We start from the raw sequence: 72,089 nt of genomic DNA, 5'->3' as shown, positions 1-72,089 counted from the left end.
AGTTCACTAAGTTAGATTTTTCTATAAGTGTTATATCAAAGAAATAAAGAAAATATCTCCACTTTTATTGAATAAGATTAAACAAAGTCCATGTTATTCACTAGGTAAACCTGAGCAAAGTTGGCCTTACCTTTAATAACAACCTTGCTTATTTTCCTAAGTACTGATTTTGTTGCTTTAGTTATTATTCAGTTTGCCTGTGGCTGAAGAACCTGGATATTTTGAAGAACTTGGATATTTTAATGTGCTTGGTAAACAAAGCACAACTCACTCACCTGACCAGTTTTCCAGAATTTTCTGGCATTGGTGGAATCCCAACCCTTTCAAAGAAGGAAGATGATGGGTGGCATTTACACCAAGGGTGGAGAACCTGTGAACTAGGCTCAGCTTCAGGGTAATATTGTAACCCAAGTAATAATCGTTGCTGGGTCAGGGTTCCTCTGACTTAGTACAGGAAAGCCTCTATACAAAACTGGAATAGTTGGAGAGCTGTGAATAACGTTTAGTCAGAGAGTCAGCCTTAGCTAATAATGGCCATAGGCAACTGGAGTACAGCAACAATAGTTACCAAGGAAAGGTCTATAAGCTTTTCCCCTAACTTTATAAGGATTAACTTAAGTTCTCATATATCCCAACAGAAAAACAATACACCAAAATTTATTTCCTTTTTGTGATTTTCAATTCATTTTTTAATTCTATTATTGAATTTGGTCTTAAGAGAAAAATATTTTTATTACTATGCCTTAACTATCCACGGTAATTGAAATATTGTCAGCTATGCCGACATATGCTGTAAAATGTGCTTAAGATAGTATTTGTAAACATCTTCAAGTTTGTTGCTATCTAGAGAAACTATCAAGATGATGAATACTTGGCTAAAGGGATTTCTTTTTTTCCATCTGAATATTCCATCATCCCGAAGATCCAATTATAGAGTGTCAAATTCAGAGACCAATGACAAAGAGAACAGCCTCAGGAGGGTCCTTTGTATGATGACTCAGAGGGACAAACCCCTTTTCTTTCAGTAAACCAGGAATCCTCTGTGGGATTCTCTTATTCAACTAACACTTACTGAACAACTGGAGCTGATCTTCTTTGGCTTATTTTGTAGGTGATTAATACAGGCCGATTGTCACAGCTCCAAATTGCAAAGGCAAAATATTGTCTTTATTCTTCTGGCGTGAATTTTAACTGACCATTTCAATTTTTAGCACATTTCCATCCTTTGTTCTGGTATTAAAGAGACCTCTTATAACTATATAGTGAAGACTTGATTCTTGGTGTAAAAGATTTTAAAATAGACAGAATGATCGTATTTTCATTCAAGGTAGGGATTTTCAGAGGATATCTTTCAGGGATTTTCTGGATTTCCAACATATTTAGAAATGTGAGTTTTGACAGGTTTAGAAATTATATATAAAATCTAAGAATGAAATTGTAAAAATATAATTTCAAAACTAAACCAAAGTCATCTTTGGAGCTTTATGTTTACATGATGGTGAATATTGAAAGTTTTATTTATTTTATATCACGTGGTCATGCTGTATATAAGTAAATAACTTCTAAAGTATAATAGAGCAGAATATATCATGAAATGTTGAAGGAAAAAATTAGTACCTGGCTACTCTTCCTTTTGGAGAAGAATGCAAAATTATGACATTAACTATATTGCAGTAAAAAGATTAGATTGCTGTTAAATGCTGATAGACTGCAATATAGGCAAATATTAAACTACAGCAACAATACTCACTGCTGGGTTTTCAGAGTGTTCAATATTCACCACATATTTTCCATGCTTTCTGTCCATTCTTGAGCTTTCAGTGCTACAAGCTGAACTCCAAAAATATGTTTCAATTCGTGCATTGCCCTTTATATCTGCAGCCCTGAGAAATAATTAAAATGGTGGAAAATCAACTCTGATACATCAGTGCCGGTGTGAATAATAAATAATTATCCACTAAAACAGGATCCACCTTAGAGAAGGAAATGAGGTATTAATGAGAGAAAGACACAAGAAATACTGCTTCTGAGAGCTACTATGACTACCCCCTCAACAATCTCCCTGACACAAAGGGATTCTGAAAATCTTACACAGTTCTTCCTCTTCTTCCTTTTGGCACCATCTTTCAGACACCTGCCTTCTATTCTAGGACCAACCTAAGAAAAAATGAGGTACAAGTTTGTCATTGTTTTCTCTCTACCCATTGAATGCCTTCTCAGCCCTGCGAACATCCATGGCCTTAGAGCGGCTTCATCTTTTCAGTCTCAAGGTTGGTGCCTGGAAGTCTACTTAGTTCATCAGTAATTCACATGCATATAAAAACCATTAGAATCAATTTTCTAGGCAATAATGCCAAAGGAGTGATGAAATATTGAAAATCTTGAGGAAAACATTTTTTGGTCAAGAAATCTAGTTTGTCTCAGATTGAAAAAGGATTAACTCTTTTATAGATCTATTAACTCAACAAGTGAGAACATTGTGTTTCTAAAAAGTGCCAGGAATTTTCTAGTGCAAAAAGTTCAGTAGCAAATAAAACAGACCTCTTTGTATCTGACACTTTTAGATACTGAATTTTTTTTCCAAAAGTTTGATCCTCTGAAATTTCTCTTCTAAGTGTATTTAACACCATCAGTTTAATGAGTCTTACTGGATCAACTGAAATGGCATAGTCTCAAGCCTTAGAACATAAATAACATAGAAAAACTGCCAAATAATTGAAAAGCTGGGAAGGGATTTGTCCTCAAAAGGAGTAAAAACATGATGACTTACTTTTACTCCTGTTGAAACAAAACCAGTGATGTCATTGTTATGGCCATGGGCTTCAAGGGACAGGCATAGGTTGAAGGTATCAATAATATTAAGCATGCCCTTCTAATAAAGTGATTTATTTGAAGATCAGAATGATATAATTATCAAACATGTGGTATAAATTTTACTTAATTTGCTTTAAAATATTACTATATTTTTATTTTGCAGAGACATTTATTTCAATTTGGTACTGGAGCAACATAGTCATGGTATAAGTAAAACTTCATCATTTTTGACAGCACCCACCCATTTTATCAATAGTATAAAGAGGGAAACTTTATTCCAGCACTGAGTCTCCTGCTCACAATCTCTAATTGACCTAGCAATCAAAAGACTCAGCCACAGGGCTTCCCGGGCTTCCCTGGTGGCGCAGTGGTTGAGAGTCCGCCTGCCGATGCAGGGGACACGGGTTCGTGCCCCGGTCCGGGAACATCCCACATGCCGCGGAGCGGCTGGGCCCGTGAGCCATGGCCGCTGAGCCTGCGCGTCCGGAGCCTGTGCTCCGCAACGGAAGACTCAGTCACAAGTCTTCTTCTATATTTTGGAAGAAAATATTAAATTTTTAAAAATAGCAACAAAATTAAACAACACATTGCTCTGTGGCTAAATTTACCATGTGAAAATCAGAATTTTCTTTATTTGGCAAAGAACAATACTTCAGCATGTATTATTGACAATTCTTGTGAGTACTTCAACCTGAAGGTCAACAGAAAAAATAAAAAACTGAACATACCTGGATTGTTCTAATGAACAGAGGGCATGGGTATCTTTCATTGTCTTGTCACAATCTCTTATGAAAGATCTTTTTCTTAACGATTAATCTCCAAAATATACAAGCTGCTCATGAAGCTTAATATCAAAAAAACAAACAACCCAATCCAACAATGGGCACAAGACCTAAATAGACATTTCTCCAAAGAAGATATACAGATTGCCAACAAACACATGAAAAGATGCTCAACATCACTAATCACTAGAGAAATGCAAATCAAAACTACAGTGAGGTATCACCAGTCAGAATGGCCACCAGTCTCACACCAGTCAGAATGGCCAACATCAAAAAATCTACAAACAACAAATGCTGGAGAGGGTGTGGAGAAAAGGGAACCCTCTTGCACTGTTGGTGGGAATATACAGTCATTATGGAGAACAGTATGGAGGTTCCTTAAAAAACTAAAAATAGAATTACCATACGACCCAGCAATTCCACTACTGGGCATATACCCAGAGAAAACCATATTTCAAAAAGAGTCATGTACCACAATGTTCACTGAAGCTCTATTTACAATAGCTGAGACATGGAAGCAACCTAAGTGTCCATCAACAGATGAATGGATAAAGAAGATGTGGCACATGTATACGATGGAATATTACTCAGCCATAAAAAGAAATGAAATTGAACTATTTGTAGTGAGGTGGATGGACCTAGAGTCTGTCATACGAGTGAAGTAAGTCAGAAAGAGAAAAACAAATACCATATGCTAACATATGTATATGGAATCTGAAAAAAAAAAAAAGGTTCTGAAGAACCTAGAGGCAGGACAGGAATAAAGACGTAGACGTAGAGAATGGACTTGAGGACACAGATAAGGGGAAGGGTAAGCTGGGACGAAGTGAGAGAATGGTAGTGACATGTATACACTACCAAATGTAAAATAGATAGCTAGTGGGAAGCAGCCGCATAGCACAGGGAGATCATATCAGTGCTTTGTGACCACCTAGAGGGGTGGGATAGGGAGGGTGGAGGGAGACACAAGAGGGAGGGGATATGGGGATATATGTATACACATAGCTGATTCACTTTGCTGTACAGGAGAAACTTAACACAACATTGTAAAGCAATTATACTCCAATAAAGATGTTAAAAATAATAATAAATAAATAAATAAGATCTTTGTCTTGAGCAGGATTTACAGTCAAAAAGAAATCTGAAGATTTTGTTGGCTAACAGGTAGTTGAGAGAATTCTTTGGTAGCTGGCCAGTCTTGGGGGAAAAAAGTTATTTTTCATTCATCTAATAAAGAGATTCGATGAATTATTAAAAGTAATTATTAAAAGTAAAATTTAAAAAAATAAAAATAAAAAATAAATACTGCAGCATTCTGTAATTGTATTTTATATATGGTTATCATAACACTATCAGAGTGTTCTTTATTATATTTTTTACAAAGCTGAACCAATTCCAACAGCAGATGTTCCTTCACTAAATAAAAAGTAATTAAAAAGTATTTCAGTAACACAATGGGATTACAATAAATAGCCATACTTAAAATAGAAACTTCAGGAGGAAAAACATGTTTTGATGCATATTATTGAATTTCCTAATTACAAATTTAAAGTGTACTTACAAATTTTAAATATGTTTATACTGACAGAACATGGTCTTTCATTAATTTATTCCCCACTGTTTATTGAGCACCTAACATTCCCGTGGCATGTATCAAGCCATGATAGCCGCACAGCATTGGCTGAGTCAGACAAGAACCCTGCTTACACTCTATTCTTTGTTTATTGAATGTTTGGCTTTGATTTTAACTTTCAAATGTGTTTAAAATGTAATATTTTATTTAAGCAAAGGGAAGGGTCTTTTTTTATTTATTTAAAGATATGTGTTTTTTGTATGTCTGGAAATTGGTTCCGTAATGGTAAGTCTATCAGGTTCTACAGAATAAAGGGCAATTACATAATTCATCTCTGTTTGATCACAGTGACTGGGAATTCATGACTTTTCTAGGGACTAGTAGTTCATTTTAGGGGGACCTTAACTGTTTGAAAATTCTTTTTTCTATTAACCCCAACATTTTCTCGTTCCTTCAGCTGATTTACATTCTGGACCTGCTGTATCTGGAGACACCCAAAATGAAACCATTTTTTTCTTCAGAATATGGGTCTGTGATCCCTGATGTATAATTCCAAAATCCAAAAGGCTTCGAAGACCAAAAATTATTTGTACTTTTAGCACAAATTTACTTGGCAGCAAAAATTAATTCGAACTAATAAAGCTACTTTTAGCCTTTAATAAATTTAACATGATTATTTATATGTTTAATTATAAAAATATGAAAGTCTATTGCAGATTACCACCACAATCCTGCTGCATGTCTTGTGTAATACACAGCATATGTATTGTATTACTTTTATAGAATTAAAAGAAAATCTCATTTATAAAGCACACCTCACCCAAGCACTTCATATGAGGGACTAAAGGCTTGTAGAAATTTTCAATTTTTTAAAGACAACTAATGTGTCTTTCCTTATTCTTAACTGATCTGAGAAACTACTTCATAATGACTTCAGTTAGTAGGCTGACTCATAACTGGCATTTTAATTTTACTTTATACTGAAGTATAGTTGATTAACAACATTGTGTTAGTTTCAGGTATACAGCAAAGTGATTCAGTTATACATATACAGGTACCTAATCTTTTTCAAATTCTTTTCCCATTTAGGTTATTATAGAATATTGAGTGGAGTTCCTTGTGCTATACAGTAGGTCCTTGTTGGTTATCTATTTTAAATATAGCAATGTATATATAACTGGCTTTTTTTTTTTTTGCGGTACGCGGGCCTCTCACTGTTGTGGCCTCTCCCGTTGCGGAGCACAGGCTCCGGACGCGCAGGCTCAGCGGCCATGGCTCACGGGCCCAGCCACTCCGCGGCATGTGGGATCTTCCCGGACCGGGGCACGAACCCGTGACCCCTGCATCGGCAGGTGGACTCTCAACCACTGCACCGCCAGGGAAGCCCTGCATGCTTTAAATTTTATATGAAACCTATTATACTTTATGTTTTCACAATATGGGGTACTTTTTTTGGCCAGATTACATTTGTAAGCTTCATCTACACTGACAATTGTAACTCCATTTTATTTGTTTTTAATATATTATAGCATTTCATTGATTGAATACATCACAATTTTTAATCTATTAATAATTTATAGAAATTGAGTTTGGTTCCATTTTTTTTTACTATCATAAACAATGATGCTATGAATATTCTAGTATATGCCTTTTTGGGAACATTCATTAAAATGTCTCTAGATGTATAATTAAGAGTGAAATTCCTGGATCATCAAGTGTATGTTTTTTTCATTATACCATATATTCCCAAAATTGTATCCAAGGTCATATGAATGCTCACTCCCATAGTTGTATTCCCACTTTTTCATAAGTACTAACACTTAGTGTGGTCAAATTTTAAATTTTTCTAGCATATATGGTATTAAAAATACTGATTTCACCTTGTTTCTTCATCCTTGTTTACATGTAAGTTGGAGTTTATATGCATCTTCATTTCTGCATTACACAACAGATGTTTGCTGTGGGAATTTTTGTTTAGTTTACTCTTTGTTTTGTTCTGTATGAATTTGAGAAATAAATGTGTGAAAGTTCAGAATTAAGTATGTTTTCATGCTACAGGAATTAGAAAGCTTCTGTCTTTTTGTCATACATCTGTTGAATTACAACCACATTATACACACATACACATATAGTATCTTCTTTTTCACTGATCATTTTAGCATATGGATTTGTCCCAATAATTTAAAATCTTTTCAAAAACAGCAACACATTTAGTGTCAGGGTCAGGTGTGACATTATGTCAGGTGTGAATTAGTTGAGCTGACCTGTTAAGTTTTTGTGTGTCTTCAATTATGAGTAATACCAGAAGGTGTTATTATCGATATTTCAAGCTATTTTCCAATGACTGATTCTCAAAAAGTAAGATTAAACAGCCAGATAATATTGAAAGAAGGATAAGAAATACATGTGAGAATATAATCTGAGGGTGCTGGTCTAGAGAGAAGGATTATAACATTGGATTGGACCAAATTTAATGGTATGGGGACACCTGCTCAAAGTTCTGGATTCAACATGCTAGCTTGCAGGACTTGGAGTAGCTCTCAAAATTTACTCCTTTGATTGCATAAAACCTGGACGGTGGTGGATTATGTTTAGTGGAGCTATAATGACACAACTTCTTTGATATAATATTTTAAAAAATAAAATTCCAAGGTTAGGAATAAATATGTTGCACTGGGGCTTCCCTGGTGGTGCAGTGATTAAGAATCCGCCTGCCAATGAAGGGGAGGCAGGTCCGAGCTCTGGTCCGGGAAGATCCCACATGTCGCAGAGCAACTAAGCCTGTGAGGCACAACTATTGGGCCTGCGCTCTAGAGCCCACGAGCCACAACTACTGAAGCCCACGCGCCTAGAGCCAGTGCCCTGAAACAAGAGAAGCCACTGCAGTGAAAAGCCAGCGCACCGCAACGATGAGCAGCCCCCGCTCGCTGCAACTAGAGAACGCCTGCACGCAGTAACGAAGGTCCAACACAGCCATAAATAAATAAATAAATTTATATATTAAAAAAAATGTTGCACTGGATTTGTCATATGTGAATTTCTCACGCATCCCATGACTGCTTCCCTTGGGAGGACCAGAGGAAAAGCCCTACATCACACAGTGCATGAGGGAAAGAGCACCACCCATGGAAAGCTCTTTGGACACTGTCCTCTGGAGGTTGGGGAAATGAACGTAGGTTAACACTTTAAAGTGAAAAGCGAGTTGCTTCATCGTTTACCCCTTGCCCCCATGCTCACCAAATCAGTAGCATATTGCTTGGTAGGACTTTTCTGAATTTTGGTGGCAACGTACTATTTTTACATGTTTTTACATAACGACGTGGCCGACAAGAGCCTAATTTCCAAAATATACAAATAGCTCGTACAGCTCAATATCAAAAACAAACAAACAAATGAACCAATCAGAAATGGTCACAAGACCTAAACAGACATTTCTCCAAAGAAGACATAGAAATGGCAAATAGGCACATGAAAAGATGCTTCACTTCGCTAATTATTAGAGAAATGCATATCGAAACTACCATGAGGTATCACCTCACACCAGTCAGAATGGCCATCATCAAAAAGTCTACAAATAATAAATGCTGGGAATGGTGTAGAGACAAGGGAACCCTCCTACGATGTTGGTGGGAATGTAAATTGGTACAGCCACTATGGAAAACTGTATGGAGATTCCTTAAAAAAAACAAAAATAGAGTTACCATATGATCCAGCAATCCCACTCCTGGGCTTATATCTGGAAAAGACAAAAACTCTAATTCGAAAAGAGACATGCACACCAATGTTCATAGCAGCACTGTTCACAATAGCCAAGACATGGAAGCAACCTAAATGCCCATCAATAGATGAACGGATAAAGAAGATGTGGCATACACACACACACACACACACACACACACACACACACAGGAATACTACTCAGCCATAAAAAAGAATGAAATAATGCCATTTGCAGCAACATGGATGGACCTAGAGATTATCATATTAAGTGAAATAAGTCAGACAAATATCATAGGATATCACTTATATGTGGAATCTTACAAAACAGAAATAGACATGGAAAATAAATTTATGGTTACCAAAAGGGAAAGGGGGAGGTAAGGGATAAATTAGGAGTTTGGGATTAACATATACACACTACCATACATAAAATAGATAAACAACAAAGACCTACTGTATCCCACAGGGAACTATATTCAATATCTTGCAATAATTTATAATGGAAAAGAATCTGAAGAAGAATATATATATATATATATAAAAATATATATATACATATATATGTATCTATAATGGAATCATTTTTCTGTACACCTGAAACTAACACAACACTGTAAATCAACTATGCTTCAATTAAAAAAAACAAACAAACTGTGTTTCATCTGTCAGGAATATAAATGAAAATACCAAGATAAAACCAAACATTTCAAAGAAAACAAAGATCATTAATCCTTTGTTTTATTTTACTGGAAGTATAATTTATCAGAAAAATATATAATCATCAATATCATATCAATTATAGAAGAGAGTCTTTTTTTTTTTTTTTTTTTTTTTTTTTTGTGGTACGTTGGGCCTCTCACTGTTGTGGCCTCTCCCGTTGCGGAGCACAGGCTCCGGACGCGCAGGCTCAGCAGCCATGGCTCACGGGCCCAGCCGCTCCATGGCATGTGGGATGTTCCCGGACCGGGGCACGAACCCGCATCCCCTGCATCGGCATGCAGACTCTCAACCACTACGCCACCAGGGAAGCCTGAGAGTCTTTTTTTATAAATTTATTTATTTTATTTATTTATTCTTTTGGCTGCTTTTGGTCTTCATTGCTACATGCAGGCTTTTCTCTAGTTGAGTTGAGCAGGGGCTATGCTTCGTTGCAGTGCACGTGCTTCTCATTGCGGTGGCTTCTCTTGTTGCAGAGCACGGGTTCTAGGTGCATGGACTTCAGTAGTTGTGGTGTGCAGGCTTCAGTAGTTGTGGCTCGCGGGCTCTAGAGTGCAGGCTCAGTAGTTGTAGTGCACGGGGTTAGTTGCTCCATGGCATGTGGGATCTTCCTGGACCAGGGATCGAACCCATGTCCCGTGCATTGACAGGAGGATTCTTAACCACTGTGCCACCAGGAAAGCCCTAGAAGAGAGTCTTTTAATAATAAATTTGGGTTTAATTTCTAAGTCTCCATTCCAGGAAAGGATTGCTCTTAAACTTCGCCTAACAGTAGAAGAAAAAATGTCCACCAACTTCTCAGATACTCTTACATCTGGACTTCTCAAGTTAAAAAAAAATAATAATTTTTTTTTAGGGAGTCAATGGAAATTTGTTAAACATTTACCTCTACCCACGTGAAATCAAGACACATGCAAGGGGCTGTTTATATCTGATAAACACTAAAAGACTGATTTAAACCTGGATTCTGACTATACCTGAAAGTCCCATTAATATGTTCCTTCAGAGCCTTCCAGCAGTGTGTGTTGTAATGGGGCTAAGTATTGATCCGCACACGTTCTCTGGCTAATGATTCAATTTAGATTACTATTTGTCAGCATGAAATTCTGGCTGAGACTGCCCTTGTTGGAGTTCAGTTCCTGTTGGCTATTTTCACTTGGAGAATTGCTTATCCTTTCTGAGTATCTATTTTCTTATCTGTAAGATGCTGGAGATAAAGACACTTGACTTATAGGACTAATATAAGGATTAGTACAAAAAAATAGCTTTGCAACTTATGAAGCACTGTGCAAATGCAGGACTGAAGTGAGATGCCAGATGCCGGAGCTACACTGCTGTGTGAGCTTGGGCAACTTAATTAAAGTCCCTGACCCTGTGAGTCCTCAGCTGTATAATCAGGATGATGGGAAAACAGGATTTTTATGAAGCAAACATAATAGGTACAAAGTAGTTAGAGCACAGCTTGTCATATAGTAAATGTTATGTAAGAGTCCGGGAGATAATCAATAATGATGATGATAATAATGATGATGATGGTGGCATTGATGCAGCAAATGTTGTAGATTGGTATTATTGAATAGGCAACAGGACAGATAAAGAATGCAATCTCTGGAGTCAAATTTGAGTTTAAATCCAAAATGCCTGAGATCTAAAGCAAGTTTCTTAACTCCTCTCAGTCTTTAGAGTTTTTTAATCCCTAAAGTGGTGAATAATATAATAACACTAAAGTAGTCTTTAGGGAAAGAATTAAAAAGAGGATGTAATTTTATTTTTCATATTAGTCTTTATCAGAAGCAGTGTAGCGTAGTGATTAAGAGCTTTGGAGTCTAAAGATTCAGGGTTAAATTTTATCTCTGACTTATAAACAGGCTAATATCTGGCAATTTTTGTCCTAGCCTCTATGTCTTCATAAGAGTATACCTATATCAAAGGATAATTGTAAGGATTAAATAAGATAATAAAGTATTTAAGGTACTTGGTGCAATTCCTGACACTTGCTCAGTTTTAAAATCTGTGATTACTGATAAGCTCATTGTCACTCAGGCTTTCATGGCTGAGGTCAGTGGAAAAGTAGGGGTGAGCACACATCTTATATCTTTGAAAGGAATGGAGTGTGTCTCACTGTAGAAAATATGATCCCCAGTCTTGGGAGGGACACCTCAGTTTGGGAGTCTCAGATGGCAGTTCCCAGAAAACCAAGAAGAACAAGACGTTGAGCAACAAAACCAGGGAAACAAGGGGCACCAATGGTCACCCAATGTCACCTTGTACCACACTGTAGTCTAGGCTTTGGCTAAAGGAAGCTTGAAGAAGGAGCAAAATAAATGGCTGCCCTCACAATTCAGAATAGACATATTTTCACTTGAGTTTGAATCAAAACCAGAAGGATGAAGTGCAGGCAGATTGGAATGTTACAACAGAACTGAGCACACAGGCTGAGTCTACCACTAACTTAGCCATGTGAATTCGTGCAAAAATGTGGCCCTCCCAGAACAATATTTTCCCCATCTGTTAAATAATGTGTTAAGACCAGATGGTACCTACAATCTCCTTCTGTTCAATGGTAAATAAATTTGCAAGCAAGAAAAGTTACTTTAAGTAACTCCACCAGATCCAGGTCTTTGCTCTCAGACCTAACAGTAAGACTCTCTTTTTTTGCTTCAAGAGTTAAGTTCAGACCCTCCTTAATGAGCCTCTAAGCAGGGGTGGAGTACAGTGTGGGATGAATGCTGGAACCCAGAACACCCAACTAAACAGCCAAATAATCAATAATTAGTCAAAATCAGAGTTCTCCCTGGAGGTGAGGACTCAGAGATAAGGCGTCAAGTGAGGTGAATATGCCATCAGGAACACAGATCTGAATCAAGTCACTAGGCAAAGAGGAAAAACCAGGGGGTAAGGGGAGTCCAGACAAAGGGCTTAAAAGAAGGGCCTCAGTCAGTCTCAGAGGCAGGAGGGGAGGACAGCGATTTTGTAAAAACAAAAAGTCAATGATTTTTTCATTTCAAATTAATAAAATATAGACAGAAGTATTATATATATGCAGATGTATTATATATGTGCAAAAGTATATATATGCAATATATATTATGTATATGTATATATGCAGTAGTACCAAGATATTTAGTGGAAAGGAGGAATTAAGGACTAGAAAAGGTTTGGTGTCAACCAGATTGATAACAGCAATTGCAATTGAGAGAACTATACTGTACAATATATGATTGATTAGAGGACACCTACTATCTGAGCCTCAGCAAACCAGTTTACATGCCATGCAAAGTTACTATAGACCCAAGTCAAAAAATCTTCCAACTCATCAAGTGAAGTCCCACCCATCATCAGAGTCTGTCAGGTCATTGTTCCCACCTGTTTTTTTTTGTTTGTTTGTTTCTGGCTGCGTCGGGTCTTTGTTGCTGCGTGCAGGCTTTCACTAGTTGCAGTGAGCGGGGGCTACTCTTCGCTGCGGTGCACGGGCTTCTCATTGCAGTAGCTTCTCTTGTTGCGGAGCACAGGTTCTAGGCATGAGGGCTTCAGTAGTTGCAGCATGCAGGCTCAGTAGTTGCAGCACGTGGGCTCAGTAGTTGCAGCACGCATGCAGGCCCTACAGCACACGGGCTTCAGTAGTTGTGGCGCATGGACTCAGTAGCTGCAGCGCGCAGGCTCTAGGGCGCACAGGCTTCAGTAGTTGTGGCTCGTGGGCTCTAGAGTGCAGGCTCAGTAGTGGTGGTGCACGGGCTTAGTTGCTCCGTGGCATGTGGGATCTTCCAGGACCAGGGATCGAACCCGTGTCCCCTGCATTGGCAGGCGGATTCTTAACCACTGCGCCACCAGGGAAGTCCCTTCACCTGGTTTTTAATTCTTTTTTTTTTTCTGGCCCCTTCACCAAACCCCTCCAACAGGAAATGTTCTCTTTGAACATCATGGGGAAGCCAGTGGGTCTGGTTCGGAGCCTGGTCAGGGGCCTGCTGCAGGTGGGTGGAGTATAGGGATTCTCAGGAAGGCAAAAAGGAGGCAGGTGGAGCTCTCCAGGTGCCCTCTATGGCACTGGGGTGTTGGGGGCAGTGGGTGCAGGTCCTGATGGAGGGTGCATCCGTCAGGGGAGCGTCAGAGACAGGCAGAATCAGGCCCCACACACTGCTGCCCCCATGTCTCTTCCCAGAGGAAGGCTGACCTTGCTGGATCCTGGCAAACTCTTTGGTACCTCCTTTGAAATTCTTTCCTAAGAAATCTGGTTCAAGACACCTATCAAGCACACCCCAATCGTCATCAACTTTAAGAGTTCTGTAATGTTTTTTTTCCTTAAGCTGAGTGGTGGATGCAGGATGTTATATTCCTCTTTATAGCTTTTTTTAATATCTGAAACATTTTATACTTAATTTTTAAAGAAAAAAATTAGAAAGTTCTTTAGAAAAAAGCGATTTTTTTGAAATAGGCTTAGAAGAAGAGACAAATTCAATATATTGTTTTAAAGAGGAGTAGAATCATTTATATCAGAATCTGGGGGGACATTTTGTTACCTCTAAAACACAGTAGAATAATCTAGGACTTTCCTCATAAGGGGATAGTAAATGTGCTATTTATATGCTCTCTCTCTAGATCTTGAAATTCCTACATGGTTATTAAATTTGCTGATCAACAATGTTAAATAGCTAAATTGTTTGTGTGGGTAGGAGACTGGTCCATTGAGACACCATCACTAAAAATAAAGATATTATTGTAATTAAATGTAGACAAGTATACTTCTTAGGTAAAATATTGCAAGTGCACTTTGAAAGATAACAATTGCAATAGAATATGTAAACTTTCAGCAAAATTCTGCTAATAACTGAGAAGCACTGAGGAAATCTCTGTTCATTTCTATAAACAGCTGTGCTTTTTTAAAATGTGCTGATACCATCATTTAGTCTTCAGTCACTGTTCGGTTAGCCTGAGGCTGATAAACCTGAACCATTAACGCACTCTGTAATCAAACCGAATCAAAACTCACTCATCAGGTCAGCTTCCTGAAACTCCTTCTCCCGTTAGACACCCAGCTCTTTCTAGGAAGGAAGATGACAGGTGATGTCTTTATCAGTGATGAGAAACCAGTAATCCTGGAGCCAGACTGCACTAGAGGCGAATGTTGGATTTTGTCACCAACACTGAAATTCAAATCGTAATTTTCATTGTTGTTTTGCTCTGGCTCTACATTGACTCTCAATTTTCAATTTTGAATAGATGGAGAGCTGAGGATAATTTTAATCAGCTAATCAGAATTTCTCAACAATGCTAGTCATTGCAACTGAAATGTATTTGGCACATTTATTGAAAATGTATGGTATTATAATTTAAGACGTAATATTTTGCCAAGAGAAGAAAAAGTATAACCTTCAAGTAACATTTTCTCCATTGTTCTAAATTGTCCTTACAAAATATTAAAAAATAAAATAAATTGTCCTTACATGGAAAAGGTTTCCCGATTACTATGACAGAATATCCACATGAAAGTAAATTTCCAGTCAGATCTATATCTATATCTATCTATATCTATCTATATCTATATCTATATATCTATCTATATCTATCTATATCTATATATATATCCTACACCTTGTTTTTTATAGGATTTGAAACATTTCTAATTTTGTTATTTTCTAGAAAAACCATCACCTTGATTAACTAATGCCTTAGTAAAGGTAACTACTTTTTGTTTTAACCTTAGTATTTTAACATAATGAAGATCCAGTTCAGAGGATTCAGATACATCTGGAGACCGTTTTTCACAGTCATATGAACTACAATCAATAGGTTTTTGTTTTGTTATTTTTTTATTGGAGTATAATTGCTTTACAATGTTGTGTTAATTTCTGCTGTACAATGAAGTGAATCAGCTACATGTACACATATATCCCCTCCCTCTTGGACCTCCCTCCCGCCCCCATCCCACCCCTCCAAGTCATCACAGAGCACCAAGGTCCCTGTGCTACACAGCAGGTTCCCACTAGCTATCTACTTTACACATGGTAGTGTATTTATGTCAAACCTAATCTCCCAGTTCATCCCACCCTCCCCTTGTCCCCCGTGTCCACACATCTGTTCTATACATCTGCATTTCTATTCCTGCCCTGAAAATAGGTTCATCTGTACCATTTTTCTAGATTCCACATATATGTATTAATATACGATATCTGTTTTTCTCTTTCTGACTTATACACTGTATGACAGACTCTAGGTCCATCCATATCTCTACAAATGACCCAATTTCACTTCTTTTATGTAATATTTCATAATATATATATACCATATCTTCTTTATCCATTCATCTGTCGATGGACATTTAGGTTATTTCCATGTCCTAGCTCTTATAAATAGTGCTTCAATGAATATTGGGGTACATGTCTCTTTTTGAATTATAGTTTTCTCAGGGGTATATGCCCAGTAGTGGTATTGCTGGGTCGTATGGTAGTTCTATTTTTAGTTTTTCAAGGAACCTCCATACTGTTCTCCATAGTGGCTGTATCAATTTACATTCCCACCAGCAGTGCAACAGTGCAACAGTTCCCTTTTCTCCACACCCTCTCCAGCACTTGTTTGTAGACTTTCTGATGATGGCCATTCTGCCCGGTGTGAGGTGATACCTCATTGTAGTTTTGATTTGCATTTCTCTAATAATTAGTTGATGCTGAGCATCTTTTCATGTGCCTCTTGGCCATCTGTATGTCTTCTTTTGTGAAATGTCTATTTAGGTCTTCTGCCCATTCTTGGATTGGGTTGTTTGTTTTTTTGATATTGAGCTGCATGAGCTGTCTGTATATTTTGGAGATTAATCCTTTGTCCCTTGCTTCATTTGCAAATATTTTCTCCCATTCTGTGGGTTGTCTTTTTGTCTTGTTTATGGTTTCCTTTGCTGTGCACAAGCTTTTAAGTTTAATTAGGTCCCATTTACTGTATGCATGATTATAACTGCATATTATAATATTATAATTATAGTTATATATTCCTAGGAAAATACTAATATTTTAGATTAATAATACATAGAATAAAAATTTTAACTATACTTACAGATAGCACAAAAAATATCAGATTTCTGATTTACAGGTAATCGTTGAAAATTTAATAAATTGCCTTTCCCTTCTCAAGTATATTCATTCTACTGTAACAAATGGAAGCAAAATAACACAGCTTAAAGCCTCTAAAGAGAGAATTCTTCTCAAAAAGAAGGTTCCCCAGGGGTCATCTGGCAATGTTGAGGGACACTTTTAATTGTTACAACTATAAGGAGGGGTTGCTAGTGGCATCTACTGCGTAGAGGCCAGGAATGCTGCTAAACATCCCCTGATAACAAAGAGTCGTTGTACCCAAAATATTAATAGAGCCAAGGCTGAGAAACTAGAACACAATGAGCATGAAAACTCCATGGAAGGAAGGAGAAGGTAAGGAAAGGATTTGTTCCACAGAGCAATGAAAACATGATGTCTGCTCAGCAGTAAAACTAACCCATGATGCCACTGTGTGGCCTCTGGGCAAGGGAATTGTAAGGGGCCCAAGTGATGTGAAAGTTTCCATAACAATAAACATTGAATTTAATTCAACTGAAAATCCGTAGGTTATCATTAGCAAACCAAATTTATGGACTTTAAGTAGAATAGAAATTAAGCTGGATTGTCTTTAAAATATGGGTACACATTTCAGAAGTACAAATTATTCTAAATAATCATTCTTGCCTTCATTTTCATTGTAAGAGAACCTCCATATTTTGAGTTGGCTCATGGACACCCAGAATAAAGCCTGCCTTTGCCGGTCCCCTTTGATGCCAGATGCAGCCATATGACTAAGTTCTGTATAATGAGATATCAGCTAAGTTAAGTCAGCAGCAACGAAGTTAATCATTTAAAAGGGAGGGGCATATATGCCCCCTTTCTTTTTTTCACTTCTGGACAGCTGGAATGTGGACATGCAGGTATATCATTTCAGATGCTGTGTTTAAGGATAACACACTAAGGATGGTGGAGCAACAGGAGACAAGGTGAGAAGACCCTGGACCAATTCCATATAGCAAAACTCAAGAGCAACCTAAAATACTGCCTTACTATGATACTGAGATACACATCTTAATTTGGCACCGGGGTACCATAACCATAGAGCAAATGAGATTCCATAAGCACTTGATTGTACCTCTGTGCTATCCAGTAGCCTGGAAAGTGTTACATCATTCTATCGCTTCTGCAGAAACTTTTAATTCCCACCCTCAAATCCTACACGACCCAATTACTAAGTTCCAAAGAAAATATAAAACTAAACATTTTTAAAAATCATGTAAAATCATGTATTGTGATGTGCAGATATTTGGGGTTTTTTAAACCCACGTATCTTGTGCATTTCTTATTCCATAGATCAAACTAATTGAATGAGAAGATGTATAAAAAGGATATGGATATATCTCATTATTTATCATACTCTCCCATGAAAGCTCTTTAACTTAAGCAGACCATTTAGCCAAAAATATTAGTTGTATACTTTCTTGTGTAACAGAGTAACTAAGAGCATTGATATTTGAGTTTTTATTAGCCAAGTTTGTCAGCAGTGGACTATTTTGATGTCATCTATTAACAGGAAGTGAACACCACTATTATCTTAAATTCTAGGTCAACATTGACTTTTTAAAAATTTTATCCATATCATATACTTTTGTGGATGAAATTTGACCATTAGCATCATGATGATAATTAAAATATCTGTGCATTCTTCCTTTTCTCTATTGCTGACGGCTGAGAACTAGCAGACGGCTCAAGCTCTCTGATCATTGGCAATCAGTTAAGCAAAGAGATTATTATATTCATCGTGTTTTCTTATGTAGTTGATATAGTAATTAACCAGCCAGATATCAGATTTCAAAGTTTACTACGATTGCTATTTGAAGTTCCCAAATCATCTGAATAGTTCTAATGTGTAAGAATATTATTGTGAAAAACTCACAGAAGATACAAAAGAAACTTTCATGAACAATATTAGAATTATTATTAGTGCATTTATTTCATTACATAAAATATATTTCTTTTAAATCATATAAGTCTGTTATGTTAATATATATGATTATCTTTTAAAAATTTTGTTTTTAATTTTATTTTTCCTAGTTCTGGTCCTAGTATCTGGAGGAGAGTGTTCTTTCACTGAAGTAAAAGCAGCTAAAAATTATTTAAGGAACACTGTGGTACTATAATTAGTGGCACTAAATCAAAATAGAAGCTTAATCAACTTTTTAGTATTAGTTTAGTTGCAATTCAGTGATTTTTCTAATTCCAAATTATTCAAGAGCCCTAATCCATGTTGGCTTAAAACGTGTATAGATGTTTTTTATTGAGGGAATAGTGTCTTTCCATTTACACAACAGACACTCATTTTACTCAACAAAGGTTTATTGAGCAGCTAACTTGTGCCAGTCACTCTTTTGGGCACAGTGAATAACACAGATAAGATCCCTGCTATCACAGAGTTTACAGTCTAGTCTTTGTTTATAAATTGGGTGACCATATATTTTACCATCTTACCCAAGACACTTTTCAGAGTGAAAGAACTATTAGTATTATTCTGGCACAATCAATGTAATCTGAGACTGTATGCTCATCTCATTAATAAATGACATATTGGAATTTAGATGATAACTTTCAAAGATTTTTTAAATTGTAGTATTTTGATATATCAAGGATAACATTGTTTTGTTATCTGTAAGTTTATATGTGTAAATTTTTTAAGACCCTCGATTTCTAAGTCAGTCCTCCATTGAATGAAGGCCAACTGCATCATTCAACCTCCTGAGATGAGTGCCAGTGACTAGAGTTCATGAATTTTCTAGAATTTTGGCATTTTATTTTCTAATGATACTTATTGTCAGAAAAATGTTCTCATGCTATGTTGAAATATTCTTCTTTGTAACTTTAACTTATATTCCCTATTTCTTTTTTCTAGAAATAAGTTTTCCTCTAAATAACTTTAAGCATTTAAGGACAAATATTATAGTTTTACTATAAAAATACTATTTCTTAAAGGCTAAAATTGGTCATTTGACTTTTACTTAAGTCTGATATGCAAACTCCTTTTAAAATATGAAAGTGGTGGAGAAAAGAATCACTCTCTTTATTATCAAATGTCACTGAATCACACTTAGTGGATAGTACCCCTGGTTAAGTGCTTGACTCAGATGCAGTTTGCCATTAATATTAGTGACATTTAGTATGGAAAGGTGTGTATGCCTTTATCAATGAGTATACTATGTGATCATAATCTTATTCTAATTACAATCCTCCATGCATGAAGTATTATTGCTTCTACTTATGGGATATCAATGTTTCAAGAAATACTTTTTGCATTCCAAGGTATATTTAGAATGCCACCTCCATTAACTAGACATCGCTAAGTGCTAAGATGGAAAATTATGGTGGGAATGGGGAGAAGGACATTTAATAGATTAAATCTATTGTAAAGGCCAAACAACAATAATGGATATAAACAAGACTCTGGTGATATGTTTTCAGATTTATCACAGTGGCATGATAAATATAACTCCTTTCTCAATTGTAGTTAGGTCTGGAACTGAGGCAGGAACTAAGGCTACACATTGTGTTGGGGGAGGTTGATGGGATTGAGTGGGGAAGACCTGAGGTTGGCTCAGTCAGGGATAGTGAGATGGGGCTGACAATAAGCGGGATTGAACTGATGTCATTAAAAATATAAAGAAAGCGAAGAAATAGTTTGAATCTGGCCATTGCACGTAGGAGTCAAGTTCTGGCCCAGCTCTTAAAGATCATGATAAGCAAGGCTAGTAGAGGAGAAAAAGGAGGGCTTTGTAGGAAAGTAGAAAGGGAAGGCATCAAAGGGAAGGACAGAGATTGATAGAGAGAGGTCTGAGTGAACAGCAGAGAGAAATGATACCAAATAATTACAGGAAAATAGAATTAAATGACAGTATGAGACTTTTGATATTTTATGTAGAAATGGCAAGCCAAACAGCAACATTTTAAACAGGAAAATAATGTGAAAATTATATTTGGATAACTAAAGCTAAACATATGCTTACCCGCCAATACATGACATAGACATTTTGTTGATTGAAAGAAGCCATGTTCAAAAGCATATATACTATGCAATTATATTTATGTGAATAAAGGACAGTCAAAATTAATCTATGGTGACAGAATTCAGAATGATGGTTACCTCTGGGGAAATGGGGCACTGGTATTAGGAATAAGGAATTTCTAGGGTGATGGACATGTTTTATATCTTAATCTAGATATATACATATATGTATAAAAATTTATTGAAAAATTAATAAAAAGGAGAGAAACATAAAAATAAAATATTACACTTGGACTTTATTCTGTTTTTCTTTATAATTTTAAGATAATGCTTAACTCATTAACTTTTAGCATTACATTTTTCAATATAAACTTAGCAAAAATATAAATTTTCTTCCAAATTCATCTAGAAGGAATATAATATTTTCATTATGAAGTTCTTAGAATTTTCTAATTTCCATTTTTTATTTGACTCATAATTTATTTTTAAGTTTCTAAAATATTCTCCAGTGTTAGGGCTCTTCTAATCATCTTTTAAATTTTGCTTCTAATTTCAATTGTTTATGATAAGAGAAAATGATTGGAATAATACCAATTCTGAAATTTATTGAGAATTATTTTATATATATGGTCAATTTTTTGCATATGTTCTGTGTGAGCTTGAGAAAAATACGTATTCACTTATTGTAGAGTGAGAAAACTATAAATTGATTCACCCACTCAGGAATTCTAACTTCTAAAACTGTAATTCAATAAATTTGTGCTGCTTTAAGCCACAAAGTTTGTGGTGCAGCAATAGGAAACTAATACAGATATTGGGTCCTGGAAGGTTCTGTGATAACAAATATCTAAATAAGTGGAAGTGGCTTTAGAATTGGGCAATGAAAAGAGGTTGGAAAATTTCTGAGGTGCGTGATACAAAAAGCCGAGATTGCCTTCAACAGATCTCAGATGATATATGGTTAATAGCCATCTATATGGATGTTAATAACTCTGCTATTGCAGTTTCAGAAGAAAGTGAGAAGCATGGTAGAGGAGGCCTATATTGTCTTAGAGAATAACTAAATCGTCATAAACAGACTGTTGGTAGAAACATGGATGTTAAAGGTGCTGCTGGTGAGGGCTCAGGTGAAAATGAGAAACATGTTATTGGAAAGTAGTGGAAATTGGATCCTTGTTATATAAAGGCATAAACTTAGCTGAATGGTGTCCTTCATCATTTAGTTATGTGGAAAGTGGACTTGTAAGCGATGAACTTGGACATTTAGCTGAAGAGATTTCCAAGCAAAGTGTTGAAGGTGTGAACCGGTTTGTTCTTGTTATTTATAGTAAAATGCAAGAGGAAACAGATAAATTTAGGGAAGAACTGTTATGCATAAAAAAATGAGGACTTGATGATTTGGGAAATTCTCAGCCTATCCAGATTGCAGAAGATGCTAAAAATAGGAGATTCACTGTTAGGAAAGCATGCTAGGGAGAGAGCCAGGAGTGTGGTTGGACAACCTTTTACTAGTGCCTTGGAAGGATAAAAAGTCAGAGTATTCAATAATAGAGACAGCTCTTTGAAGAGCTTGTGATTCATGGATTCCCTCAGTCATCTCAGCAGAAGCCAGGAATAGAGATGGAATTTTTCCAGGAAAGATCTGTGGAGGAATATCTTGTTCAATGAAGTGACATACACAGGGGACCACAAGGTCCTTGAGAATTTTATACCAGCAGAAACACTGCCAGCTTGGAATGCAAGGGAGAGAGACAGGATGAAATAAAAGAAGTTACTTGGACTCTCAAAACTCTTCAGGCGGGAAACAGGCTGACAACACTACTCAGCTGCAAACATACGCTACTTTTCAAGAAAAGGAAGAATGACTGCTTTTCAAGTAAAAGGATGAAACAGAAGACCCAAAAAGTTGGAGCCTCAAGCCGGAGGGCTATTTCCAGGCCTTGAAACCTAATGTTGTTTTTCTGTCTGGATCTCTAAATTGCTTGGGACCAGTGGCTAATTCTCTCTTTCATTTTCTCCTTTTTGGAATGGGACTATCTATAAATGTTATGTTACGCCTGTCTCACCATTATACTTCTGAAGCAGATAACTTGTTTTCTAGTTCCGCAGGTCCACAGATGAAAAGCTATTTTGTCCCAGAATGCATTATATCCAGAACTTCATTCCTGCCTAATTTTAAGATGATTTAGATGATGAAATTGGGGACTTTTAGGTTCATGGAGCTTAGATATTTTGGACTGGAGTTGATGCTGTAATGGGCTGAGACTGGGAGTTTGAGATAGAGTGAATGTATTTTATATTTGGATGGATAAGAATCTTTGGGGGGCCAGAAAATGAACAATGTTAGCCTGAATAATGCCCCCCAAAATGTACACATCTTAATCCCCATCTTATCTTACATGGCAAAAGAGACTTTGCAGATGTCATTAAATTAAAAACCTTGAGATGGGAAATCATCTTGAATTATCAAGATGAACCAAATGTAACCACAAGGTTAGTTATACAAGAAAAGCAAGAGGATCAGTGAAAGAGAGAGAGAGGTGTGATGACAAAAGCAGAGGTTGAAGTGATGTAGAGAAGGGGCCATAGGCCAAGGAATGCAGGCATCCTCTAGAAGCTAATTAAGACAAAAAAAACAACTCTCCCCCAGAGATAATTATTGTTATTATCTCTATTTTATTTAAAAAATAGTAAAATTGCTTTTTTTTTTTTTTTTTTGCAGTACGCAGGCCTCTCACTGTCATGGCCTCTCCCATTGCGAAGCACAGGCTCCGCAGGCTCAGCGGCCATGGCTCACGGGCCCAGTCGCTCCGTGGCATGTGGGATCTTCCCAGACCGGGGCACGAACCCGTGTCCCCTGCATCACCAGGCGGACTCTCAACCACTGCGCCACCAGGGAAGCCCCAAAATAGTAAAATTGCATTTTTAAGTCCTTAAATTTTTGGTAATTTGGCAGCATTAGGAAACTAACACGCAAGTCAATTAACATTTATCTATTTATATATTTATGCAACAGATATTTATTGAGCACCTACTATACCTTGAGCTGGAAAAAAATCTTACTATCATTTTAAAAAGTAAGTTTGTGTGTGTGTGTGTGTGTGTGTGTGTTTAACTGAAATGACTTGAAGAGAAAGGAATTTCAACTTGTGTAACTGTAGTCCAAATTAAAGTATTCAAATACAATTATTTCATTTTTAAGTATGTAGAATTTATGGTAAATAGGTTAACATACTAAAAATATTACTGTTGCAGTAATTTTTAAATTATTTCTAATTAGCATGGTCCGTACTGAAATGTTTATTTAAAATTTTTTGCTTAAACATACATCCTTTTTTTCCCATTTGGTAAGCAAGATATTCCCTCCTCACCCTTGCCAGAATGTCATCATATAATAAATAGCAGCCCATTCTTTATAGGTTTGAATGAAGCTAACATTTTTTATAGTGTGTGAAATAGACTGATATTTGTGTCCCCCAAATTTATATGTTAAATCCTACCCCCAATATGATGGAATTTGGAGGCAGGGTCTTTGGAAGGTAATTAGGTTATAAAGGTGAAGCCCTCATGCATAGGGTTAGTGCCCTTATAAAAAAGACCCCAGAGAGCTGCCTTCCCCTTTCACCATGTGAAGCCACAGAGAAAAGGCAGCTGTTGATGAACCAGGAAACTCTCACTAGATACTAAATCTGCTCGCATCTTATTCTTGAACTTCCCAGCCTTCCCACTACGAGAAATTAATTTCTGTTGTTTATAAGCCACTCAGTCTGTGGTATTATGTTATTGCAGCCTGACTGGACTAAGACAGTCTCAAGAACTAAATTTTTAAAATAATTTTTCAATGTATACTGATTTGTAAAATATATATTCTTGGCTCCCTCACTGATTCTGCTCCAGTAATTTCCAGTGCAGCCTGGTCATTGTAAGTCTCAATTTAAACTTCATCAATTAGCAGAAATTATAAACAAAGTCCAAATTAAAAATTTTATTAATAATCTTGCACAGTTATTTTCTTCCTTGGAATCTTCTTCAGTATTTAGTTAGTGCTTCCATTTGAAATAGCAAAAACAAATTTATAGTAATGTTAATAGCAGCCAGTATGCTAAAGACAAAACAATTTGAGGAGAAAAATAACCACATTTTTGTATGGCATACATAGGAAACAAAATATAATAATTAAAATTGTTCTATGTAAGTTTATTTAACGTACTTCTATATTTAATGTTCAGCCTTTAAACACACTGGTAGTTAACAACAGATATTAATAGTAATTTTACTATGAGATTTTATCATACATTTCTTAGATGAGGCTTTTTCAGTAACAAATTAGGTTCACTTTTATGCAAATTATATGATCTATAACTTTTAGGAAAACTGATAAACTTTTTAAGTTAAAATTTCAGTTCTTGTAAAATGGTGATCTAATAAGTGTGGAAGACAGTGTGGGTTTTATGTAATACAGTGATGGATTAGTGATGGGCTAAATGGTTGTCTTTTGTCCTTGAGAGGGTGATAAACTTCCAATGAAGTATTGCTGTTGGTTAGAGAATCACCTACAATAGTTATAGATATAAATTTAACATGAGAGATGGTAGGGGGAAATAGATGATGGGATAATTAGAGATAATAACTAAGAATTCTTTTGCTATGAGGAAATCATTGTGTTGTTGCAATGTTTTTCTGTTTTGTTTTATTTTTTAAGTAGTGCTGGGAACAGTTATGGTAGTCAATTAACGTAACATAGTGGTTGTAGCTGTGGTGGTTTCAGGCTCAACTGAAACATATCACATCATTTGATCCCACAACAATCAAAACTAGTCCCACCATTTCAGACAAATCTATGGCATCATTTCTTGTGGTAGCTGTTACTTCCATTGTTGTATTGGTTTCTTGATGGTTATGAATTTAGTGAAAGTAATGGTGGTCATAGCTTCAACTGAAATTATTATAGTGTCTTTATGGTAGTAAAATTATATAGAACATATGGTGCTTTTTGATTCCGCTAAAATAGTGAAGATGGCCTACTGTGCTTGTTGGTTCATTAGAAGCAATGGCAGCTTTGGTAGTTGTGGCCTTTGTTACCTGGATGTTACTTGTTGTCATCTCAATTAACTAGCATTGGTGGTAAACGTGGGGCAGAGTGAATGCATGATATTGAGGTGGCTGTATTGTGAGAGAGATGAGTTTCATTGAATAAGTAGCAATGGTTGATATGGTTGCAAATTCAAAGTTGGACACATGATAGGTTCACTTCAAGTACTGGCTATAGAGAGTTGAGATAAAGTGGGAGTGGTGGCGGCTGTCCTGGTAGTAGGATAGTGGTGGTTATAAATTCCGCTGAAGTATTGGTTCCCATGTGGTTAAAGTGGTTAAAGCTGAGGGGTTGTAGACTCATTTGAAGTGTTATAAATTCTATTGAAGTGTTTTGTTATTTTAATAGTAGCTTCTGAAAAAAATGATGAGTGTTTATGAATGAAGTTTTGATTCTTGCTTTTGTACCTGTACATTTTGTACATTTAGTGGTATTTGGAAATTAAATTTAAATGGGAGTGACTTTTTTGGCTGGAGGTTCAATAGAATTGGTAGGAGCTTTAGGGTTACTTCAAGGATAGTTGGTGCTGTGGTAGAGGGTTTAGTAGAAGTGGAAGTTTGAGTTATTATATTTGTAGTTTCAGCTGAAGTGGTTATTATATCTCTAAATGTAGTAGGTTCAGTAGAAATTGTAGGGCTTTCAGGTTCAATGAATGAGGTGGTATCGACTGCATTTGTTGTAATTTCAAATGAAGAGGTTGTTATATTTGTAAAAGTAGTAGGTTCAGTAGCAATTGTATTTTCAGATTCAGTGGAAGTGATCATTTCTGTTGTGGTCATAAGTTCAGTTGAAGTACCTGTAGTCGAATGGGTTTGGGGATCGATTGAGGAGGTGATACTTATAGATTTACTAGAAGTCAGGATGGCTGTTGAGGCACGTTCAGAAGAGGTTGTGATGGTCGCAGGTACAGGAGTTACATGTTCTGTTGGAGTGGTTATGGTTGTCAGGTCTGTGGGGGTAACGCTGAGTATGACTTCTGTTGACGTGGTTATAGCTCTTGTGGTGGTATTATGCTCAATCAAAGTGGCAGGTTCAGTCAGAGGGGTGGTAGTGTCCCTCATGGTAGGTGGTTCAGTTGAAATGCTGCTGGTTGTTTCCATTATGGTAGCAGCTTCAGCTGAAGTGGAGGTTGTGGCCGTTGGTGTCTGTAGGTTCAGCTGAAACTGTGTTGGTTGCAGGTTCAGGGGACATGGTGGTAGTGGGCTTTATGGCAACAGGTTCAGTTGCCATAAGTGGTGGAGTTGTCTGCTGTGGTGGTTGTAGGTTCCTTTGCTGTGATCATAGTAGTTGTACTGGTGACTGTAGGTTGAAAAATAGGCAATGAGGTTGTTCTAGGGATGATTATTATAGGTTCCCCATCATTCAGAGGTATATGGATAGTAATTGGAGGAAAGAAATATGTACACAATTATCACTCTTTTTCATTCTTATGTCTGAATCTTTTAAAGGTGAAAAAAAAATGCTAAAAACTCAACACCTACCCCAAATACCCAGATAAAGATGAGTATACAGGTAGGTTGCTGACTGTATAGTACAAGTAAGGACCCCTCAAATTCTCCTGGTTAGGATTTCCTCCTTTCTGAACCTAATACCCAATTCCCCTGCAATGTGCATTTTAATTATTTCACACCCTTCTGCTAATCTTCAGCTCAGTTAGTATTTATCAGCATGAAATTTTTCAGACAGACCAGCTTCTGCAAGCTACCAGCTATTTTCACTTGGAAAATTGCTTATCCTCTCTGAGCTCAAGTCCTCATCTGTAAAATGCTACTAATAGGAGCACATGACTTAGAGTACTGGCATAAAGATTAATGGAGGTTAAACTGCTTCGTAAATTATAAAGTGCTATGCAAGTGAGAGGCTGAATACATGGTGGTTGGATGACAACATGACAGTGGGAAAAGAATAGGCTTTTGTATCAAGGATTCTTGGGTGTAAGTCTCAAAATTATGAGATCTAGTAGAAGTTTCTTCATTTGCCTGATCTCGTCCCATCTCAGCCAATTAATAGCTGTATAAATTCTGGCAAAAGTTTCAACTTTCCTGAATAATTTTTTTCAGTCAATAAGTGAAGAGATTGGATGGGATTAAATGGTATCTAAAACCACTCTCATCTCTGAAATTTAACTGCTTTATTTTACCTTTGCAAGCAAGGAGAAAATCCTCTTGCTTCTTCTAAGATCACCCCTCCTAATGCGTTGCCTCAGCTCTGCCAGAGTTGACACTTGACAGTTTTGTTTCAAGGACCAGGGCTCAGATCCTCCACAAGATGCTCCACAGTGGCAAGAAACAGAGCAGAGGCAGATTCAGAGCCAGAATAACAACCAGCCCCAATATTAAGTATGTCACCGTCAAAAAATGTCAACTTTCTGCCAGGGTTGAGGGCTTAGAAATCATTCTAAGAGAGGAAGTGAATATAGTAAGCATGACAAGAGCTCAGAAATAGGGAAGATCGGAGCCTGGGCAACAAATTAAGGGGCAAAACACTGGGACATCAAGAGAGGTTTCTAAGTAAAGGTTAAAAACACTAAGATCAGAAGCAGGAGAGCTAAAAACAGATTGTGGTCTCTAATACCTTTGACTGAAAGAAACCAGGGATCCTTGGAGGAATAGGGATCCTTGGAGGAATAGTTAATTCTAAGTCTGGGTCAGGGAAAGCAAAATGATATTCCTAGGACATCTTATTATGCCAAAATACAATGAATCTGCCAAAGACTAATCAGGCTTTCTCAAGAAGACACAAGAGCCAACTTGAAAGCATTCCCAATTGGCCTAAAAGAAAAATCCAAGCATCAAAAATTGATTCAGGAAAAATATTCATTGGTCACCAACCAATTCATTTTTTAAAAAATTAATAAATAAGTGAAAAATACAATATTTATGCTCTCATTTCTCTGAGAATTGTATTTCATTCAATTCAATTCAATCTGTATTCAATTCAATTCAATTGGTTCATCTTTGCCAAAGAGCTTCAGCTATAATGTAGAGGGAAATAAAAAAATAAAAAATCACCATTTACCAACCCATAATGAAGAAAAGTGGATTTAGGCAAAGATTATCAATAGATATTAAAGCCATTAGGTGAAGAGTTGAGGAGAAATATGATAGAGATATCAGCTTGATACCATCTGAATCTGTAAGCAATCTCAGCATCACAAAAAGTAGGAAAACCAGACTTTATATGATACATGATTTTATGCAGTAAAATGCACACAGCATCAGGAAATACAGAGGAATACAGCAGGAGCACAGCAGGATAAAGGAACAAATCAAAAACTATCATGAAGAAGCAACCAATCCAGTCCTGAATGTGGGGCATTCTATACGGCAAATGACCTAGTTTCTTCAACAAATCAGTGACATCTAAAAAAAGGAGCGGGGGTGTGGGGAACTGTTTTGGGCTAAAAGAGATGTAGACACATAACAATCCAAGCAACATGTACACTTTACGTGGATCCTAATTAAAACCAATTATAATTTTTGAGATAGAAGGGCAATCTGAACATGGCCTTGATATTAAATGATACTAAGGAATTACTTTTAATTTTGTTTTGATAACAGGAAGGTAGCTATGTTACTAAAAAGGTCCTTATTTGATAGAGAAGCATGATGAGCTATTTGCAGGTAAAATGACAATGCATGTTGACAAAATGTGTTTGGGAAAATGTTGATACGTGTTGAAGCTGGGTGATTCAAATATTGGTTATTTTTATACTCTTCTCTCTACTTTTGTTTTGGCTTAAATTTTCCCTAAGAAGGTCAGAGTTCAGAGGGCTAAAGAAATGGCATCCAGGCAGACTCAGCCTCAGGATGGATCAGGGTCAGACGTGTGGCACGTCCCCACAGAACAGAGCCCTTGAGACCTGGAGCGCTGAACACACACCTCCACTGTACCACTTGAGCTGTTTACTGGCCCATTCCCTATCTATCTATGAGAGATATATAGATATAGATATAGATATACCTCACTATATGTAACTGTGTATTATATATGAACCATATATCCCATTCCACGCCCATCTCTCTCTCCCTCTCTCTTTCTCTCTCTCTCTCTCTCTCTCTCTCTCTCTATATATATATATACACACACACACACACACATATATATCAGTACATACTGAGCCAAGAGCACTGCCGTGGGGGTAACACTGGAGAACCAAGCAGTGTTGTCACAAACATTACCTCTCTATATTGGAATTGTCTCTCTGGACTGATGCAGGCAGCAGTGACATTGGTACAAACCTCACCATTGACATCCACTGATGGTGGAAATTGACATGCTGAACTCTGAACTTCATGGTCATCTGGACTCTGGAATGTCTACAGGAACAAAACAACAGGACTAATTTAAAAAAAAGGAAGCCACCATGTTGAATTTTGAAGTGAAATTATTCTGAAAATTCTAAACCAGCTGGTAACATGTCATGAGATTGTTAGTAGGAGATGAGTATTTAAAATAAGACTTCACTACTGAATGAATCAAATGTTTTATTTTATTTAATGAATAAATTTTTCAAATAATATTTTCTCTCAAAATAATTAACTGTGGTTGAATCATTATCTTTTATTATTGTAAATACTTTATTAATGTTTGGGGGTCAAGATTATACACCATCAATTATCATCATAATATGCTATTCCTTTATTAAATATCCCCACGTTTCAAGCATATATATAGGTGCATCCTATGAAGATACACCACCACAGAGCTTTTATGAGACATAAAAATAAATGTTTATACATTATCAGAACTAAAAGGGAACTGACTGCTTACCAAAATCACCCTCTACCAGTTACTTTAGAAATAAGAATACTGAGAATAATAGTGGTGCATAGACTTGCCCTTATTAACACAATTTAGGAAGTACTAACAATCCAATTTTCTCCTTCTGAGCCTGGGGATCCCTGCAATTAAAACCACCACTTTAAAAACCCCTTAGACAAAGATATACCCTGTGTTAACAGTAACTCAGTGCTCTGTCTAACAGAATACGAGTCTGAGTCCAAGGCAGAGCTAAGAAAGACCAAGCATTTTGTAGTCCATCAACATGCATTTCTCAGTCTCTATCTCACCTCAAGGAGCTCTGCATACAATAAATAAGATTATGTAAATACAGAAATAATAAAGCATTGTTATGAGTGAAGTGACAGTAAGGGAGGTAAAGAAATCTGAGTTTAGACAAATTGAGGATAGTGGCTAAAATGTGAACAGGAAAGTGCTGAAGAGGATGGAAATGACATGTTTCATGATGTTTTATTTCTTAAGTTGGGTATTTAATGCATGGTATGATAATGTTCTTACTCTTTATACTTGAATGTCTGAACTATTTCATAAATACTTGTTAAAATAATAAAAGGGAGGGATCAATGAAGAAAGTCTTGAGGGGACAGGCTTCTTCAAAACAGGTTAAAGATCCTGTTTGCATGTTTGCAGGACATATATTAAGTGAAACTTAAAAATGCATTCCAATATACACTAGATGCAGACAAATACTGTTTGATTCCACTTATACGAGGTACCTAGAATAGCCAAATTCATAGAGTCAGAAAGTACATTGGTAGATGCCAGGGGTCAGGGGGGTCTGGGGGTGGGGAGGGGGAATGGGGAGTTAGTGTTTAATGGGGACAGAGCTTCAATTTAGGAAGGTGAAAAATTCAGAAGATGGATGATGGTGAGAATTGCACAACAATGGGAACGTACTTAGTGCCACTGAACTGTACAGCTAAATACGGTTAAAATAGTTTGTTTTATATTATGTGACTTTTACCACAATTTAAAAAACATTAAAGAAATAAAATAAACACCTTAAAAACAAAAAACAAACAAAAACAAACAAACAAAAAACCCAAAAAACAAACAAACAAAAAGAAAGGAGAAACCTGAGATACAGTGTTAAAGTCAGGAAGTTTATTAGAAATTCAAGGAAAAACTTTCCTTACATCTACTGCTTTGCTGATCAGATAACAATCGGTTATATCAAAACTAGCTATATGTGTAAACAATGGCCCACCGGGTGATCATCACTAAGATTAAAAGCAAATATGACTGTAATTAAATAAAGAAAACATGATATAAAAATTGCGGACAGTTAGACAATGCAAATGTTCATATAGTATAATACTACTTGAAAGAAATGAAAATAACAGTTATACATTGTCACTGAATAAGGGAAGGCCTGATATATCCTAGCATTTTCAACAAAATTCCATTTCTATTCACTAGAAAATTGACGAAATCAGGATTCATATGGTTTCTCTTATGTTGATATAACTGCTTGGTCTTCAGTTATTACTCAATTTGCCAGGGCTGATTAACTAGACAATTTGAATACAGTTTATAAGCAAAATAAAACTGACCCACCAGGCCAATTATCCAGTCTTCTTGCCTTGTTGGAAACCCAGTCCTCTCACTAGAAAATGATGGATAGTTTCCACTCCAAGATAGTATCTGTGACAGGGGGTCAGACCTAGCTATTGGTTGTGGCTTTGATCACAAACACAAAAGCCCAAGAAGTAATTTGTGTGTGTTAGGTTGCTTTGGATCTGAATTTTTTAATTTAAGCTCTTGCAGCATTGGATAGAACATTAACTAGCTCATCGGTGTTCACCAATAATGGCCACAAAGTAAAACTCAAATGCATTAGCTATGTCTATTAAATAAAGTTTTATGTTCTCTGTTTATACATTGAAAAAGATTAGCATATTATACATTCCCTAAGAGGAAAAATAAAACCACTGAACCTGTCTTTATATATATATATATACTTTTTTTTGCCTATAATCTTCAGTTGATATTTTATTCCATTTGTCAAACTCTCCCTCAATAGAAAAACTCTCTCTCCATAACTGTTCAAATATCTAGTTGAAAAGAGAAATATATATTCTAAATCTTATTTTAAATAGCTTTTGAAAACATTTGTAAGTTTGGCATTATTTGGAGAAACCATAACATTAGCTAATGATTAGCTTCATAAAAAGAATGTAATTTTAATTAGAGTGTTTTGGCATCATAGTGAAGTAAAAAAATCACAACGAATCTGGAAATGATTTGTGTGTATGTCGGGTAAGGGGTCTCATTACCCTGGATCAAGAGAAAAAAATCTCTTGCTTTTGAGGCAGAATTGTCTTCCTTAAAAATCTTTCATTCAGCAAAAAAGATACATGCACCCCAATGTTCACTGTAGCACTATTTACAAAAACCAGGACATGGAAGCAACCTAAATGTCCATTGACAGAGGAATGGATAAAGATGTGGTACATACATACAACGGAATATTATTCAGCTATAAAATGAACGAAATAATGCCATTTGCAGCAACATGGATGGACCCAGAGATTGTTACACTGAGTGAAGTAATTCAGACAGAGAAGGACAAATACCGAATGATACCACTTATATGTGGAATCTAAAAAAATGGGACAAATGAACTTATTCACAAAACAGAAATAGAGTCACAGATGTAGAAAACAATCTTATGGTTACCAGGGGGGAAAAAGGGAGAGGGATAAATTGGGAGATAGGGATTGACATATACACACTACTATATATAAAACAGATAACTAATAAGGACCTACTGTATAGCACAGGGAACTCTACTAAATACTCTGTAATGACTTATATGGGAAAAGAATCTAAAAAAGAGTGGATATATGTGTATGTATAACTGATTCACTTTGCTGTACAGCAGAAAGTAACACAACATTGTAAATCAACTATACTCCAATGAAAAATTTTTAAAAAATCGTTCATTCAGCAGATATTTATTAAGCAACATGACTGTCTTCTTTGACCTGTCTCTTCAGTGCATAAATATGTTACTCCATGCCTTTTTTTTTCCTTTGGACTGTTTATTTCAAACTGTACTTTTATTATTCCATCCAGTTTTACATTTTTTTAATGCGAAGGGCAATTTGATTAGATTTGCCTATTTACCAAAAAAAAAAAAAAATGCTATTGTAAATATCATCTAGCACATGGCTAACATTGCTATTAAAACATAAACAATCATCTTAACAAATTGCACATAAATAAAACAGAATTTTTAGAGAGGATTCCTCTTAGATCTAGGAACCATATCCAGGATTAGCTCCTGATTTTCAAGGATTTTGGAAATATTTGAGTTCTGACAGGTCTAAAATTTGTGCCAAAGGAAAAATCTATTAATTATATAATAAAATCTGGACATCAAACTTAAAAGCAAATCAAATTGAAGAAGTTAGAGCCAAAATTACATAATTATTTTGAATTATGACTATAGGACATTTCAAAATTTGATTAATTCGTATTGACAGAAAATTGCACCTGTTGGAGATGAATAAGTATTTGAAATAGTTTTTAAACTATGCATGGAGTGACATAATGTATGAATAAAAATATAAGATTTCTGATTGACAATGAGTGGTTGAAAAGTTAATAAATTGACTTTTCCTCAATAACTAGAAGTATTCATTCCTTTTCTTGAAGATTACAAAAACTACTAGAATTTTCTGTAAAGACTGCGTATAAGACTCACATAAGCAAGCTGTCAAAATGGAAAAATAAATACTCCCTGGCTGTTTTCCAGGGGGTTCAACATTCACAATACATTTTCCATGCTTTTTCTCCATTTTCTACCACACGCTTAACTCCAGGAACAATTTTTATTTTGAACAGTGGCCTTTATACCTGGAATTTTCAGAAATAATTGAGTTGATTGATGCTACCATGTTATGAACTATGATGCATCAGTGCAGGTATGAACTAAATTAAGTAATAAGCTATCATTCCCCAATATAGGATCCACCTTAGAGGAAAAAGTAAGGTAGTAATTAATACAACAAACAAAAAACCAATCTTGCCTATGGGAGCTATTCCCTCCTGGCTCTCCAAAGAGAAAAAAAAAATTCTCAAATTGTAAGTCATGTTACATTGTCTTAACTTTTAGCAACGTCTCTCTCATTTACCCTTCCTCCTGACTTTGGGGCTGTCTCCCTGGTAAAATTCTGGAGCAGGTGATATTTGCCATTGCTTTCTTTCCAACTAAGCATGGCCATCTTCTCTCCCCTCGTCGGCACCTCCTCTTTTAGGTGCATAGCTCTCTCCTCCCTAGGCTTTAACACTTTCAGGCTCTCCTCCCATGCTCTGAAACTTTCCAGTACTCCTCCCTCAGCTTCCAGAAAAATGTGTCTATCCTGAGCTCACTTCCTCAGAGCTCCAACTCTGAGAGCTGGTAAATCTGATCTAAAAATGTATTCACCAAGGTCTTCCATCTTTCAGAAGGGCACTAGGAAATTTAGTTAAAGGGAATTGATTCAACAAGTTTCTTCCAACGTCTTCATATTTAACTGCTGAGGCAGCCTCTGCTTTACACAGGTAGAAAATGTCACTGTGACTCAGCAAAATCTAAATTGCAATAGGCTGGAGTTTAGAAATAACTATCAATCTAGAAGTTAGCAATTAGTATCCAACACATATGTCCTGAGAGATCTTCACAAAAGTGGCACAGAAAGTTCTGGAGAAGAATGGTACTTGAATAATGTAAGTTTTAAAAAAATGACTCATACAGTAAGTAATCAAAAGCTAATTCAAAAATAATGGTCTTTAATGATAAATATATCACGAGCACTAATTGACTAGCTAGAGATTCATCTAATTTAATACATCTCAATCTACCAATAACATGTAAACCATCTATTCCAACCCTGCCAATTTGCAATTGAAAACATTGAGGCCCCAAGAGGAGAACTGACAAAACCAGTTTAATCATCGTGGTCAGAACCTCCTGCTGTCTTTCAGACTAGTAGCCACCCGTATGTCCCAGATCAGGATGAAGAAAGGCATACAATCCATTAGAGAGTTCATTAGCTTTCCTTTTCTTAAAAAAAAAAAAAAAAAGCAAATATTCAAGTTCCAGAGTTGGAAAGGATTGGGGAGACTTCTTTGGAATGCTTACTCCTGGGCCTCACTAAACCTAAAGGGAGTTTTGTACTCTGCTTAGATGACTCTAATGCACACCAAAGTCTGAGAAGCACTAACTTAGAAAATGTTGTAAAGAAAAGTGATGGAATTCCCTGAACTATTTAGGAAGAAGTATTTTGTGTGTGTGTGTGTAGTTTAACCCTTTCAAAAGTCTTCTTATAAATGTATTCACCATTTTTAGCTTAAGAGTTCTAATTGGAATCAACTGAAACAGAATGTCATTGCCTCGGCTTCCAAAATAAATAGGCAATGAAAAATTTATGGAAGAGGGGAGAGAGGGAGAGAGTGATTTGTTTCGAAAAGCAGTATAACACAATGCCCCCCAAGAAATGACTTGGGCCTGTAGGCTCTAAGAATCCATGTGAATGAAATGTTTCAATAGTATTGAACACTGATAATAACATCAGCATCAATCGCACTCGAAATGACTACAAACTGGGCTTTTTTTCCAGGCTGGCTACATGTTTGACACACTGCTCGCTTTCCCTAATAATCAGCCTCTCTTTCACTTTCATAGTAAGCAAACCCCAGAATATTTAGCTGGGTACATGCCTGCCAACAATAAAGGCTATCCTGCCCAACTGCCCATGTAGCAAGGTGTGGCCATATGACTAAATCCTGGCCCATGGCATGAGAAAAGAAGGTAGACGTGCAACTTCTGGTTGTCTACTTAAGAGCAAGGAATATGCCCTTCCTTTTCATTCAAAAGCAGATCAGTGGGTGAGCCATCCTGTAACACAGAGATTAGAGCAATATCCTATGAACAGTGGAACAGACAACTGGAAGAAGGCTAACCTCTAAATTTTTAATAACGAAGAGCTGCTGCAGCCCCTAAAATTCTATAACAGCTGGATTGCATTCTTAGTAATATACTATCTTATGATGGTAGGAAGACACTATCTTAATTTGACCCTGGAGCACCATAACCACAGAGTAGATAAAATTTCACAGGCACTCATTTGCATCTATACCTTTTTTTGGTAGCCTACAGAGGAATAAATAATTTGATACTTGTGCAGTAACTGCACAAGTAATCACACTTTCAAAATGCCTGATTAATTAAAGAGTTGCAAAACCAAATTGCAAAGTACTGAAGAAAGTATGTTACTGTGAAATTCATATGATCTCTATTTTGTCAAAGAACAGTTTAATACAGGTATTACTACATTACTCAACAGGACAGAGTAGAACACACCTGGATTAACATGGATATGGGTAAATCCGGGATTGCCACTTTGCCCAACCCTGGGGGTGCTTTTTGCATCCTAGGTTACGAAATTGGTGACCCTTATAGTGTTTCCAACTATCTTCATAGTCAGACATTCTATACCTGGGTATATTTCACAGTTAAGTCAGGATTCCCTATAAGGACTCTTCGATCTCTGGTGAATTTTTAGCCAAAAGAATTGGAAAACTTTGTTAGTGAAACAGTAAAGGTGCTTTGTATTTGGCCATTCTTTAGCCAAAAGAATTTGGTGGTCTCTTTCAAATTCACCTATTAATGCTCTGTCAAATTGTTTTATATTTTTATCCACACACAAAAAAAGCTCCTGGGTTTAAATTACACCATGGTCTGACAGTTAAATCAAGTTTGGTCCACTAACTGGCTGAGACCAGTAGGACAGCTCCTGTTCCCTGATTTGGAGTAATTTTTAGCCAAAGCGATTATTTTAGTTCATCATTTTTATTGTTTGACATAGTAACTAACAAGCCAAACAAGAGGTTTAAAAATATAGTGGTTAGTGTTAATTAGTATTATTCAACTAATTTAAATGCATGAAAAAAATCATTATAACGTACACAAATGTGCAAAGAACTTTTCAAAAGCCCTTTCAGAACTGGTATGTATTCAATTAGTGCTTTGCACAAAATCTGTAAATATAGAAGTTAAAAAAAGGAAAATTTCATACATTTTCTTACGTGATTATCATAAAAGAATTTTTTTTTTTACGAATTCAATTCCCAAAATCTAGGACAGAATTCTGTGACAAAATGTTATTTCAGCAAATTTAAAATAATGAACTATTATTTAGGTAACATCTTGGATCAACAATAATTAGTACTACTCAAATTGGGAGCAAGCAACTGTTTGATCCGTATCAGTGATTTTTTTCTAATTTCACATTACACTAGATTCCATTCTAAGTCTACTTTAAAATGTCAAATGTGTTTTTATTGATAGAATATTGAGGTTTTTTTATTCATTTGTCAAGTGAATTGATGAAAACATATCAGGTATTTTTCTGGGCAATGGGGATTTATACAGCAATAAATAAAATAGGCAAGCACTTGTCCTGTTGGAGTTTATATTCCAGCCTTATTACAGTTCACAATGCATGTAACATTTTACCTTTGATTATAAATTTTAAACTTTGTTTAAATAGTAGTTGTGTTTTATTGTGGGAAATGCTCTGCTTTTATAAATGGATGTAATTATGTTTGAGTTAAAAGGATTCTAAACATTCAGGTCAAACGCCAGTGAATGAAGTGAACCCTTATGCCAGCCTCTCTGTGCTACGTGCCGTGACTGGGAGCTCGTCTGTTTTCTAGGGTTCAGTATTCCTTTCTGGGTTGACTCTCCTGCTAGATCTTTCCTCCCTATGTTGAGTTGAAGACTTCATCTCAGTAACTTCAACCTGTTTACCCAGGTTCTGTTTTCTAGAAAGATATACAAAATTAACAAAATTCTTCTCTTAAATAGTAGGTCAATTATTTTGGCACTACAACTGTGTCCCTCATTATTCAAGATTTTTTTAAAAAATCTGCTCCTTAAAAGACAAAAGTGACTCACTTGAGTTTTATGCAAGTCCTATTAGTATTTTTAATGGGTGGAAGGAAGGAAGGAAGGGAGGGAGGGAAGGAGGGGAGGAGCAAAGGAGGGACGGAGGGAGCGAGAGAGCGAGAGAGAGAGAGAGAGAGAGAGAGAGAGAGAGAGAGAGAGAGAGAGAGAGAGAAGAAAAGGAAGGAAGGAAGGAGGGAGGAGGGAGGGAGGGAAGGAGGGAAGGAAGGAGGGAGGGAGGGAGGGAGGGAGGGAGGAAGGGAGGAAGGAAGGAAGGAGGGAGGGAGGAAGAAAATAGCACCACAGCACCATCTGTTGTTGCAAAATGTCACTGCAGCCCCCTAAATGGGCCTTAACACCCGGATGTTAAGTCCTTTCCAGGACAATTACTGACATATACTACGGAGAGATGTGGCTTTATAAGTGGGTGCACTCCTCTGACCATAAGTTGATCTTCATAACCTCTCAAGAATTAAGTGTTATTATCCCCACGTCCTTGATGAGCCATCAAATCTTAAAGAAACACTTAATGAGTCCCAAGCTAAGTTTAGTGTGTGAACCTGAGGTTTCCCCAGACACTCATCCAACAATCATTTCTTTTGCTTTTTTTTTTTTTTTTTTGTACGCAGGCCTCTCACTGTTGTGGCCTCTCCCGTTGCGGAGCACAGGCTCCGGACGCGCAGGTTCAGCGGCCATGGCTCACGGGCCCAGCCGCTCCGCGGCACGTGGGATCCTCCCGGACCAGGGCATGAACCTGCGTCCCCTGCATCGGCAGGCGGACTCTCAACCACTGTGCCACCAGGGAAGCCCCAACAATCATTTAATTAAGGTCATTCTATAATTATTGTACATTTTCGTTAAGAATAATGGGGAGAGAGAAATTATACATTTAAATGGGTAAATCTTATAATCTGAATTATACCTCAATAAAGCTATTAGAAGAAAAGATTAATAGCAGGGAGGTAGAGGGAGTGGAGTAAAAAATATTTAGAAGTGAATCAGTCAAAGAGATCAAGCAAACTATTGAAAAGAATAATAAACATGCTGGTAAGTTACCTCAAGATGCATCAGGGAGGCCTGGATATTAACAAGATAGGGATGGTGTTGAGGGCTGGAAATAGGCTATCCGTGGGGACAGGAAATGCAAGAATCTATTTCTAAAACATAGAAAGGGCTTAGCAAATTCAGCCAAGGTTGCCAGCCTTCTAATCATACAAACTCTACAGTCCCTGACTGGGATTTAGGCAGATAGATGATTAGCACTCAGGTGTCCACATTGGAGAAGTTTAACTTTCCAACAGGTGTCCCGAGTACAGAAATTAGAAATCTGTTAAGAGCTCTGCAGTTTTGCAGTCTGTCAAGATCTGCCAGGAGTCAATAGGGCCCTAGCACTTGGAGCTAAAGTTCCTGGGAAAGACCCAGTCTTCAGGAATGGGACCTTAAAAGAACTAGGTCCTGGGGCTTCCCTGGTGGCGCAGTGGTTGAGAGTCCGCCTGCCGATGCAGGGAACACGGGTTCGTGCCCCAGTCTGGGAAGAGCCCACATGCCGCGGAGCAGCTGGGCCCGTGAGCCATGGCCGCCGAACCTGCACGTCTGGGGCCTGTGCTCTGCAGCGGGAGAGGCCACAACAGTGAGGCCCATGTACCACAAAAAAAAAAAAAAGAACTAGGTATTGTAAAACTGCAAGCACTACTGGGATACAAAAGGGAATCAACTAGATGCTAATCAGCAACTCAAAAGGGACCTTCACCTTATCAGAGGCTACAAACTAGCTCACAGATAAGGGCTTATAAGCAAGCATCAAACCCCTGCTCAGGTCCGCAACAAGTGTTTACTGCAGGACACTGTTGTCAGAGTGTTCAGAGCTTGAGATTTGATACTGGTTCACCTAATCTGGGTTGAAAGTGTCAGAAGATGAGCATATGAAGCATGCCTGCCCAGCACTTCAATAATTTTTTTCTCTGATATGGTCAGTTCTGGAACTTGGGCAGAAACAGAGGTAAAACAGGGGCTACAGGTTGGAAGGTTTGGTGGACTTAGCTGGGAGGACTAGAGACATGTTCAGAAAGGATGTATTTCTGTATCTCCTTTTACCGAACCCACTGCAAAAATCTAATTTTTCTATTTCTACTTTTTCAGTCCTCCAATCCCTTTTCTGCAAGGCATTGACATTGTTCCACCTAAAATTAAATAAGATATGTCACTTTCCGGCTCAAAACCCCTCAATGGCATTCCTCTGGGGAAAGGAAAATCACTAAAACTTAGCAAAACGTATAAGATCTAAAGTAAGTTAGCCCCAGCTGACTTCATTGTGCATTCATGCAGACAACACTTGCTGTGTCCTAGCCACACTGCTTTTGGAAAATTAGGAAATATTTCAAATGTACAAAGAGATATAAAGAATTTTACATGGAACACCCATATATACTCTATCACTCATCCTCAGAGACAAATCATTATAAAACATGTATGAATCTCACAAGTAAAAAGCTGAGCCGAAGAAGTCAGACACAAAAGAGTACACACTATACCAATTCCATTCCTGCTATGTTTGCAATCAGACAGAGTGGTCCGCGGTGTTAGAAATCAGAACAGTGTTTACTTTGGGGGAAGGAAAAAGGAGGTGGTGTTTGGGTGTGGGAACATGGCAGGCTTCTGAAGAGCTGGTAAGGTTCTGTTTCTTGATTGGGGTATGGGTGTGTTCACTCGGTGAAAACTCATTGAGCCGTACCTTATGATATGTGCATTTTCTGCACATATGTGTATTTCAACTAAAAAACATTTTAGAAAAATGATACTAATTAGAATAGCTTAACATTAAAAGTATATTAAAAGATGATTTAGGGGCTTCCCTGGTGGCACAGTGGTTGAGAGTCCGCCTGCCGATGCAGGGGACGCGGGTTCATGCCCCGGTCTGGGAAGATCCCACATGCCACGGGGCGGCTGGGCCCGTAAGCCATGGCCGCTGAGCCTGCGCGTCCGGAGCCTGTGCTCCGCAAAGGGAGAGGCCACAGCAGTGAGAGGCCCGCGTACCGCAAAAAAAAAAAAAAAAAAGATGATTTAACAGTATAATTCCAATTCTAAAATCTTCTTCATTTAATAATAAATTCTTATACTTTTTGCTATTTTAATTTATTGAGCAAAATATTTATTACCTGTTAGTTGCCAGGTACACACATTGGTTAAACATAGGGGCCAGGTTCCTGCCTTCAGGAAGCTTACCTAATATACTGTTGCTGTGATGAACATTTATTAAAGAAAAATCCATTGAGCACCCACAATGTGTTAAACTGGGAAAAATCTTCCATCCTTTACAGAGCAAACTTGTATTTATTTACACAATGGACCTACTGCAGAACATGTCTCATCCTGATGAAATGAAGAGATGTAGAGCTGGAAAATGGTAAAAGTTGCGTCTTCTTTAACAAAAAAAGTTCAGTCAGTGATACATTTAATAAATAATATACAGTATCACTAATTAAAAAAATAATGGGGCTTCCCTGGTGGCACAGTGGTTGAGAGTCCGCCTGCCGATGCAGGGGACACGGGTTCGTGCCCCGGTCCGGGAAGATCCCACATGCTGCAGAGCGGCTGGGCCCGTGAGCCATGGCCGCTGAGCCTGCGCGTCCAGAGCCTGTGCTCCGCAACAGGAGAAGCCACAACAGTGAGAGGCCCACATAATGCAAAACAAAAACAAAAACAAAAATAATGAAGGAAACAGAATTAGAGTGTTCTAATAAAGTTTTATTACATTAATTGCATATAGTTACAGTAAGTAGGTTGGCAATACAGGGGGAAAGTAACTCTGTAAGGCTGACTTGGAAGGATAGTTAAAAATTATTTCTTATTAGCATAGTGACCACTAAAATATTTGTTTTAAATTACTGGAAAACACATTTTTCCTTTTGGGTTAGGAAAGCATTTCCATACCCAGTCCCTACCATGTGCTCATGTGTCTATATGCTATTCAGCATCCTTTGTTTATAGGTAAAATTAACACCAACAAATGGAATTGACTTTTGTTAGTGCTTTAAAGAATATTTACTTATTTATATCAATCTCACTAACATCAAAGATACAGGTCACAATGCCCTTCTGAATTCACTGCTTCAAGTAGCGGTTATCAGTCCTGTTTGCACACTTTTTGAAAAATATAGATTTCTGGATCACCCTTGAGGATTCTGATTCAGTAGGACTGCAGTAGAGTGCGTGTACCATCAACATTGATTTAAACCTGTGAATTACCAAGAATTCTAAGTAACAGAATCCAAATTTGTAAGTTTATTACTCTCAGCATTGCTATTTTCTTTTTCTGAATTTTCTCTGGTATTTCAGCAGATAGCAGGCATAAGTAAATATTTATCGAAAGTATTTAATTGAATGCTTTATAAGATTACTGCAAAAAGTAGTAGAAAACAAAATTATTAACTGAAAATAGTGATAACACATTTAAAATTTTACTTATATATCAAAATGATTTAAAGAGAAAATGAAATGAAAATAATGTTGGCACAATCTAAAAAGAAGATGTGGTAATATGTAAATCTATTTAAAACACCCTTACCATATAGAATGTATTTTCCTTATTACATATGGAATTAGTGTATTAGAGACTACAACTTTATAATAATAAAAGACTGTAATCACATTTGGTAACTTTCTATTTAATCGTAACAGCTTTCCAGCATAAGTAAATGGATTGGATTTACTTTGTATGAAAATTATATTATCAAAAACCTCACAAAGTAGAGACTATCCACATTAAATGGTCAGGTCTAATATACGGTACTGTTACATCTAAATGTTGTTTTATGGATGAATTCACTATCATTTTAGTGTTAGTTGAATTGGTCATTAAGTAATCTTGTTTTAGAAGTGGTTATTTTGGTCACTGTAGCTTTATGCTGGCAGTTACTGACATTGGAATCACCCATGGTACTAATAGTAGTTGTGCTAGTTGGTTCAGCTGAAGTGGTGGCAACTGTGGTAGTCATACTCTCAGTAGAAGTGGTGGAAGCAGTTTTGTCTGTTGTGGTCGTACCCTCAGTGGTAGTGCTGGCCGTTGTTGTGGTAGTTGGTTGAGTTGTGGTGGTGGCCACTGTGGTAGTCGTGGTCTCAGTAGAAGGGGGAGAATCAGTTGTGTCTGTTGTGGTTGTACCCTCAGTGGTAGTGCCGGCCATTGTTGTGGTAGTTGGTTGAGGTGTGGTGGTGGCCACTGTGGTAGTTGTAGTCTAAGTAGAAGTGGAAGAATCAGTTGTGTCTGTTGTGGTTTCAGCCTCAGTGGTAGTGCCGGCCGTTGTCATGGTAGTTGGTTGAGGTGTGGTGGTGGCCACTGTGGTAGTTGTAGTTGAAGTAGAAGTGGAAGAATCAGTTGTGTCTGTTGTGGTTTCAGCCTCAGTGGTAGTGCCGGCCGTTGTCGTGGTAGTTGGTTGAGGTGTGGTGGTGGCCACTGTGGTAGTTGTAGTCTAAGCAGGAGTGGGAGTGGAAGAATCAGTTGTGTCTGTTGCGGTTGCAGCCTCAGTGGTAGTGCCAGCCATTGTCGTGGTAGTTGGTTGAGGTGTGGTGGTGGCAACTGTGGTAGTCATAGTCTCAGTAGAAGTGGTGGAAGCAGTGGTGGCTGTTTTGGTCATACCCTCAGTTTTATCTGTGATCGTTTTTTCAGTTGAAGTGGTGTCTGTTGCAATTGTGGTTTCTGTGGAATCAGTGGTTGGTATACTTGTAGGTTCCGTTGAAGTGTGCTCAGTGATGGTAGTCATGGTACTGGATGTTGTGGTAGAATCTGTTGTGCTAGTGGCAACTGTAGTTTTGGAACTATCAGATGAGCTTGTTTCAGTCAATGAGATTGTCCCCTGGTTTTGAGTAAGTTGTATAAAAATGGGGGCATTATTATTTTTCCCATTATACACCAGAGACACTATGAGTACTCCAATTGCCACTGTTATCACAGAAGCTAAGAGACAAGCCAGGAATATCTTCCACAGAGACCAGCCACTAAACAAATTTCGTGTCACCTGAAAAGGATTTAAATATAATTACTGAAGTTGAAACCAAATGTTGCAAGAAAAATGTCATTTATAATCTTTTTATATATAGATTACTTCAGTGGAAGAATGTATAAACATAAAAAATACCTTAATAGCCTGTAGTAATAAATATTGGCTCAAGTTTAATGTTTCATTTGGGAAAGGCTTGTTCTTTGTAATAGGAATAAAGGAATATCCACTGATCTGTCTGCTTTCTTTTCATATGTATTTAAAGCTAAAAGAAATACTAAATGTCATCTTAGAAACTGTTTATTCCTCCCACCATCAAATGAAGTATCTACACATGTGTGTCTGACTGCTGCATACAGAGATTTGAGGGACCCAAAATATCACCTGATAAAATCTTCTCCCTTCATTGGCCTATCAACTGTCAGATTTGTGTCTGCTTTATAGCCTTCCATTTTAAATGCATTAATTAATGGCCTGTCAAATATTCTAGCTAGGTGTTCATACAGGTTAGTAATGGCAGCATGAAAATCAGAGTTGAATACATTTGTTGAAATCCATCTTGTGCTGCCACCAGCTATTTTCACTGTGTAAGATGTTAACCTCTTTGATCTTATTTTTTCATCCATAAAAATCTATAAGATTAGAATAGGGATTAATGTCAGTAATATTACTTTGTAATATCTCTCTAATCTGTTATTGTAGAGGAAACATTGCATAGTATAAAACATGTAAGCCTTGAGACAAGAGAGTCTTAAATTTGAATTCCATACCATTAATATTCTGAGCAAGTTTCTTAACTTGCCTAATTCTCAACTTGCCATGTATCAAAAGTGGGGATAATAATATCTACCTCCAAATGTTATTGAGAAAATTAGAATAAGAAACATCCTTCAAATTAGATTTTTGCAGAAGGCGGGGCTTTATAGTAATTAAGGGCATAGCCATTGGAATCTAACAGATTTAGGTTTAAATTTTAAATCCACCTTTTACTAGATAGATGGTGGTATGTGGAAATTTGCCATGTCTTGCAAAGCCTCAATTCCCTTGCATGGATAATATCACCTATTTAATAAAGCTAAACAGTAAATAAGGAAACAGTATGAATAACGTTGTCCTAGCACTTTCTAAGTACTCAAAAAACATTTGATTTCACTAATTAGCTCATTCTTATCTATTTTCTTATGACTGAAAACAATCACTAAAGGAAACAAAGAGCACATATGTCATTGGAGCATGTAGGGTAACTCTTCAATTTTCCAAAATAGTGGACACTGTCTCAGACAATAAACCACAATTTGGGTGTTGAGAGTGACACCCACTAGGCAATCACAAGCAGTTCAAGGGCATTGGGTACCAAGGCTAAGGGAATTTGTGGCACCAACTAAGAGAGCCCAGTGACTAATGGCGCCTCCTGCCCCATGTCATCTAGGCCTTAGAAAGGAAATCAAAGCGGGAGGAGAGGAAGGACGATACTCACACCTCCGAGGAAAATTACCCTCATTTTTTGTTTGAATTTTTAAAAAGAGGAGCAAGATTAATAAAAACTCATCTTAACCTAACCTGAGACCCGTGCTCAAGTGCTATTACTGCTACTATCTAGATGTGTGAATTCTTACAAACAATCTAAACCTCCTAGACCGCGATGTTGTCCATCTGTGGCTAAGTAAAGGCATCTAAAATAACTTTCAGCTCTCTGATTGGTCTGGTTTGTTTGAGGTCATCAGAGATATATTCTCTAAATAATTCTATCAAAAGCCTTCTTCCACAGTGTTTCTTGTCATTAAGAGTTTATCCTCTCTTCTCTTATCAAAGTCTTTCCAAACTGTCTCTATAGCAGGATTAATCAGAGGAGGGGTGTAGTCCAGGGCCAGAAGAATCGAACCAAACTGCCAGGCATCAGTAGCAATCAGTCAAAATCAAGTTTTCACCTGGAGTAGGGGGTGGAATGGAGGAAGGACTCGGAGATCAGGTCTCAAGGTGAAGAAAACAGAATGATGAGAAACAGCGTAAAGAACACCGGAAATCTGCTTCCAGGCACCAAACCAAGGCAAGGCTAATTATTGTCTAAGTCAAGGTTGAAGACACACGAGGTCAGAAACAGGAGGCTAACAGAAGGCCCACAGTTATGCTCAGAAGCAGGAAGGGAAGGAGAGTGAGCCAGATCACCCACAGACTAGGGCCCCAGGGCTTTAACACGTGACTTCACCTTCCACTGAGCCAGGGTTACAATGTCATTCACTGTCAATGCATTTGCTGTCATCAGCTACTCGGTCCTCCAAAAAAAGGAACCCAAAACTTTGCTTTTTTTTTGATGCTTATATATTTTCCCTAAACTTTATAGGTGTTTTTTCTTTCCATCAAGATCATTAGCTCCTTAAATTAAGAGTCCCATAAATCTACCTCTTCTGCATTCCCTCTCAGTGATTTGACATGTTCAAAGGATGCTGTAGATTTTCAAAAGAACAATGTTAATTGATTGAATGTTTTTTCTCTAATATTAGATCAAAAACACTTCCATGTGGATTACATCATAACCCAGAGAAACAGTGTCACCCCAGACATTACCTGAAAATGTTGGGATTCTCTGTTTGGAAAGTTTGGAAGTCCAAGGGTCCCTCTGTTGATGCAGATGTCATTTAAATTGGGACCAGCATCGCCAGTTACATCAATTGATGTTGCAAACTTACAGGCTGAACTCTGAGCTTCATCATTTCCAAGGTTCGGGAATGGCTGTGTACAGAAAAGAATGGGAGAAAAATAAGATGCTATTGTATTTTGTGTCTAAAGTAATACAATTCGGACAAATATAAATTAGATTATGTCATATTATGGCTTATTTGATCAAATAAGATCATTTGAAACCTGAGGAATAAATAAATACATTTATTATATTTCTTCTCAAAATAAGAAAATCTAACTAGGTCATCATAAATTACATTTGATTATTTTATATAATTATTCACATTAAAATTCAGACATTATCTTTTACCTTCATCATATCTAAAGGATTTGTTAAATATCATTATGTGGCAAGCTGATGTAGAGAGATATTTTTAAAAGTCCCATAATAGGATGTGGAGAAAAGGGAACACTCCTACTCTGTTGGTGGGAATGTAAATTGGTGCAGCCACTGTGGAAAATAGTATGGAGGATTCTCAAAAAACTAAAAATAGAATTATCATATGACCCAGCAATTCCACTCCTGGGAATATAATTGAAAAAAACAAAAACACTAATTCAAAGAGATACGTGCACCCCAATGTTCATAGCAGCATTATTTACAATTGCCAAAGTATGGAAGCAACCTAAGTGTTCATCAACAGATGAATGGATAAAGAAGATGTGATATATATCTACAGTGGAATCCTACTCAGCCATAAAGAAGAATGAATTCTTGCCATTTGCAGCAACATGGATGGAGTTGGAGTGCATTATGCTAAGTGAAATAAGTCAGACAGAGAAAGACAAATACTGTAAAATAAAAAATACAACAAACTAGTGAATAAAACAGAAAAGAAGCAGACTCACAAATACAGAGAACAAACTATTGATTACCAGTGGGGAGAGGAAAGGGGAAGGAGGATGGGTGGGGAAAGGGTTATTATGAGAATATATAAAATCATATGTATGAAACTTCTGAAAATTGTAAAGAACTATAGGATTTAAAGAATCTTTTATTCAATAAAAAAATTACATACTTCTGTGTAATTCTACATGGCCATAAATTTGTGTGCTTCAGCTAGTATGGAATAATAAATTTCTTTCCAGAAAAATTTTTTTTTAATAAAATAGAATTTAAAAGTCCCAAAATGAAAATTCTAGAGACTTCAAGGCTTATAAAGAACAACACTTTGTGGTCTTATTCATAATGAGAAAATCAAATCTAAAGAGGTGAAGTGAGAGTCTAGGTATAGTAAATTGCAATAGGACACTTCTCCCACTGCAGTCAATCAATCAAACAATCAATAAAATTGAAGGGCTTTCAAAGAAGTGAAAATCAGATTACTTAAAATTTAGAGGAAGAAAGAGCTTTTCCAAAGTGATCTAATAATCATAGGCCATTTTATTTTCTGGGAGCATTTGTTGATTCTGAGTATGAGCTGAGGTTCTGACTAACAAAAGAGTCAGCAAAACTTTTGCTGTTCATGTGAGTCTGGCATAACAGACTGGAAAATAGGGGATCCCCAAACACAAGGCCTTTGTAATGTTCTGGAATAGCTCAGGAGGCTGGAAGTCAGGATGGAAAGGCAGAGTAAAGTCTTCGGCAGTATCATAGTGATTAGGAGATAAAATCCTGCTATCAGAAAGGGACTTAAACACAAGACTGGTTTCCCCCTAAGGACATTTGCCATACTTTGAGGCTGCCTGGCATAGGATGTTAAAGAGCTGACCTTGAAATCTCTGAAGGTCAATCTCTGAAGAATATACATACAAACATTATAAACAAAATAATAGTAAATTAAATCCAAAAATATATCAAAATGGTAAAAACTCATAACCAAGAGAGGTCTACCCAGCTACCTAAACTAACTTAGAATGAAAGTTAGTTTAACATTCAAAACAGCTAATATAATTCACCACATTAACAGAAATAAAGGAGAAAAACACATGTGAATATATCAAAAAAATGCAGAAAGACTTCTGGCAAAATTCAACAACCATCTGTGATAAAATTTCTGAGCAAACTAGTAATAGAAGAGATTTTCCATAATCTGATAAAGGATAGCTCCATAAAACCTAAGCTAACATCATAATTAATGGTGAAATATTTCATGTTTCCCCCTGAATTTGGGAACAACACAAAATGTTCACTTTCACCACTTCCATTCAACATTACATTGGAGGTTGTAGCCAGTGCATTGTTAGAAAAACAAAAATAAAGTTATAAAATATGAAAAAACAAAGACATGATTGGGTTTATAGAAAATCCAAAAGAGGGTCCAAGATGGCAGAGAAGAAGGACGTGCTCTCACTCCCTCTTGAGAGAACACCAGAATCACAACTAACTGCTGAACAATCATCGACAGGAACACACTGGAACTCACCAAAAAAGATACCCCACATCCAAAGACAAAGGAGAAGCAACAGTGAGATGGTAGGAGGGGTGCAATCATAATAAAATCAAATCCCATACTGCTGGGTGGGTGACTCACAAACTAAAGAACACTTATACCACAGAAGTCCACCCACTGGATTAAAGTTTTGAGCCCCACGTCAGGCTTCCAAACATGGGGGTCTGGTAACGGGAGTAGGAATTCCTAGAGAATCAGACTTTGAAGGCTAGTGGAATTTGATTGCAGGACTTTGACAGGACAGGGGGAAACAGACTCCACTCCTGGAGGGCACACACAAAGTAGTGTGCGCATCGGGACCCAGGGGAAGGAGCAGTGACCCCAGGGGAGACTGAACCAGACCTACCTGCTAGTGTTGGAGGATGTTCTGCAGAGGCAGTGGTGGCTCTGTCTCACCGTGAGGACAAGAACACTGGCAGCAGAGCAGAAGTTCTGGGAAGTATTCCTTGCTGTAAGCCCTCCCAGACTCCGCCATTAGCAACACCAAAGAGCCCAGGTAGGCTCCCATGTTGGGTTGCCTCAGGCCAAACCACCAACAGGGAGGGGACACAGCCCCAGCCAACAGCAGTCAAGTGGATTAAAGTTTTACCCAACTCTGCCCACCAGAGCAACAGTCAGCTCTACCCACCACCAGTCCCTCCCATCACAAAACTTGCACAAGCCTCTTAGATAAACTCATCCCCCAGAGGGCAGACAACAGAAGCAAGAAGAACTACAATCCTGCAGCCTGTGGAACAAAAAACACGTTCACAGAAAAATAGAAAAGATGAAAAGGCAGAGGGTTATGTACCAGATGAAGGAACAAGATAAAACCCCCGAAAAACAACTAAACAATGTGGAGATAGGCAACCTTCCAGAAAAAGAATTCAGAATAATGACAGTGGAGATGATCCAGGACCTCGGGAAAAGAATGGAGGCAAAGATCGAGAAGATGCAAGAAATGTTTAACAAAGATCTAGAAGAATTAAACAACAAACAAACAGAGTTGAACAATACAATAACTGAAATGAAAAATACACTAGAAGGAATCAATAGCAGAATAACTGAGGCAGAAGAACGGAAAAGTCACCTGGAAGACAGAATGGTGGAATTCACTGCTGTGGAACAGAATAAAGAAAAAAAAAAAGAAAAGAAATGAAGACAACCTAAGAGACCTCTGGGACAACATTAAATGCAACAACGTTCACACTATAGGGTCCCAGAAGGAGAAGAGAGAAAGGACCCAAGAAAATATTTGAAGAGATTATAGTCAAAAACTTCCCTAACATGGGAAAGGAAATGGCCACCCAAGTCCAGGAAGCACAGAGAGTCCCATACAGCATAAACCAAAGGAGAAACACACTGAGACACATAGTAATCAAATTGGAAAAAATTAAAGACAAAGAAAAATTATTGAAAGCAGCAAGGGAAAAATGACAAATAATACACAAGGAAACTCTGATAAGGTTAACAGCTGATTTCTCAGCAAAACACTACAAGCCAGAAGGGAGTGGCATCATACACTTAAAGTGATGAAAGGGAAGAACCTACAACCAAGATTACTCTACCAAGCAAAGATCTCATTCAGATTCAATGGAGAAATCAAAAGCTTTACAGACAAGCAAAAGCTAAGAGAATTCAGCATCACCAAACCAGATCTACAACAAATGTGAAAGGAACTACTCTAAGTGGGAAATAAAAGAGAAGAAAAGGACCTACAAAAACAAACCCAAAACCATTAAGAAAATGGTCATAGGAAAATACATATGGATAATTACCTTAAACGTGAAGGGATTAAATGCTCCAACCAAAAGACACAGGCTTGCTGAATGGATGCAAAAACAAGACCCATATATATGCTGTCTACAAGAGACCCAATTCAGACCTAGGGACACATACAGACCGAAAGTGAGGGGATGGAAAAAGATATTCCCTGCAAATGGAAATCAAAAGAAACCTGGAGTAGCAATACTCATATCAGATAAACTAGACTTTAAAATAAAGAATGTTACTAGAGACAAGGAAGGACACTACATAATGATCAAGGGATCAATCCAAGAAGAAGATATAATTATAAATATATATGCACCCAATATAGGAGCACCTCAATACATAAGGCAACTGCCAACAGCTATAAAAGAGGAAATTGACAGTAACACAATAATAGTGGGGGATTTAACACCTCACTTACACCAATGGACAGATCATACAAACAGAAAATTAATAAGGAAACACAAGCTTCAAATGACACAATACACCAGATAGATTTAATTGATATTCATAGGACATTCCATCCAAAAACAGCAGATTACACTTTCTTCTCAAGTGCACATGGAATATTCTCCAGCATAGATCATATCTTGGATCACAAATCAAGACTCAGGAAACTTAAGAAAATTGAAATCATATCAAGCATCTTTTCTGACCACAACGCTATGAGATTAGAAATCAATTACAGGAAAAAAAAAAACGTAAAAAACACAAACATATGGAGGCTAAACAAAACATTACTAAATAACCAAGAGATCACTGAAAAAATCAAAGAGAAAATCAAAAAATACCTAGTAACAAATGACAATGAAAACACAATGATCCAAAACCTATGGGATGCAGCAAAAGCAGTTCTAAGAGGGAAGTTTATAGCAATACAAGCCTATCTCAAGAAACATCTCAAATAAACAATCTAACCTTACACCTAAAGGAACTAGAGAAAGAAGAATAAGCAAAACCCAGAGTTAGCAGAAGGAAAGAACTCATAAAGATCAGAGCAGAAATAAATGAAATAGAAACAAAGAAAACAATAGCAAAGATCAAGAAAACTAAAAGATGGTTCTTTGAGAAGATAAACAAAATTGAGAAACCATTAGCCAGACTCATCAAGAAAAAGAGGGAGAGGACTCAAATAAATAAAATTAGAAATGAAAAAGGAGATGTTACAACAGACACCACAGAAATACAAAGCATCCTAAGAGACTACTACAAGAAACTCTATGCCAATAAAATGGACAACCTGGAAAAAATAGACAAATTCTTACAAAGGTATAACCTACCAAGACTGAACCAGGAAGAAACAGAAAATATGAACAGACCAATCACAAGTAATGAAATTGAAACTGTGATTAAAATCTTCCAACAAACAAAAGACCAGGAACAGATGGCTTCACAGGTGAATTCTATCAAACACTTAGAGAAGAGCTAACACCCATCCTTCTCAAACTCTTCCAAAAAATTGCAGAGGGGGGAATACTCTCAAACTCATTCTATGAGGCCACTATCACCCTGATAACAAAACCAGACAAAGATACTACATAAAAAGAAAATTATAGACCAGTATCACTGATGAATATAGATGCAAAAGTCCTCAACAAAGTACTAGCAAACAGAATGCAACAACACATTAAAAGGATCATACACAATGATCAAGTGAGATTTATCCCAGGGATGCAAGGATTCTTCAATGTACACAAATCAATCAATGTGATAACACCATATTAACACATTGAAGAAGAAAAACCATATGATCATCTCAATAGATGCAGAAAAAGCTTTTGACAAAGTTAAACACCCATTTATGACAAAAAGTCTCCAGAAAGTGGGCACAGAGGGAACCTACCTCAACATAATAAAGGCCATATATGACAAACCCACAGCAAACATCATTCTCAATGGTGAAAAATTGAAAGCATTTCCTCTAAGATCAGGAACAATAAAAGGAAGTCCACTCTCACGACTATTATTCAACATAGTTTTGGAAGTCCTAGCCATGGCAATCAGAGAAAAAGGAATAAAAGGAATAGAAATTGGAAAAGAAGAAGTAAAACTGTCACTGTTTGCAGATGACATGATACTATACATAGAGAATCCTAAAGATGCCACCAGAAAACTATTAGAGCTAATCAATGAATTTGGTAGAGTTGCAGGATACAAAATTAATGCACAGAAATCTCTTGCATTCCTATACACTAATGATGAAAAATATGAAAGAGAAATTAAGGAAATACTCCCATTTACCACTGCAACAAAAAGAATAAAATACCTAGGAATAAACCTACCTAGGGAGACAAAAGCTCTGTATGCAGAAAACTGTAAGACACTGATGAAAGAAATTAAAGATTATACCAACAGATGCAGAGATATACCATGTTCTTGTATTGGAAGAATCAACGTTGTGGAAATGACTATACTACCCAAAGCAATCTACAGATTCAATGCAATCCCCATCAAATTACCAATGGCAGTTTATACGGAACTAGAACAAAAAATTTTAAATTTGTATGGAGATAAAAAAGACCCCAAATAGCTAGAGCAGTCTTGAGGGAAAAAAACGGACCTGGAGGAATCAGACTCCTTCACTTCAGACTATACTACAAAGCTACAGTAATCAAGACAATATGGTACTGGCACAAAAACAGAAACATAGATCAATGGAAAAAGATAGAAAGCCGGAGATAAATGCACGCACCTATGGTCAACTAATCTATGACAAAGGAGGCAAGGACATATAATGGAGAAAAGACGGTCTCTTCAATAAGTGGTGCTGGGAAAACTGGACAGCTACATGTAAAAGAATAAAATTAGAACACTACCTAACACCATACACAAAAATAAACTCAAACTGGATTAGAGACCTAACTGTAAGACTGGACACTATAAAACTCTTGGAGGAAAACATAGGAAGAACACTCTTTGACATAAATCACAACAAGATCTTTTTTGACCCATCTCCTAGAGTAATGGAAATAAAAACAAAAATAAACAAATGGGACCTAATGAAACTTAAAAGCTTTCGCACAGCAAAGGAAAGCATAAACAAGACGAAAAGAAAACCCTCAAAATGGGAGAAAATATTTGCAAATGAATCAATGGAGAAAGGATTAATCTCCAAAATATATAAAGAGCTCATGCAGGTCAATATTAAAGAAACAAACAACCCAATCCAAAATGGGCAGAAGACTTAAATAGACATTTTCCAAAGAAGACATACAGATGGCCAGGAAGCACATGAAAAGCTGCTCAACATCACTAATTATTAGAGAAATGCAAATCAAAACTACAGTGAGGTATCACCTCACACCAGTCAGAATGGGCATCATCAGAAAATCTACAAACAACGAATGCTGGAGAGGGTGTGGAGAAAAGGGAACCCTCTTGCACTGTTGGTGGGAATGTAAACTGATACAGCCACTATGGAGAACAGTATGGAAGTTCCTTAAAAAACTAAAAATAGATTTACCATATGACCCACCAATCCCACTACTGGGCATATACCCAGAGAAAACCATAATTCAGTAAGACACATGCATCCCATTTTTCATTGCAGCACTATTTACAATAGCCAGGTCATGGAAGCAACCTAAATGCCCATCGACAGAGGAATGGATAAAGAAGATGTGGTACATATATACAATGGAATATTACTCGGCCATAAAAAGGAACGAAATTGGGTCATTTGTAGAGACGTGGATGCATCTAGAGACTGTCATACAGAGTGAAGTAAGTCAGAAAGAGAAAAACAAATATTGTATATTAACGCATATATGTGGAAACTGGAAAAATGGTACAGATGAACCGGTTTTCAGGGCAGAAATTGAGACACAGATGTAGAGAACAAACGTATGGACACCAAGGGGGGAAAGCGGTGGCGTGGTGGGGGCGGTGTGATGAATTGGGAGATTGGAATTGACATGTATACACTAATATGTATTAAATGGATAACTAATAAGAACCTGCTGTATAGAAAAATAAATTAATATTCAAAAATTCAAAAAAAATCCAAAAGAATCTATAGACAGAACGTTAGAATAAGTGAATTAATGAGATCACTGAATACAGATAAATATAAAAAAATTTAAAAAGTTGGAGCTATCAGTATGAATTCATGTTTAGCTTAATATAAATGCAGATGATTGCATATAGAAATATTTATAGATGCATGTGTATACACTGGTTAATATACACACATATTTCCTTGCTTTGTCAGCTGAGAGGACCTAGAAGCAACAACACACTAGCAGGAACAAGTACCCAGACATTGGTTTCTGATACCATTCTCTAGCGAAAGGAACCAAGGATCCTTGGAGAAATGGCTGATTATAGGGCTGGGTGTGGAAATATACAAGATGAGCCTGGAGCATCTTGTAGCACCAGAGATTAAGGAAATACTCCATGCTTCACCAAAAAAAAAATAATAATAATAACAATGATAGAGGTATGTCAGTATGTCAAAGTGACACAGGAACCAGCTGAAAGAGCTCTCGATAGCCAAATCTATAACAATTGGAGCAAAAAACTTAAAGTGGTATTGGATTATAACCCAAAGTATAAAATAAACATCTGGGAGTCAATACTGATATAAATGATTGAACAAATAAGTGAATGAGGAGGAAGAGGTAAATCTCCTATGCAGAAGAATCCCAGATGATTGACATAGATACTACACTCTCACGGAACATAACTCCCCACTCTTTAAGAGTGGGCTAAGCACAGCAACTTCCAAAGAATATAGTTTGGAAAGGGACGAGTGGAGAACAACTTTAAGAACCTTGTTAAGTATTACCTCATCCAGGTGATCAAAGTCAACATCAACAACAATAAATCATGTTAATAATAGGTACTGTTGGGCTTCCCTGGTGGCGCAGTGGTTGAGAGTCCGCCTGCCGATGCAGCGGACGCGGGTTCGTGCCCCGGTCCGGGAAGATCCCACATGCCGCGGAGCGGCTGGGCCTGTGAGCCGTGGCCGCTGAGCCTGCGCGTCGGGAGCCTGTGCTCCGCAACGGGAGAGGCCACAGCAGTGAGAGGCCCGTGTACCGCAATAAATAAATAAATAAATTATAATAGGTACTGTTGATCTGATGTGATGAGAATGGCACTTTGCTTCCATGGTCTTCCCTAAAAGGAAAAGAAACAAACAAAACAAAACAAAAAAATACAGAGCCCCAGGCTAATGATAAAAAAAAATCAGACAAATTCCTATTGAGGGAAATTCTACCAAATATCTGACTAGTATTTGTCAAAACTATCAAGGTCATCAAAACCAAGGAAAGTCTGAGAAACTGTCACAGCCAATAGAAGCCTAAGGAGTCATGATGGCTAAACCTAATTTGGTAGCTGTGATGGGATCCTGGAACAGAAAAGGGGCAGTAAGTAAAAACTAAAAAGTCTGAATAAAGTATGGACTTTTTAAAACAATAATATATCAACCTTGGTTCATTAATTGTAACAAAGGTACCATATTAATGTAAGATGTTAATATATGGGAAACTGTTGAGGTAAATAGATGAAGGAGATTAAGAGGTACAAAATTCCAGTTGCAAAATAAATGAGTCACAGGAATGAAATGTGCAGTCATTAACTATATAATATCTTTGTATGGTAACATCATAACTACAGTTACCGTGGTGATCATTTTGAAACGTATAGCAACATCAAATCACTATGTTGTATAACAGAAAGTAATATAGTGCTGTAGGTCAATTAAATTTCAAAAACAAACAAACAAACTCATAGAAAAAGAGATCAGATTTGTGGTTATCAGAGGTGGGGTCCATGGAGGCAAGGGGTAATTGGATGAAGGCAATCAAAAGGAAGAAACTTCCAGTTATAAGATAGAGGAGTACTAGGGATGTAATGTGCAACATGATACATATAATTAACATTGCTGCATGTTATATATGAAAGTTAAGAAAGTAAATCCTGAGATCTTATCACAAAAAATTCTATTTAATTTTGTATCTATATGAGATTACGAATGTTCACTAAACTTATTGTGATAATCATTTAATAATGTATGTAAGTAAAATCATGCCATACAACTACACACAAAATTTATGCCATACAACTTAAATTTATACAGTGCTATATGTCAATTATATCCCAATAAAGCTGGAAGAAAAAATAGAGGAAATTAGGTTCTAGGTATATGGGAATTCTCTGTACTATGTTTGCAGTTTTCTATAAGACTACAACTATTTTTAAAAATAAAGGTTTTCAAAACAATAACAAAGTTACATTTTTCAGGTTCTACTGCCCAGGATTTCTAAGTCTAATAAGACCAGTAGCCATCTGTCCACAACCTACTAACTGAAATTCCTCATACCAGAATGGGTCTTGTAGCCTTAACATTATTAATGCCATCCTCATTTTTCAACAGAACTAGGCAGTCCATGAAAGACCTATGGAAGACAAGTCATTTAGTAATCTCTCAACACGCATTTCCTAGTTTCTATTTGATTTTTCTACTCTTACAGATCTTATGCTCCATTGGTGAAGCACAAGAGGCTTGTTTGAATTCGATAAAATATGTGCAGATAAATATGATAAGGATTAGAAGCTGGAAAATGTTTGGGTACAAACATATTCACCATAGTCTTTATGGGGTGGGTAGCACAAAGGAGGAAGGGAAGGGTGTTGGGAAGATATAAACAAAAGATTTCACAAACTTGCAACAAGTAGTTATCTAATACATAGAATAATGAATGTAGACAATATTCTTGTACTATAGTTATGTAATGTGATAAATATTGCTACAGCTAATCATATTACAATATATAATAACATCAAAGTAGCACATTGTACACCTTAAATTTACAATGTTATGTGTCAAATATATCCAATAAAAAACTAAAAAACAAAGACTTCAACTATATCTGTAATGGTTTATTTCTTAAACTTGGTGTTTGGTACATACATGCCTATTACATTATTCTTGAAGTCTTTTAAATACATGTTGAATTTTTTAAAGTAAATGAATTAAAAGGATGGGTTCAAATATGAAAGGTTTTGGTGGTTAGGTTTTTCTTGAAGTCAGTCTAAGACATTTCCTCAACAGCACCATCTATAACATTTTATAAACTTACTATGTTAAAATATATTAGCTCTATTTATTTGAATAAATGTTATTTTCTAACAATAGAAGATTATTTCTTCAACTAAAAAAAAAAAAAGGAGAGACAGAGAAATAACTCCAGATACAGTTTTAAGAAAAAGATAGAGAGCAATCTGTGTTATATTCTTACGGGAGTGTAAATTGTTATGTATAAATTTGTTATAGCTCAAAAACATTATAGAATTATCTAATTTTTACTCATAGGACAGCAAGAGCATTATTTAAATGTACTCTCTCAACTACATTGATTAAATAACCAATCCTAAATGGTTATTAAAAATGCTATTGACATTGCTGGCTCAATCTCGAATTTCTATTAAAACAATCAAGCTACATATGTGTGCAGACGGTAGCCACTGAGCAACTATAACTAAGAATAAAAGAGAGTATAAATATGATTAAATATAGTCAAGAAGGAATACACTCAGGCAAAAAAAAATTAGTCAAGTTCTGTTTTTCTAAAGGTGTAATATCACGCCAAAGAAGTAAAGAGAATAGCTATGCAGTGATACCAAATAAAAGAAGATATAATACACACACGCACTTTAAGAATTTCCATCTGTTTTTAAATAGGTAGCTTTGAGAAAATCACACATTTATATTTTATAAAAGCTTTGTGTTTCTTTGTATTATTACTATCGTTATTCTTCAGCTATCCAGTTCGTTTATGGCTGATGAACTTGAATATTTTTCTGAACTTTCGTAATTAAATAAAAATTCACTGGCAAGACCAACTTACCAGAATTAAAAATATTTAAGGGAAGAAAGATGGTGAGTGATTGCACTGAGAGCACAGTAGTCTCTAAAGTTAAAATTTTGAGAAGTTGGGGGGCTATGAATTATAGTTAATTAGCTCTTGGTAGAAGCCAATAATCTCCATTACATACACCCAATATGCACTAGCTATGTTCATAGAATAAAATTTTAAATTCTATGCTCATAACTTAAGAGATTACCATTTCATGTTTCCTAAGAGGGGAAAACAAACTCCTAAATTTCTCTTTTTTACGTAGACTTCAACTGCTACTATAATCCACTGGTGAAAATGGCCATCAATTAAAAAGAAATTTCTGTACGATTATATCCAAATATCCAGATGTAAAGTGAGATAGTCAGTGATGAAGATACATGCCCTTTATTTGAAAACTCTCATTATTATCTAGGGAAATCTTCAAGATGAATAATTCCTTAGTAAAGGGACCTTTTTATCTGAGTATCTTGACACTGTGAAGACCTAATGACATAGCTGCAAGGCTAGAAGAACCATAAAGAACATCTTTAGGGGAAAGGAGTGCTGATCTAGAATCAAGAGAACAATTTCTCTGCCTTGTACCTTCCTTGTTAGTGCAGGGGACAAAAATATTTTTCCTCACAGAATGTAACTGTCCATTCAAACTTATACTGATTTCATTCAACACATTTCCACGTTTCCAGTATCAAGGGCTCTAGTCAGAGACAAAGTTACATAAAAGGCAATCCCAAAACACACAGCACTAAATTATTTCTTCTAAAAACATAAGCAATAGTCAAATAATATTGTATATAATTGAACTCTAATATTCCCTTGAATACAATTCTTTACTAAAAAAGGAACTCGTATGTAGTTAAGCAGAGGCTAATCTAAAAGACTTGCTAGATAATTTGCTTCCTAGGTCTAGAATTCACTTACAAGATGATGTTCTGACGTTCAAAAACGTATGAAATCTTTGAGTTCTGACAAATCTACACATTACACTAAAATCCAGGCAATTAACACAAAAATCTATATATCACATTTTAAAAACATAAATTGTTAATGCAATCAACCACAGATTTGTCATCTTATACTCTAATTATGGTAACTGTAGAGAATTATTTGAACAGCTTATTAAATTGTTACTCCCCAAATTGCTAATATCTTAGATTACTGAGTATTAAAATAAATTTATTAATAATGCATATATTGATATACAGAAAAAAATACAAGTTTTCTAATTAACAAGTAGTCATAGAATAGCTAAAAATTGTCTTTCATGTAGAATTCTGATTAAAAATTGCTTTTTGGGGGCCTCCCTGGTGGCGCAGTGGTTGAGAGTCCGCCTGCCGATGCAGGGGATGCAGGTTCGTGCCCCGGTCTGGGAGGATCCCACATGCCGCGGAGCAGCTGGGCGCCATGGCCGCTGAGCCTGCGCGCCCAGAGCCTGTGCTCCGCAACGGGAGAGGCCACAGCAGTGAGAGGCCCGCGTACCACACACACACACACAAAAATTGCTTTTTGGGAAGAACCATGTTGTAATAAAAAAAAAAATCAGAGTTGTATTATTATTGAAAACAAGACTCTGAACTATCAGAACATACCACGGTGGTGCCACCAATATTCATCGGCTGGTTTCCAGACTGTTCCATCACTACGTATTTCCCACATTTTCTGTCCATTCTTGAAGCACAAGCTTAACTCCAGAAATGTTCTTCAGCCTGTTCATTGCTCTTTATACCTGCAAACTTGAGAGATAATTGAGTTGATTAATATCCACTATGAGACATCACTGCTAGTGTGGATTAGACTAAATAATAATTATTCTTTATGTGGGATCCACCTTAGAGGAAGAAGTGGGTGTTAAGAAATTACATGAGGATATAAGAAAACCAATCCCACCTCTGTGATGACACCCTCAATACTATGCCACCAGGCAGCTTCCTGGTAGAATGAAACTGCAATTATACAATTCTTCCTTCTCTCTCCTATCACATCATTTCACAGAACTCTTCCTTCTGACTTCAGGAACAGCTCAAGATAGAATTCTGAAATACGTGAATGTTGCTGTTGCTTCTTTTCCAAATAGACAGGAACATCTTTCCGCTCTTACTGGCAACAACCTTTAGGCACACATGACCCTCTGCTCATCAAGTCTTGACCTTCTTGGGTTCCTCCTCACCTTTAAAACTTTTCCAATCTACTATTTTTCTCTGCTTCTAGAAAATGTTAATCTAACTGGATTTATACTTCTGGAAAAAAATAATACAACTTGGCTTACATGTCTCCAAGCCCGAGACTGATACAGACGGTTAATCTGATAAACAAATCTCTGTGAATATATTCACCAAGATCCCCTTCTCTTCGTTTTTTGTGAGATCTATTTGGCATAGTTACCCAGAAGATTACTTCTGATTTTGCTTACAGTTTAGTAACAAGACACTTGGGCAGGTGGGGCTTTTCTAACTTCTGAAAATTATACTCAAAAGCAAAGGACTTTTTTCTTATCTGTAGATATATCTTTGGAGGGATCTAAAAGAAAATTGACAAGAGTTAAGAAATCATTTTTTTTAAGGAATCATTTTTAACCTCAAATAAAAAGTTATCAATCAGCTCCCAACACACGTACCCAAGGAATCCCAAATAAAACTGGTATAGAAAATTATTTATGAAGAATGGTGCTTAAATAACCTAAAAGTTTTTAAATATCTCTTCAATTTGTAATTAGTCCCTAGTTAATTTATTACAAATGAAGCAACAAAGACAAAATACTTATACTTTTTGTTGAAAATGTCTCATGTAGCACTTTTTAACTGGCCAGATATCTATCAGGTTTCAAAGATAAGAATTACCTGATAATAGAGCTGCAAGAGGGCTGGGAGTTAACTCTTGGAGTTAACTCAGCCTTGTCATTTTAAGATTGAGGGAATTTGTGTCCAAAGAGGGGAAGCAATAAAATCAGCTGGGTGGTAGAACCCAGTTTCCTTTCAGTCTAATACCATCTCTATAATTAGCTTATTAACAGTGACTTTGCAGAAAGATGGACAGCCTAGTAGGAAGTCAAGCAAATGTCTTTTGAAAACAAAGTGAAACAAAGATATCAAAGACCTGGATTTGGAAAAGATCCTAGATATGATGCCTGAAGCCATCTGAGACTTACTGAACTTTCAGGGGCAAAGTCTGGGAGCCTGACTTTTTGGCCAAATGTCAAGTAATCTTTATTCAAACATGTTTGAGAAATAGTTTGCTAACCAATGATCCCAAGCATGCACATGCAGTGTCTTCATATCTTTAGGGAATAAAATTGTGTGTGTAAAGAAACTACAATTTTCTCAAATTAAAAAAATGGTAAGTTTTTAATTGCTTATTCCTTCAATAAGCACTACTGAGTCTCTGTTATACCCAAGCATTGTGCAAGAGGCTGAGTGCTCAATGGTGAATGAAAGAGTCAAGATTCCTGCTCTCTTGGAGTAAAACGTATACTGAATTATGTCTTAAAATATTTTTTGATCATTTCTAAAGTTCTCTTATAGATGCATTCTTTAGCTAAAAGTTTCCATTGGAATCCATGGAAGCAAAGTAAAATGGCCTTTAGATCTAGAGAATAAAAAAGGTGTGAAAAAATTAGGGAAGGGATTTATTCTAGGAAAGAGTAAAAGACAACGCTTTACCCCTCCATAGTGAAACTAAGGCAGTGAAACTATGGCTTCTGTGACAATATAAGTAGAGGGATCATGTAGTTTATCACTCCAAACCAAAATACTTCTGAGAGCAAAAGGAAGCAGTATTAATAATTTAATTTTACAGAGACAACACTATCCCATGTAAACCAGGACATGTGGTCACTTAGCAATAAAGAACCCATGTGAGTTAGGAGATTCACTAGTACTAACCATGACCACTGGATAAGTCAATGCATTTAAAAATTGATTCAATATCTCTAGTGAACAAATATTCGATTAGAATACATAGTTTACTTGGGCTTTAAAAAAATCTAGTATGGTGTTGCAGTACTAACACACACACATTTATATTCTGCCCTGGAGTTCCAGAACCCCTGAGAAGGTAAAATTCCAGAGTGTGTATCATTAAGTCACTGACAAAATATCATCAAAGTCCCACCCTCATTGTCATTAGTTGATGAACTGTTTCAAGAGCCAAAGTAAATCGCTATGCACTTAAATCTTCAGCATAAATTTAGAACTTTATTTTCCCAAAGAATACTTTTTGTGCTTTTTTCACATCACAAACCAACAGCTAGAGAGCGGCACACCTGGATTACTACAACAGGCAAAGAAATACAGGCAACTCTCATTGGTATGCTGACTATCTCCTAGAAAAGCTCTTTGATATCTGCATAATGTTGAGTCAAAAAAATGTGGAAGTCTGTATTAATTGAGAGTGGTTGATGGTCTTTTAACAACTGGTAATTTTTTTTTGGCCAAAGAATGCAGAGCCTGTTACACTGTCATCTGTTATAAAATGAACCACACTGTAGTCTTAAAGATTACAACAAAATTAATTTATTGATCAAGTCACCCACTTCAAATACTTCCATGACTGAAATTTCACCGTGATCTGATATTAATCGAAACACCGATTTCTTGGATGGCTCTGAACCAAGATGGCGGACTGGAAGGACGTGCTCTCACTCTCTCTTGTGAGAACACCAGAATCACAACTAGTTGCTGGGCAATCATCGACAGGAAGACACTGTAACTCACCAAAAAAGATACCCAAAATCAAAAGACAAAGGAGAAGCCACAGTGAGACGGCAGGAGGGGCACAAGCACAGTAGAATCAAATCCCATAACTGCTGGGTGGGTGACTCACAGACTGGAGGACACACACTGCAGTGAAGGCTCTGAGCCCCACATCAGGCTTCCCAACATGGGGGTCCGGCAACAGGAGGAGGAATTCCTAGAGAATCAGACTTCGAAGGCTTGAGGGATTTGATTGCAGGACTTTGACAGGACTGGTGGAAACAGAGACTCCACTCTTAGAGGGCACACATAAAGTAGTGTGCACATCGGGACCCAGGGGAATGAGCAGTGACCCCAGGGGAGACTGAACCAGACCTACATGCTAGTGTTGGAGGGTCTCCTGCAGAGGCAGGAGGTGGTTGTGGCTTCCCAGACACTGGTAGCAGAAGTTCTGGGAAGCACTCCTTGGCGTGAGCCCTCCTAGAGTCCACCACTAGCCCCAACAAAGAGCCCAGGTAGTATCCAGTGCTGGGTTGACTCAGGCCAAACAACCAACAGGGAGGGAACCCAGCCCCACCCATCAACAGTCAAGTGGATTAAAGTGTTACTGAGCTCTGCCCACCAGAGCAACAGCCAGCTCTACCCACCACCAGTCCCTCCCATCAGGAAACTTGCACAACCCTCTTAGATAGCCTCATCCACCAGAGGGCAGACAGCAGAAGCAAGAAGAAGTACAATCCAGCAGCCTGTGGAACAAAAACCATATTCACAGAAAGATAGACAAGATGAAAAGGCAAGGGGCTATGTACCAGATGAAGGAACAAGATAAAACCCCCGAAAAACAACTAAATGAAGTGGAGATAGGCAACCTTCCAGAAAGAATTCAGAATAATGATAGTGAAGATGACCCAGGACCTTGGAAAAACAATGGAGGCAAAGATAGAGAAGATGAAACAAATGTTTAACAAAGATCTAGAAGAATTAAAGAACAAACAGAGACGAACAGTACAATAATTGAAATGAAAACTATCCTAGAAGGAATCAATAGCAGAATAAGTGAGGCAGAAGAACGGATAAGTGACCTGGAAGACAGAATGGTGGAATTCACTACTGTGGAACAGAATAAAGAAAAAAAGAAAAGAAAAGAAATGAAGACAGCCTAAGAGACCTCTGGGATAACGTTAAAAGCAACAACATTCACGTTATAGGGGTCCAAGAAGGAGAAGAGAGAGAGAAAGGACAAGAGAAAATATTTGAAGAGATTATAATCGAAAACTTCCCTAACATGGGAAAGGAAATGGCCACCCACGTCCAGGAAGCACAGAGAGTCCCATACAGCATAAACCAAAGGAGAAACACACTGAGACGCATAGTAATCAAATTGGAAAAAATTAAAGACAAAGAAAAATTATTGAAAGCAGCAAGGGAAAAATGACAAATAATACACAAGGAAACTCTGATAAGGTTAACAGCTGATTTCTCAGCAAAACACTACAAGCCAGAAGGGAGTGGCATCATACACTTAAAGTGATGAAAGGGAAGAACCTACAACCAAGATTACTCTACCAAGCAAAGATCTCATTCAGATTCAATGGAGAAATCAAAAGCTTTACAGACAAGCAAAAGCTAAGAGAATTCAGCACCACCAAACCAGATCTACAACAAATGTGAAAGGAACTACTCTAAGTGGGAAATAAAAGAGAAGAAAAGGACCTACAAAAACAAACCCAAAACCATTAAGAAAATGGTCATAGGAAAATACATATCGATAATTACCTTAAATGTGAAGGGATTAAATGCTCCAACCAAAAGACACAGGCTTGCTGAATGGATGCAAAAACAAGACCCATATATATGCTGTCTACAAGAGACCCAATTCAGACCTAGGGACACATACAGACCGAAAGTGAGGGGACGGAAAAAAGATATTCCCTGCAAATGGAAATCAAAAGAAACCTGGAGTAGCAATACTCATATCAGATAAAATAGACTTTACAATAAAGAATGTTACAAGAGACAAGGAAGGACACTGCATAATGATCAAGGGATCAATCCAAGAAGAAGATATAACAATTATAAATATATATGCACCCAACATAGGAGCACCTCAATACATAAGGCAACTGCCAACAGTTATAAAAGAAGAAATCGACAGTAGCACAATATTAGTGGGGGATTTAACACCTCACTTACACCAATGGACAGATCATCCAAAATGAAAATAAATAAGGAAACACAAGCTTTAAGTGACACAATAGACCGGATAGATTTGATTGATATTTATATGACATTCCACCCCAAAACACCAGATTACACTTTCTTCTCAAGTGCGCATGGAACATTCTCCAGGATAGATCACATCTTGGGTCACAAATCAAGCCTCAGGAAATTAAAAAAAATTGGAATCAAATCAAGCATCTTTTCTGACCACAAGCTAAGAGATTAGAAATGAATTACAGGGGGAAAAACGTAAAAAAAAACAAACACATGGAGGCTAAACAATACGTTACTAAATAACTAAGAGATCATGAAGAAATCAAAGAGGAAATCAAAAAATACCTAGAGACAAATGACAATGAAAGCACGACGTTCCAAAACCGATGGGATGCAGCAAAAGCAGTTCTAAGAGGGAAGTTTATAGCTATACAAGCCTACCTCAAGAAAGAAGAAAAATCTCAAATAAGCAATCTAACCTTACACCTAAAGGAACCAGAGAAAGAAGGACAAACAAAACCCCAGGTTAGCAGAAGGAAAGAAATCATAAAGATCACAGCAGAAAAAAATGGAAAGAAACAAAGAAAATAATAGCAAAGATCAATAAAACTAAAAGCCGGTTCTTTGACAAGATAAACAAAATTGATGAACCATTAGAAAGAACGGAGAGGACTCAAATAAATAAAATTACTTTACTGTACAATAATCTGGAATGGAAGAAATCATTGGGCAAGTGAAATGAACCACCACTAACCACACCAAAGACTGGTCTTCATCCAAAGAAGGTGATGTTGTGTATAAGGTGGGATTGGAAGGGAGTCCTTTATTATGAGCTCCTTCCGGAAAACCAAACAATTAATTCCAACAAGTACTGCTCCCAATTAGACCAACTGAAAGTGGCACTCGACGAAAAGTGTCCAGAATTAGTCAACAGAAAACGCATAATCTTCCATCAGGATAATGCAAGACCACGTGTTTCTTTGATAACCAGGCAAAAACTGTTACAGCTTAGCTGGGAAGTTCTGATTCATCCGCTATATTCATCAGACATTGCACCTTCGGATTTCCATTTATTTCGGTCTTTATAAAATTCTCTAAATGGAAAATATTTCCATTCCCTGGAAGACCATATAAGGCACCTGGAACAGTTCTTTGTTCAAAAAGATAAAAAGTTTTGGGAAGATGGAATTATGAAGTTGCCTGAAAAATGGCAGAAGGTAGTGGAACAAAAGGGGGAATACATTGTCCAATAAAGTTTTTGGTGCAAATGAAAAATGTGTCTTTTATTATTACTTAAAAACCAAAGGCACTTTTTGGCCAACCCAATATTTCTCCTCTATCATTTCCATTCGCTAAACAAAGTTAATCAAAATGAAAGAAGATAAAACTTATCCAGACTTTTAAGAATATTTTATTTTCTGAATTAGATTTTCTAAGTTTTACATCAAAAATTTCCAATTAATAACTATATTCTTATTCTGTTTAGGGCAAAGTTAAAATTATAGAGCTTCCATATTCACAAGGAACAATTAATGCTGATTAACTTTTTAAAATCTATAGGACATTCTTAATAAGTAATTTGGTTGTCTGATAGACTGTAATTTATTACCAGCATGTTCTAAATGCAATTTATACAAAAGACTACTTCATCCAAAGTCATTTCCAGAACATAGTGACATCTGAACATAGCACGCATAATGGGAGACTATAACTTAGAATGAATGAATGGGCTGTGTCACGATGGGCCAGTGGGTCCTGAAAGCAGAGCTGAATTTCAATGCATCCTTTGCGTCTGGATTCACTAACATACACTATCTTCTGCCCCAATGTTTTGCCTTCCTCTCTATCTCCTAACTTGTCTTTATTCCAGTAAACAACTTGAATGAAATTTTTTTGTTGTCATTACCTCTTTTAACAATTTGCTGGATGATAGATTCAGGACAGGCCTTCAGCTGTGATCAGCTTGCAAAGGCTGATGTGCTCAGGAAGCCTGGAAGACTGTGAGAACATATCCTCAGCCACTCTGCTCCATAGGACACCAGCTGACCCAAAAGACACCCAAAATCCCAGTGGTCAGCACCATTCCTCTGATATCCTCCTAAAAATATCTGAAATGCAGTTTCTGTTCCATCAGCACATTTTCTTCTTTGTTTTCTGTATTACTAACAACTTTTTTACCTGATGCAGCTCTGGATTGCTTCTTACTAAAAAGAATAAAAACTTATTATGGGCAATTTTTAAAAAAATAATATACATATACATTTTATATACAGCAGGTTCTTATTAGTCATCAATTTTATACACATCAGTGTATACATGTCAATCCCAATCGCCCAATTCATCCCACCCCCACCACCACCACCCCCACCGCTTTCCCCGCTTGGTGTCCATACGTTTGTTCTCTACATCTGTGTCTCTATTTCTGCCCTGCAAACCGGTTCATCTGTACTATTTTTCTAGGTTCCACATATATGCATTAATATACAATATTTGTTTTTCTCTTTCTGACTTACTTCACTCTGTAAGACAGTCTCTACATCCATTTATCATTCATAAATTGAGGCAAAGTACAGGTGAGTACTCACTGAAGGTCTATAAACTCGTCGCTACACAAGTGTACAAAAGAAAGAGCAGAACTTTTTCAGCCTTCATTAAAAAGCTTTACCCTGTTCCATTCCACTGCATGACCAAGATCTGATAAGAATCTAGGAATAAAAATAAGCTGGAAAGGGACTTCCCTGGTGGTGCAGTGGTTAAGACTCCGCGCTCCCAATGCAGGGGGCCTGGGTTCAATCCCTGGTCGGGGAACTAGATCCCACATGCATACCACAACTAAGAGTTCGCATTCCACAACTAAGGAGCCCACGAGCTGCAACTAACGAGCCCACCTGCCGCAACTAAGACCTAGCAGAACCAAATAAATATATATATTTTTAAATAAGCTAACAAAGTCTCCTCTCCTTCCTGACAAGTTGTAAGGAAAGCAAATTATATATAATTTCACATAATATATAGGAAAGCAGGAGCAATGTTCAATAATGCTCTATTATCCTAGAGACTGGAATAGTGGAGAAGACAGACAAATTTGGAGGCACACAAGCTTGGTTTGAATTATACGTCTGCCATTTATGAGCTCTGTAACTTTGATATAGTTCTTACTTTCCTTTTTCTTTTTTGTTTTATTTTTACATTATACTTTTACTGTATTCTTTACGTTATGATGGGATATGATCATTATAATACATATTGTATATCATTATAGTATATATTAAATAATACTAAAGTGTTAAGTAAAATCGAAATCTTTCTCCTGTTATAAATTTCCATCCATGAATACTCCTAAGAAATAACATTAATATTTTATGTATTTCTTTCCAGTCTTTCTTCTATAAATATACAAATATAGAAGGTAAATGAATAGGTTTTTTACCCAAAAAATAATTATACCAAATATATAACATAAGGCAACTTGATTTTTACCATGAACAGAATGTGGTAGACTTCTTTATATAACATTTCTTATAGATCTACTTCATTCCTGTATTTTGAGTGCTACATAATATTCAAAAGCATGAAAAATCTACAGTTTATCAAAAACATTCCGTTGATATACTGTGGTTATTTTCGATTTTTCACTATTACAAATAGCAATACAATGAACATCAGTATTTGTTTAAAATATATTTCTACAAGTTAAATTGCTAGAACAGAGTATGTGCATTTCCCATTTTTTACAGGTCCCACTGAATTGACTTTTATAGAGTTTATATCAACAGCAGTATCAATCTTTTCATATTTTGCAAATCTGATGGGTGAAAAATCATATTATCTTTATAATGTTAATTTGTGTCTTTTTTAGAGAAATTGGCAACAGCAATATCATATGGATATATTGGCCATTTGTTATTTCTTCCACTGTAAATTGTCTGTTTATATACTTTTCCCACATGTCTATCATTTATTTCTTTTATTACTTATTATAAGTAACTTTTTTACGTGTCTGTGAATCCTTTTTCTTTTCTTTCAGCATAGTGGTTGAGAACAAGGATTCTGAAATTAAACTGATGGAATAAAATCTGACTTCTGACACTTTTTAATTATGTGCTCTTGTACCAGTTACTTAATCTTCCTGTGCCTATGTCCCTTCTTATGCAAATATTGATATTAAGAATACTTACCTCCTAGAATGTTGTTGAGAATTGAGCGACTACAGTTGAAAGTGATTTAACAATGCCTGGCATATAGCCATCACTCAATAAGCCCTAGTTATTATTTTGTTTCAAAAGACATGATTGTTAGCCTCAATTAATCTCAGTTTCCTCATCTATAGAATGAAATGATGAAACCTACATTATAGATTTATTGAGGAGATTAAATAAAACAATAGGACAGTAATAGATCCTCATAATATAACAGGCCTTTTAATCATCTTCCCTAAAAATTGTTAAATAACAGAGAATGTTACCACTTAGCTTCTGGCTGGATGTTTCTGCAGCTGCTACTTAAATAATGGTGAGAACTTATACTTCTTGAGCATTTCATACATGCCTGAGATCAAACTAACTGCTTCATGCATATGGTCTCATGTAATTCTCAACACCTATGAGGTAGGTACCGATATTATCTCAATTTTATAGACGAAGATACTGAGGTATATATAAATGTAAAACTTGCCCAAGGTCACATGTTGGTAAGTGGCAGAACAGAAATTAAAACCATAGAATCTGATTCCAGAGTTCGTGACCTTAACCACTATACTGTGTTGATCGCTTGACAGTGATAGATAGAACCCATGAGAGTTTTTTATTTTTGGTTTTAAAATAATAGATGAAGTCTCCAATTTTACATGTAATTTAAAAAGAGGAATAAAACATGTGCCATATTACTAGGTTTAAGTTTTCTGTGATTGTGATTGGTGATTGGTTGTGGTGATTGGTTTCCAATACAGAAATGTAACAACAGTATTTCCAAGTTAGATTAATTTTTGGCCCCCTATAAAATCTTACATGGTCATCAATTATCTTTCCTATGATGACAAGTCTACCAAATAACAAAATGGGAAAACAGAAAACCAATAAAATTTTTATAAGTAATATTTATTTACAAATAAATTTTTACAAGTAAATTCTGAGCTTGCAATGAATTATCAAAATAATTCCCCTGTGTGTAGGATATGAGGAGTCTTATGTTGTGTTAAAGTGCCATCTGCAGCAAACATTGAAATATCTGCACAAAATGTGTCTGTGGAACATTCTTCTCCATGTTGATTTCAGTAGCAACTAATCCTTAACATTAAGTCTCCCTCCATCAGCCATAGTCCATTTGTACTCTGCAGTTATTTCCATTCACTATTATCAGCTTTTGGAATGCAGGGACTATGTTTAAAGGAAATGAGCCAGCTTTTTTTTTTTTTTTTTTTGGCTGCATTGGGTCTTCATTGCTGAGCACGGGCTTTCTCTAGTTTCCGCAGGCGGGGGCTACTCTTCATTGCGGTGCATGGGCTTCTCCTTGCAGTGGCTTCTCTTGTTGCAGAGCACAGGCTCTAGGCGCACGGGCTCAGTAGTCGTGGCTCACGGGTTCTAGAGCACAAGCTCAGTAGTTGTGGCACATGGGCTTAGTTGCACCGTGGAACGTGGGATCGTCCCAGACCAGGGCTCGAACCGTGTCTCCTGCATTGGCAGGCGGATTCCTAACCACTGTGCAGATGGCATTTTTTATAACAGTTTTGTTTTCATTTTGCTATTGAAAAGTCCTTTCAGACCCCTTTGCAACATGCAAAAATGCACTCACATTAACTGATACATGAGGTGTGCTTCTGCTATTTTTCCTCTGCTTCACTTGGCAATTAAACGCATGATTTCCCTGCAAATGACTGTAATTTTCTGCTTCCATAATATTTATGTCAACTCCAGAGGAGCTGGGAGTTGTCATCCTGAAAACCTGACCATCTGAGGCAATGGCAGCAGCTTGTAATTTCATCTGTATCCACTAATTACTGGATGATCAGAACACCAGAAATAAAAAA

At 36.8% G+C, this 72,089-nt stretch overlaps 2 protein-coding genes across 2 annotated transcripts in view; both read right to left on the bottom strand.

Moving 5' to 3' along the window:
* Positions 1-2,236, bottom strand: part of LOC132435769 (dynactin-associated protein-like) — an 8,588-nt gene extending 6,352 nt beyond the window's left edge. Inside the window, exons 1-2 of the mRNA XM_060027784.1 lie at positions 2,202-2,236; positions 1,751-1,883 (exon numbers count right to left, since the gene is read on the bottom strand). Coding sequence (XP_059883767.1) covers positions 1,751-1,883; positions 2,202-2,236 — 168 coding nt within the window. The remainder of the gene's footprint in view (positions 1-1,750; positions 1,884-2,201) is intronic.
* A 41,715-nt stretch (positions 2,237-43,951) lies between these two features.
* Positions 43,952-60,829, bottom strand: LOC132435767 (dynactin-associated protein-like). Its single transcript, XM_060027783.1, has 3 exons — positions 60,752-60,829; positions 47,045-47,209; positions 43,952-44,497 (listed from the first exon to the last, which is right to left on the bottom strand). Exons 1-3 carry the CDS (start codon positions 60,827-60,829, stop codon positions 43,952-43,954), a joined length of 789 nt encoding a protein of 262 aa, XP_059883766.1.
* Positions 60,830-72,089: the final 11,260 nt, after the last annotated feature.

Source organism: Delphinus delphis, chromosome 13 (assembly GCF_949987515.2).
Source record: "Delphinus delphis chromosome 13, mDelDel1.2, whole genome shotgun sequence".
NCBI lineage: Eukaryota > Metazoa > Chordata > Mammalia > Artiodactyla > Delphinidae > Delphinus > Delphinus delphis.
This window is presented reverse-complemented; position numbering and strand designations above follow the sequence as displayed.

Coding starts and splice junctions, on each gene's coding strand:
- LOC132435767 (XM_060027783.1), bottom strand. CDS start 60,829: ATGGACAGAAAATGTGGGAAATACGTAGTGATGGAACAGTCTGGAAAC. Junction 47,210..60,751: donor ATATTGGTGGCACCACCGTG/GTATGTTCTGAT, acceptor TTCTGTACACAG/CCATTCCCGAACCTTGGAAA. Junction 44,498..47,044: donor GAGAATCCCAACATTTTCAG/GTAATGTCTGGG, acceptor AATCCTTTTCAG/GTGACACGAAATTTGTTTAG.